The following is a 72,089-nucleotide window of genomic DNA, read 5'->3' as shown; positions in this document are numbered from 1 at the left end:
CCATGAAGATTTAGACATGATGACTGTAAAAAGTATAATAGAAATTGTTATTGAACCATTTACTTATATTTGTAATCTGTCTCTGTCAACTGGGGTTTTTCCAGATGAAATGAAAATTGCTAAGGTAGTCCCATTATATAAAAATGGAGACAAACCTAATTTTTCTAATTACAGGCCAGTATCATTGCTTCCACAGTTTTCTAAAATTATGGAAAAAGTTTTTGTAACAAGATTGGATACATTTATTGAGAAACATCATATTTTAAATAATGCTCAGTATGGATTCAGAACAAAACATTCGACAGCTATGGCAATTATGGAACGAATAGAGAAAATATCAACAATAGATAATAAGGATTATTTTGTAAGTATTTTTATTGACCTGAAAAAGGCTTTTGATGTTACAGACCACTCAAGATTGCTCCACAAGTTACAACAATATGGAATAAGAGGTGTTGCACATCAGTGGGTAAAAAGCTACTTAGAAAATAGAAAAGTTTGTTCAGATAAATAATACCAAATCAGAATTGTGTAACATTATTTATGGAGTACCACAAGGATCGGTACTTGGACCCAAACTGTTTATTTTGTATATCAATGATTTTGTGAATGTATCCAATGTGCTTGGCAGCATTTTATTTGCTGATGATACAACGCTGTTTTACTCTGGATCAGATATACAGGAAATAGCACAAGTGATAAATACAGAGTTGGAAAAAGTTAAACATTGGTTTGATATAAACAGATTGTCACTAAATATTAATAAGACAAATTACATATTGTTTAATGATAGAGCGAAAAAAAATAATGTGTCATTACAAATAGATGGAATGGATATACAAAGGGTAAAAGAAATGAAATTTTTAGGAGTCATGATTGATGAAGATCTTACATGGAAGTCACACATAAATTACATAAAAGGAAAAATAGCGAAAGCCATTGCTGTTTTGCATAAAGTAAAATATTCATTAAATAGTTATGGTTTATTAACATTGTACAATTCATTGATTGTCCCATATTTAACTTACTGTGTAGAAATCTGGGGATCAACATATACAACCTATATACAACCTTTATTTATTTTGCAGAAAAGAGCTTTAAAAGTGATTAGTAACAGTGGTTTTAGAGATCCATCTAATCCATTGTTTATTAAGTATAGTGTACTTAAATTTCATGATTTAGTCGATTTGAAAATATTACAAACGATGTACCAAGTTAATAAAAATACTTTACCAACAAACATTCAAAATATACTCAACAAAAATATAAACGCAACACTTTTGGTTTTGCTCCCATTTTGTATGAGATGAACTCAAAGATCTAAAACTTTTTCCACATACACAATATCACCATTTCCCTCAAATATTGTTCACAAACCAGTCTAAATCTGTGATAGTGAGCACTTCTCCTTTGCTGAGATAATCCATCCCACCTCACAGGTGTGCCATATCAAGATGCTGATTAGACACCATGATTAGTGCACAGGTGTGCCTTAGACTGCCCACAATAAAAGGCCACTCTGAAAGGTGCAGTTTTGTTTTATTGGGGGGGATACCAGTCAGTATCTGGTGTGACCACCATTTGCCTCATGCAGTGCAACACATCTCCTTCGCATCATCCGTGAAGAGAACACCTCTCCAACATGCCAAACGCCAGCGAATGTGAGCATTTGCCCACTCAGGTCGGTTACGACAACGAACTGGAGTCAGGTCGAGACCCCGATGAGGACGACGAGCATGCAGATGAGCTTCCCTGAGACGATTTCTGACAGTTTGTGCAGAAATTCTTTGGTTATGCAAACCGATTGTTTCAGCAGCTGTCCGAGTGGCTGGTCTCAGACGATCTTGGAGGTGGACATGCTGGATGTGGAGGTCCTGGGCTGGTGTGGTTACACGTGGTCTGCGGTTGTGAGGCTGGTTGGATGTACTGCCAAATTCTCTGAAACGACTTTGGAGACGGCTTATGGTAGAGACATGAACATTCAATACACGAGCAACAGCTCTGGTTGACATTCCTGCTGTCAGCATGCCAATTGCACACTCCCTCAAATCTTGCGACATCTGTGGCATTGTGCTGTGTGATAAAACTGCACCTTTCAGAGTGGCCTTTTATTGTGGGCAGTCTAAGGCACACCTGTGCACTAATCATGGTGTCTAATCAGCATCTTGATATGGCACACCTGTGAGGTGGGATGGATTATCTCAGCAAAGAAGAAGTGCTCACTATCACAGATTTAGACTGATTTGTGAACAATATTTGAGGGAAATGGTGATATTGTGTATGTGGAAAAAGGTTTAGATCTTTGAGTCCATCTCATACAAAATGGGAGCAAAACCAAAAGTGTTGCATTTATATTTTTGTTGAGTGTATGTTTGAAAAAAGAGTAAGTAGTTATAAATTGAAAGGAATAGAAGTCTTTAAAAAACCAAGATTTAGAACCAAAGTAAAGGAAAGGAGTATTGCAGTAAATGGTGTCAAATTATGGAACAATCTTAATAAAGAAATTAAAGAATTAAGGTCGCTTAAATTATTTTAAAAAACATATTAAATTAGATGTATTAAGTAAGTATGAAACTATGAAGTAAGTCAGTGGGCTGCAAGAAAGTAAAAAAAAAAAAAGTAAACTGTTAATAATGTTTGGAGTGTCTTAAGTTTAAATGTAACCTGTCAGTGATGTAATATATTAATTAATGGTCATAATTATGAAATGGGTCAGTGGTATGTGACAAGTTAAAGAAATGCAATCTGTTAAATAATGTTGACTATGATGCTGTATATTGAAAGATTGTATTGTTAAAAGGGGCAGAAATCATAAGACTTGTTCTTCTTTCTGCTCCTTTTCATTCTGGTATTGTGGTGCTTTTGTTTTTTGCTTTTCTGTTTTTCTTTTAAATGAATGAAATAAATATTAAAGAAAAAAAAAACTGGTTTTCGGTGAAAATTTTAACGGCTGATGAGTGATTATGGCGTGATGCTGTCGCTTTATGGACTGCCCACGGAGCGGGACGTTGCAACGCGCTCTGAGCCGCCGCTGTCTGCCTGTTTCGAGCTGAAAACTTCCAAATTTCAGCCTCTGTTGACCCAGGACGTCGTGAGAGAACAGAGAAGTTTCAGGAGAGGTCAGGATCAGCAGTTTATCCGGACATTCCACTGTTAAAGGTGATTTTGTAATGAAAGTGCGGACAGGTCCGCGCGTCGGGACACAGCCGGCGCAGCGCGGTGGCACAGGAAAAACACCTCCGTTGGAAGCCTTAAGGACAAGTTGGAACATGTCCAGCTGTTAAACAATTTCTCAGTCACTCAACTGAAAGCCATCAAAAGCCGCCTGGTTTTTACAAATGGTTATCAACACGGTGGTGTTTTTCCTGTGCCACCGCACCGCGCCGGCTGTGTCCCGACGCGCGGACCCGTCCGCACTTTCTTTCATTACAAAATCAATTTGAATTTCTCGAATGGTGTCCACTTCGATGTGCCTCACAGTTTCTGAAAAAATTTTGATCAAGCAAAGCGTCAGTCTCTCAGGAAGTTCTCAGACAAAGAGATTGCGACGGGAGGGGTGGACCACTCCTCACTCAAAGCCAGCCCACAGGCGAATGACGTAACCGACAGGCGTGATAAAACTCACGCATGCGCACGAGGGTTCAAGGTTGGCTGATGCAATCGCACGTGATTCAAATCCATATAGTTTTTGAAAAAAATAAAAAGGTACGTTAGTTTATTGACAGACCTCATATGTCGAAAAAAAAGATCATAAATTTGCGAAGGAAAAAAATACAAAAAATTGAAATAGTGTTTGTGTGTGCATTCATGAGGCACAACTTGAACGTGGCTGCTTAATAATAGCATTGTATCGTATGTGTTACCTGAACAAGAAGTTTTGCATTTATGTCAGCGAAAGAAAAAAGCTCATTCTTCTCCTCCAACCTGGAACACACACACACACACACACACACTCTCCTTGTGCAGGTAACATGATAAGCAATAACAGTATTAATAAATTGTGATCCAGATACATTTTCTGTGATCCACCTGCAAATTAAAGCATTGTTTCCACAAGAAAGCTCCCTGCACACGCACACACACTGTTTTCAATGGTGTTTTTTTTTTTCCCTCAAATTTGACCGCTTTCTTGCAAAATTGTGACTATAATCTCAGAATGTCAAACTTTTTTCCTCATAATTTGTTTTTAATGTTCTTCTCACAGAAACTTTATAATCTCCCAGAATATTCAGATTTTTTTAAGATTCTGTGCTGCCTCTGATGAAGTAGAATCCATGCACAATCCTGCACGGTGGCGTTTGGTTTCATCGCGGCGCTGCCTCGATTGCTTTGGTGAATTGTGGTGCTTTGGTTTCCTCTTGTGTCTGATGTCTGTAAAATTGAAAGCGTTTGGACCTCTACACTGACCTCGTCCCTTTGGGGAGCTTCTCCAAGTACGTGGCAAGCCTTCGCCTCCCATGATGCATTGCTGCTGGAGAGACCCTTTGGGTTTGTGGGCCGTCTCGTACTTATGGACTCTCCCTCTCCAGGTGTTAGGTTTTTGTAGTTGTTGGAGCAGGTTGTGCAGGTGAATTTTACTGGAAAAAATACCAGAGATGCTTGTGCAAATGAAAATGGTCTCCTGGTGCGATGCACTAACGTGTCAAATGTTTTTTTTTTCCTCTTTCTCCTTCAGCCAAAGCCGCCGCTGAGCACTGAGCCGCTGGACGATGACTTACCAATCATATTAACTCCATTTATTTTGAGGAAAACTCATGTAACTAAAAATACGTCACATTTCTATTTTTTTTTTTAGCTTCTGCACAATTAAGGAATAATTTGTAACACCAGTGAGTTTTTTCCAGGATCAGAACAAGTGTAGTTTGGTTTGATGAATTTTTAACACAGAATATAATGATTGTCCACATGTTTTAATATGAACCATTTATTTATTGAATCGTGACACTGGTTAACTCTCTTTTGCAGTTCAGCACTGTTGTGTAGTAATTTACACTTCTGTCAGTCCACTGATGGATTATAATTTACATAAAAACTTGTCATTACTGGAAGTAAACGTTAGTAATCAATGTGTTTCTTTCAAATGTGTAACATTTAAAAATGTCAAATGCTTGTCAGACACCAATAAAACCATCTTGTGTTGAACGTTTTTCCATCCAGACTTCATTAATGTGTAATTTTAAATTTAATTTTAAATTAATTAAATCCTCCAGAGATGACATTTTTTATTTGTTGCATTAAAAAAAAAATGTCAACGTTTACAGACTCCGTCAGTGACCACAGGCCTCACAGCTTTCACTTCGTCATAATTTTCACCATTTGAATGATGAAACTTTCCCATATGAAAAAAGCTTCAAATCAGAGCAGTACTCAGTATTTTTGAAAATGTCTCCCCATGAGTCTCTTTGTGGGAGAATGATCATCTTCTTTTGTCATCAACTTCGTCCACAGTGCGTGCCAACATTGGTTTATATTTATACTTGTGTGTTGACTATCATCACTTTGCCATACGTATATCACACTTTAGATCATCACAAAGGTAGTACTGGAATAAAATTCAATTAAATTTATTTTCATTTGTATAGCACAAGTAAGATCTAACCTTACCAATCCCTAGAGCAAGCACATAGGCGACAGTGGTAAGGAAAAACTCCCTCTGATTTGAGGAAGAAACCTCAAGCAGACAAGACTCAAATAGGGGAGCAGGTAAGATTTTTGGCCAGAATCGTTCACTTGGTGATACAAGCATCAGATTTGGCATGAATGTTCTTCATAAATCAGTGTTTGAGAAAAAAAGTACAGGCCACTTGAAAATCCAATATGGTGGCCAGGTAGGGGTCAATGAAGAATTACACAGGGGTCAAAATTTAAAAATGCTCCAATCATATTGAAAGCTATACCACATTATGTGTCTGATCACAAAGATTCCAAAAAGGTATAGTTTGGACTATCTATGACTGAATGTTATGGACTTATGGGGTAAAAACAGCAAGAATGGTGACAAAGGTCATTTTCAGTTTGTACAGGTGTCAAAAGTTAAAGTTGCTCCAATCTTTGTAAAATGCGATGCAAATTATTGGTTAATAGGGTTTTAAAAAGGAATAGTTTGCACCATGTGTCATGTTCAGTTGTCATATTACAGGGTAACATACGTCACATGCCATAGAATCCAATGTACGTCGACATTGTTTGACATGTACTTGGCACCCAAGCATTCAACACAGTCAAAACTATTCCAGACCAGCTGTCTGCGCTGCATTGTGGAACGTGAGGTGCCGGAGGTGAGTTACATGTTTATGTCATCATGTGCTGGGCAAAGATTTTCACATCATATCTGCTGCAGACTTTAGGAGGTGAACGTGTAATAATACGTGCGATACAGGGGTGAAGTCCCGTTCAGCTGCCTTGCGGTGCTGCACCAAGCATCTGACACACGCACAATGCCACATACAGTAGTGTTCAGAATAATAGTAGTGCTATGTAACTAAAAAGATTAATCCAGGTTTTGAGTATATTTCTTATTGTTACATGGGAAACAAGGTACCAGTAGATTCTCACAAATCCAACAAGACCAAGTATTCATGATATGCACACTCTAAAGGCTATGAAATTGGGCTATTAGTAAAAAAAAAAAAAAAGAAAAAGTAGAAAAGGGGGTGTTCAGAACAATAGTGTGGCATTCAGTCAGTGATTTCTTCAATTTTGTGGAACAAACAGGTGTGAATCAGGTGTCCCCTATTTAAGGATGAAGCCAGCACCTGTTGAACATGCTTTTCTCTTTGAAAGCCTGAGGAAAATGGGACATTCAAGACATTGTTCAGAAGAACAGCGTAGTTTGATTAAAAAGTTGATTGGAGAGGGGAAAACTTATACGCAGGTGTAAAAAAGTAAAAAATTATAGGCTGTTCATCTACAATGATCTCCAATGCTTTAAAATGGACCAAAAAAAAAAAAAACAGATGCGTGGAAGAAAACGGAAAACAACCATCACGTGGATAGAAGAATAACCAGAATGGCAAAGGCTCACCCATTGATCAGCTCCAGGATGATCAAAGACAGTCTGGAGTTACCTGTAAGTGCTGTGACAGACGCATGTGTGAAGCTGATTTATTTGCAAGAATCCCCCGCAAAGTCCCTCTGTTAAATTAAAGACGTGCAGAAGAGGTTACAATTTGCCAAAGAACACATCAACTGGCCTAAAGAGAAATGGAGGAATATTTTGTGGACTGATGAGAGTAAAATTGTTCTTTTTGGGTCCAAGGGCTGCAGACAGTTTGTGAGACGACCCCCAAACTCTGAATTCAAGCCACAGTTCACAGTGAAGCATGGTGGTGCAAGCATCATGATATGGGCATGTTTCTCCTACTATGGTGTTGGGCCTATATATCGCATACCAGGTATCATGGATCAGTTTGGATATGTCAAAATACTTGAAGAGGTCATGTTGCCTTATGCTGAAGAGGACATGCCCTTGAAATGGGTGTTTCAACAAGACAATGACCCCAAGCACACTATCAATCAATCAATCAATCAACTTTTTTCTTGTATAGCGCCAAATCACAACAAACAGTTGCCCCAAGGCGCTCACTAGTAAACAAGCAAAACCTTTGGTTCCAAACCAACAAAATTAATGCCTCGCAGATGTGAAGAAATCATGAAAAACTGTGGTTATACAACTAAATACTAGTTTAGTGATTCACAGGATTGCTGAAAAAGCAGTTTGAACATAATAGTTTTGAGTTTATAGCATCAACAGCAGATGCTACTATTATTGTGAACACCCCCTTTTCTACTTTTTTTTTTTTTACTAATAGCCCAATTTCATAGCCTTAAGAGTGCATATCATGAATGCTTGGTCTTGTTGGATTTGTGAGAATCTACTGGTACCTTGTTTCCCATGTAACAATAAGAAATATACTATTATTCTGAACACTACTGTACATGTTACATAATCATTTCCCTTGCCTTCCCTGGCCGGGGTCCAGTGGAGGTGGACCAATGTGGCGCAACATGTCGGCAGGCTTTCCTGTGAAGGATCGATCTCAGAGCTTAATCAACCTCGATCAGATCATTTCAGATGCTGTTTTGATGCTGTCAGGATATGTAAATTGCAGTCAGATGGTCGTCAGATTGCACATGGCCCGCCGTCAGATAAGTGTCCCATTTCGACGGCGCTCGGAGGGTTTTGAGAATGCGCATCACACTCGGGGCCGCCGGCCAATTTTGACCAACTGTGACGACTTCCGCAGATGGCTGTCATAACGTTTTAGAACTGAAATCCGACACTTTTTGGATGTGTCCCGATTCATAATTCTGACGCCATTCTGACTGATTCTGGCTATGTGTGATGGGGATATCAGACTAAACCTTCAAATCCAAAACTTCTTGTAACAATAGCTAAATCACAATGTGACAATACCTTAAACACATTTTCTGCTTTGCACTTTGCTTGCAATTCCTCAACACAGTTCCAGAACATTACACATAGTTTACTACATTAGACACTGAACTCAAAGATAAAATACCTCGTTATCATTGGGAAAACACATTAAAAAAAAAATGCAAAATACATCTGGCAATTGGAAATACTTATGCAAACATCTGTAAACACACACAGAAAACTTACCACCAATCAGTCTGACCTTTGGCACTACAAATAGAGCTCAGGTAAGACATTTTGTCAAATCTGCAATCATGGAGGTGGTAAGACCCAGAGAAAGAGGACAAGGAAGACAAAGACACGTGGACAAGGAAAAGCAAGAAGGAGAAATGTTTCAGATGAAATTCGAGCAACTTTGGTGGACCATGTGATCAACCTCGGCGTTATACTGAGGAAAGCTGGACAAAAGGTCCACCCAAACCTCAGCAAACACTTGTTTTCATTGTTCTGATTTGTGTTTTGAATTTGAACTGTACAGTACTGTTTTTGTTTAGGTATTTGTAAGAAATTTCTATTTCTGTAAAACTTTTGTTGCTAAATACTGTAACTCTGAGCTCTTGTTTGAGAAAAAGTAAAGATTTTGACTTAAGTGTTTTGTGAAAAACTGTGTGTAAAACACATCAGTGTGTTGCTGTTGATTTGAAAGTGTCTCAAAATGGACAAAGAAGAGCATGGAGAAATGTTTCAGATGAAATTCAAGCAACTTTGTTGGACCTTGTGATAAACCATGGCATCACACTGAGGAAAGCTGCACGCTAAAAAAAAAAGGTGCTGTCAATGAGAAAAACTGATGCAACAATTTGCATTTTTTTAATTTCAATTTAGTTATTTCATAATGCCACAAGACTTTACGTAGTGAAGTTACAGTAAAATAAAATCTATGCAAATTGTTACATCACTTTTTCTCAATGAGACAGCGGTTCACTTTTTAAAATGTGTGGACAGAGTCCACTCCAAGCTCAGCCACCACACAGTGGGCAGTACTGTCAAACGCAGTATCATTCTGATGTTACTGTACCATGTATGTAATCTACAGTACTGTAAACACTTTTCATTGTTTTGTGGTTTGAATTTGAACTGTACAGTACTCTATCTTTCTTTAGGTATGTAAGAAATCTATTTCTTTGTAAAAAAAAAGATAAATAAAAACAGGGACATAACACTTTGTACTACTGCTGCTTTCAGCTCTTGTTTGAGAAGAAGTAAATATATTGACTTCAGTGTTTTGTGTAAAACACATCAGTGTGTTGCTGTTGATTTGAAAGTGTTTCAAAATGGTGCGTGTGTGTATATCATTCTGTTGCTGGAATGACATTTTTAGAAGAGATTGTTAGGTTTTGACTGTTGGGTTTTAATTTTGACAGAGCTGTGGTGTTTTACAAGTGTTGGGTCTTTTCTTGCTTGTGTGTAGAGTCTTGACACAGCGAGACAAATTTTGCAAAAATCAAATCAGAGTAATAGGTCCGCTTTGTAGCCAGTAGTGCATGCTTATAGTTTAAGATAGCATCACACCACGTGAGATGGAATACCTCTAATTTTGAACTACGCCATTCCCATTCTAGACCTCTAGCCTTATGCTTGAGGTCGCGCAAGTAATCACTGAACCAAGGTGACTGTGTTTTGGGGAGGTGTGGTTTTAATATCGGTGGCACAATATGCGACTGATTTTTATTCTTCTGACCTTGGCAATACGTAGCATAGTGGGAAGAGCAGAGAATCAGATGTTCAAACGAGTTATATTTGTGACCCCCACCTCTGGACTGATAGTATTGCACACCGGGCATTTGCCCGCTGGCCTACTGACCTGCGGATTTGTTTATTTATTTATTTTTACTAAGTAAAGTGAGCTGTGAGCTTTTCATCCGCGTTTTTTTTTTTTTTTATAGCAGCTACGACTTGTCCTCACCTCTTAAAGCGCGGTGATAACAGCACACCTGCACTGAGCTTTACAAAGACATTTTTATGCTTTTTTTTCCCCTCCTTTATTTAGAATTCTGAGCTGAGCGGCTCCATATCTGCTGGTTAAAAACAGCTGATCCTCCGCGACGTGTCAACAACTAACACTATTTTCCACTCAAATGCACCTAAACTCTTTCTGAGGACCACATGATTAAAAACACAATAAAACTTTCTTACCTGTAAATCTGGTCATGTTTTCTGCATAAATAAATGTTATCTATTCTTTATACTCAAACGCCAAAGCAGGGGCGAATCTAGATGGAATGGGGGCGTGGGGCAGGGATGTCCCCCCCCCCCACAACACCCCTAGATTAAAGGTCCAGTTTTGAAGCCTTTTTTTTTTACTACAACTACTAATACTACTTAAAATAATAATTTCGACAAGTAAAATGTTTTGAGAAAATTTAAATGTTAGAAAGAATTTAATAGTTACATTTATTAACAATGTAGGTTAGAAATCACAAGTTTTATTGTTACAGTGCTGTCAACAGTTAAATATGAGGTCAAGAAAGAGGTCTTCATTTTACTTTTTATAAAACAAGTGTTTTCATTGAAGTCAAGAAAGGCTGATTATAAAGTGAGTTTTGGCAAAACAAGTGTCATTGTCATGTTGAGGTGGCAGAGGGTTGTGGGCAGCTGGGGAAAGTAACTAAAAAGTAACTAGTAATCTAACTTAGTTACTTTTACAACTGAGTAATCAGTAAAGTAAATAAGTTACTTTTTCAAGGAGTAATCAGTAATTGGATTACTTTTTCAAAGTAACTGTGGCAACACTGGATACTGGTAATATAAACCCTCCTATTGGTGCATAAACTGGTAGATCGGCCCTTTAGTTATGACTGATTGTGGCCTGGACCAATGAGGTGAGGGGCAGGCCAACTACCCATTTTGGATGAGTTGAAGAGGAGGTTGGTAGTCCCCACCAGTACCAGATGGAACTCCACCTATGACTCAGTTGTTGTCCTCAATGATCTGCTGCATCATAAAAGGGGAGCTGTCCACCGGTTGATGGCACAGCTGAAGCTACAGAGCTTCACTGATTCCGAGGTCAGCTTCCTGAAAAAGTATGCCCAGGTAATGTCCAATGTTGCCAGGGCCTTGGACAAAATTCAGGGAGAGGATCAAGCCTTGGGAGCCTTCTGCCAACTGTTGCAGCTACCATAATGAAGCTGAAGGAGGCCAAGTCCACAGGCCTCCTATACTGCAGTCCTTTGGTAGATGCATCACAAAAAGGTTTGGGCCCCACCTAGAAGATCAGGAGTGCCAGCTAGCAGCTGCCTTCCACCCCAAGTTTCGTCTGTTCTGGCTGGAGAAACACGATCATAGCCAGGTCAGCAGGGTCAAGAACACCATGGAGACCGCCGTGGGGACATCCCTGAGGGAGACCGTGGTGGAGGGCAGCAGCAGCACCAGCAATGAAGAGGAAGGGGCAGATGACTTCTTCAGCAGCATCACTCAGCCCCAGGAGTGCACGAGCCACAGGTCTCTGAAGTTAAAGGCACAGAACCTGGTTAAGATCTGGCTGGAGACCAGCTCAAAGGACGTCTTGACAGATGCTGCCTTCTTGGGTGAGAAGGTGCTGGTGGACCTCTTCATTAAATATAATACAGCCATCCCATCCAGTGCTGCGGTTGAGCGCCTATTTTCGATAGGCAAGGACATTTTGAGGGCCAAGACAGCCACCCTCTCAGATGCCAATTTTGAGAGGTTGGTTTTCATGAAGGGCAACAAGCATCACCTCGAGGAGATGGAGAAGCAGCAAAATGCATAACAGATGTGTGATTACTGGAATATCTCCCTAAATGTGAATGCAGGTCTTGCAAAACGTGAATATCATTCATAATATATATTTTTTCAGTTTAAGCAGTTTATGGATTTCAGTTTATGCATCAATTACTGCAAGAAATCTTGATTACAAACACTATCATGCAAAAAATATTTCTTTTTTGTATTTTTTTTGGGGGGGGGGGGGGGGGGGGGGTTGAGTTCACTGCAGTCAGTGAGGCGGGGAGGTGAGCCCAGGGCAGGTCTCACTTCTGGTGACAAGCCCAACCCACTCTGTTGACAGCAGCAGGTGAGGAGTTTGACTGGGATGGTCCACTTGTCAAACGGTAACATAGGTGTCAAACTCGAGGAGGACAGAAACCTCCTTTGGAGTTGTTAGAAAGATGGAGAAGTTAGAGAGATGTTCATGGCTCATAAGACAAACGTCATAGAAAAACAAACTGCAAATGAAAGGAGACGCACCAGAAAAATAATAAATTCAGGTGTGGTGTCATTAAATTCACTGAACACATCAATGGTCTGCTGGTTATACTTTAAGTGAATTTATGACTTATATTGCTCATTTTATTACTTATTTTTAATGTTTTAAAAAAAAAATCACTAAAATTCAATTTCTGCACATTTTTCCAAACTGAGTGCTGTAGTATAACCAGCAAGGGACCACTGACGTGTGCAGTAAATTTCTAAACAGAAAAATTCTCTTAAATTTTGAAAAAGCCATTTTTCCAAACTGAGTGCTGTAGTGAGACCAGTGATGATGTGTGGAGTAAATTTTGTCACTACACCTGAATTTATTGATTATTTTTCTGGTGTCTTTCATTTTTGCACTTTGTACAAGTCACTGCTCGTTCAGATTAATATTATTTTTTCCAGCTCTGAAGACGGCTCATATGGATGAAAGTAAGGCTGGAGCTCGTTACTTCCTGAGGTTAGTAACTAGTGTTTATTTTTCTATAACGCTTGACTTATGACAATCTGTGAACATTTTTCTAAATTTAGCGGCATCTTAGGGGAGGTTTCTGTCCTCTCCGAGTTTGACACCTACGTTACCGTTTGACAAGTGGACCGTCCCAGTCAAACTCCTCACCTGCTGCTGTCAACAGAGCGGCTCGGGCTTGTCACCAGAAGCGAGACCCGCCCTGGGCTCACCTCCCCGCCTCACTGACTGCAGTAATACTAACGGCAAAAAGTATTAAGCCGTTAGTGTAATCCAATGTGGCCGTGCGGCGTGCGCCCCGTAGCCAACACTACAAGTTATCGGTTATCTGTATCTTCCGATATTCCCTTTATCCGTTTATCGGTTTATCTTTATCGAAGACAACTTTTCAGTTATCTGATTATCTGTTATCGAAGTTAACTTTTAGGTTATCTGTGCCCACCACTGCCAGTGAAAGACAGAGCGATAACGAGCAATATGGATGGTGGCAAGAAGAGGAAAGGTGGCGCTGAAAGAGCCAGGGATCAGAAGAGAGTAGCCCTTCAGGCAGATGCTGCAAAATGTCTTAAAATAACAGACATGTTTGCTTCGCGTGGACGCGGAACATCCACATTTGCGGCAGGCAGCCTCAGCAAGTGGCGGAGAAGACATTCAACAGGTGGACGAGGCTGGGACCACTATGGCCATGACGGTAAGTGAAGGTTAACTTCAGCTATTAATTGATGAACAGCAACCTAACTTGTTCATAAATCAGACATATGTGTGTGAGAGAGACATTCTGATCTTCTGGTCCGAAGTGCTGTCTAACTGGGTCACTCGGATATGAATTAAGGTTGGATATAATTTTCGTTCGTGCTATCTCTGCCAGTCACGTAACCTAACCTAGCAATGTAACCTGTGCAAATGGTGTGCATGGCTAGCTACCATGCTGCCGCCGCCAGGTTGTTTCTTTATTCTATTTGTGTGATGGTCGTGCATCGGTCATACGAAGTATGCTGTTTTGCAGTCTGTGGTGCGGTGGCGTGGTATAACGGCGTCCCTGTCTAAAATGTATTTTCCTAAGTCCTGGCATAATTTCACATACCTAACATTTTACTTTAAATTGAGTGTCATTCTCTAAGTTGATTAGCAACACAAATTGGTAATAAAAGAAATCCTTGATGTTACTTGTAGCTTGTAGTGACATAGACAACTGTCTCCATCTTGTGGCCCTTTTGTGTATTGCAGTTTCAAAAGTTCAACCTTTGTATCCAGTCATTGGTCCAGTCATCCAGTCATTTCTTGCTTTATATGATGAATTGTATCACACAAGTAATGATATATTATTTATAGTATAGCCTACAGTATTTCTATAACAAATGTTTTTATATCATTTCTATTTCTAAATTTAAGTAACAAGGCTGAATGAAATGACGGCTTATTATGTCTAAAAAGTAATGTGACCTACAGTCAATAGATCGTACTTTTGATAAGCCTATGATAACTGTATTTCGGGAGAACTTTTCATAATGCTTCTTATAGTGTTAAAGTGTATGTGTCTCCTGGTGCACATTGATCGGTTAAGGGACCAAAAAAAAAAAAAAAACACACTGTCACAGCAGGCTTAATTTTTTTCCCCTTCGATACCTGGTGGTGGCCTGGTCTTGGTTAAAAATGCCCGGCCTGAAAAATTTCCCCAGTCCAGCCCTGGTGACCCCCAACAGCTAATAAACAAAACCTAGATGAATAATTAAAAGCAACACCCCCACCTTGCTTCACATCACGAGGGATGTGACTATATGTGTACACCAGTGGGCACACCTCATTTAAGGGGAGGACAGTTGTAGGTTTAAGCCAGGTTTCACATAACCCAGTCATATCTAAGTGATGATTCACAATTAGATCATAATCAGCAATGATTTTGAGGACAGTGATCTTATGTTAAAGACACCCAGGCTAAGGACCTCAGTGGGGTTGACAGTTGGACTGTTTGGACTTAAGGGTGGTTCCAGAGTAGCATACAGAAGATGCCTGGAAGTAGGTCTAGGTTTGAGGCATTCCACACGGGTTGTAGGTAGCAGACATGAAATATTTGACATTGCTGGAACAGCCAACAGGCCATCCTCAGTTTCAACGTCATCCAATGTAGTAATGAGTATTAATTTTGCAAAGCATATCCCTTTATGTTTTTTATGGACACATCTGCGGAAAAAGGCCACATTCTCAACTTGACGAATTTCCCTCCCTGCCACATAAACTGCACTATCAGCACAGTGGATTTTCTGCACTAATTTACCCACTAAGCTAATGGATTCCACATCCACATTTGTCATAAGCCTTGCGGGGTCTCTAATCACCAACTTCGTGGCCTGCTGTAAAGTCCTAATGTTACCCTCCCTGTAGAGCTCTATGTTCGCAGACAAGATGGTGGCACCTTCCCCAGTATGGTGAAGGCCATCCAGCATCAGCAAACCATGGCAGCCTCAGAACGAAAGCCAGTAATCAATAAAACTAAAGCCTTGCTGTCTACAAAATTTCGCCAGCCACCTATTTAACAATGTCAGCCTGCTAAATGTCTCATTTCCAAAAGGCCACTCTGAAAGGTGCAGTTTTATCACACAGCACAATGCCACAGATGTCGCAAGTTTTGAGGGAGCATGCAATTGGCATGCTGACAGCAGGAATGTCAACCAGAGCTGTTGCTCATGTATTGAATGTTCATTTCTCTACCATAAGCCGTCTCCAAAGGTGTTTCAGAGAATTTGGCAGTACATCCAACCAGCCTCACAACCGCAGACCACGTGTAACCACACCAGCCCAGGACCTCCACATCCAGCATGTTCACCTCCAAGATCGTCTGAGACCAGCCACTCGGACAGCTGCTGAAACAATCGGTTTGCATAACCAAAGAATTTCTGCACAAACTGTCAGAAACCGTCTCAGGGAAGCTCATCTGCATGCTCGTCGTCCTCATCGGGGTCTCAACCTGACTCCAGTTTGTCGTCGTAACCGACTTGAGTGGGCAAATGCTCACATTCGCTGGCATTTGGCACGTTGGAGAGGTGTTCTCTTCACGGATGAATCCCGGTTCACACTGTTCAGGGCAGATGGCAGACAGTGTGTGGGTGAGCGGTTTTCTGATGTCAATGTGGTGGATCGAGTGGCCCATGGTGGCGGTGGGGTTATGGTATGGGCAGACGTCTGTTACGGACGAAGAACACAAGTGCATTTTATTGATGGCATTTTGAATGCACAGAGATACTGTGACGAGATCCTGAAGCCCATTGTTGTGCCATACATCCAAGAACATCACCTCATGTTGCAAGGATCTGTACACAATTCTTGGAAGCTGAAAATGTCCCAGTTCTTGCATGGCCGACATACTCACCGGACATGTCACCCATTGAGCATGTTTGGGATGCTCTGGACCGGCGTATACGACAGCGTGTACCAGTTCCTGCCAATATCCAGCAACTTCGCACAGCCATTGAAGAGGAGTGGACCAACATTCCACAGGCCACAATTGACAACCTGATCAACTCTATGCGAAGGAGATGTGTTGCACTGCATGAGGCAAATGGTGGTCACACCAGATACTGACTGGTATCCCCCCCAATAAAACAAAACTGCACCTTTCAGAGTGGCCTTTTATTGAGGACAGTCTAAGGCACACCTGTGCACTAATGATGGTGTCTAATCAGCATCTTGATATGGCACACCTGTGAGGTGGGATGGATTATCTCAGCATTGAGAAGTGCTCACTATCACAGATTTAGACTGGTTTGTGAACAATATTTGAGGGAAATGGTGATGCGTATGTGGAAAAAGTTTTAGATCTTTGAGTTCATATCATACAAAATGGGAGCAAAACCAAAAGTGTTGCATTTATATTTTTGTTGAGTGTATGTGACTGTATCTAGTGTCATGTTCCTTTGTCTGTCTACCCTTTTGCAGTGTCACCTAAAATGGGAGGCAATGTCAGGAGCTCTGGCCACAGGAATACATTTAACATCAGTCGGCATCTGTAACCTGACTTTGTGGGTGATAGAATCCCCTATCACTAAAGCCCGGCATTTCGGCCTGGAGGTAGGAGTGGAAGTCACCCGTGGGCTTGAAGAATTCCCAACAGGCATATCCAAGAGAGAAAACCGGTTCCCAGTTCGCAGTGGTGAGTGTGATCAGGGTACCGCAACTGGGCACCAAGCCCAACATGACTTCCTTCGTCTAACCACAGTCCGAAAGCTGTCATCCACAGCAGGCATTTCTAGGCTGATGCTAATGGGCACGCTACCTGGCCCAGCACTAACTTTGTCGGGAGTGCCTATAACATAACATCTAACTCCACTGAGCTAAGAAGCTACTTCTAACTTATGGACATGGCTCTCTATAAGAGCCATCCTATCTGCCAGCATCACACATGATTTATGTAAAGTGTAAAGTAGTGTATCTTGTGCATCAGAAAATTCAAGAGTATAGCAAAGCTAACGCGTGCTAACTAACAAAAATTCTAACCACTCTTAAGATTCCACAGGAGTAAAATAATGACCCACAATTCACAGCAGTTACACTGAAAAACTAACAGAAGTATTAGACTAGAAGAAACAGTAATGAAAGAAACGGGGGTGGGGGGAGAAAAAAGCAGACCTAGCTAATGCAAGCTAACTGCTAGTGAAACGCTAACCACTCCTAAGATTCACAACAGGAGAAGTTTAGTAAAATAAGAGTCGCAATGGGTTTGTGTGGAAACACGTCACTTCCGGCGAAGTGGGGAATCCAAAGGCGAGAATTCGTACTTCCGCGACTGGCCGCCTGATGAAAGCAAGATCGGGTTACATTGTCTATTGAAATCAGCTGTTTTTTTATTGTTTCTCACAGCCAGCTGATAGCTCTCTCTGCCTGGAACTATGAGATTTATACACCAAACTGAGCTGAAATAAACCATTGAGCATTAAATTGACTTTATTGACGAGTCCGACCCCTTTGAAAAGTGACCAAATTACATGTATTTGTATTGCGCTCTGCGAGGTTTTCATTGGCTAAAAACGGCCACCAAAGGGCGCTTGAGTAAAGTCTGTGGCAACCCATGCACTTAAACACTAAAAGAAGCGTTAAACAGTTATAAAAGAAATTAATACAGCCTTGTAGAGATCATAAGAGCATCACAACTGCAGAATAAACACATGCCTTCACAGAGCCGCTTGTGTGAGGGGAAAGCCTTTTAACAATACATGTGGTTTCACTACAAACTCTTTAGTATCATTACTGGAGCACCAACTTTCACATTGAGGGGCGTGAATCTGTACCACAGATGTATAAATGGTAGTGTTGGGTTGGATTACTGCAATATAAAAATACTGGCCTCCTCCCTTCCCCCCAAAACATGGTCTTACATTCACATTTATGTATTCTTCAGCACTTTTGGATATTTAGTATTTTCACATTTGTCGCTGAAATGAGATGATCGAGCCCACAATGCATTCTGGGATTGTGTCAACTTTCCCGCCCCTAGCAAGTGACAACCTATAATGGTGGTGGTTGTAATCCATGTTTTAGTAATAATTTTTCAGTACTTACTTGCAGGCGTTACTGATTTAGAATTATACATGGAGCCTGAAAGTGTCCCTGCAGCAAACACTGGCTGCTCGCTGGACCTCACACATGAAGATAGTGGTTGTGCACACTTTTAATCCCCCCTGGTATGAAATACAGCAATCAGCATGTTCATCTGTCCATCTGTTTTTACTTGGTAGCACGATAGCGCAAGAACCAGTTGACCAGTTTCATTCATGTTTAGTATAAGGGTGTACTTGGGTGATCCACGACACTTTGTATTACTGATTTATTGGACCGGGAGATATGTCATCTCCTGATCACTCCATTTTTGTTTTAAGTAATACTCCTACTGCACCAGAGGGCAGTGCATATGGCTCAACGATTACCTGTTATACCATTACCACACAAACAAAAAAAAAAGAAAAAAAAAAAAGTTCTCCTCAGATTAGCATTGATCCCAGGAATGGCATAGATAGATCATCCTGAAAATTCATGGCCCATATTCACAAAGCATCCTAAGGCTAAAAGTAGCTCTTAGTGACATCATTCAAAGATACAGTAGTGTTTAAAATAATAGTGCTATGTGAATAAAAAGATTAATCCAGGTTTTGAGTATATTTTTTATTGTTACATGGGAAACAAGGTACCAGTAGATTCAGTAGATTCTCACAAATCCAACAAGACCAAGCATTCATGATATGCACATTCTTAAGGCTACCAAATTGGGCTATTAGTAAAAAAAAAAAAAAAAAATGTAGAAAAGGGGGTGTTCACAATAATAGTAGTGTGGCATTGAGTCAGTGAGTTCGTCAGTTTTGTGGAACAAACAGGTGTGAATCAGGTGTCCCCTATTTAAGGATGAAGCCAGCACCTGTTTGTTAGTTTGATTAAAAAGTTGATTGGAGAGGGGAAACTTATACACAGGTGCAAAACATTATAGGCTGTTCATCTACAATGATCTCCAATGCTTTAAAATGGACAAAAAAAAAAAAAAAACAGATGCGTGGAAGAAAACGGGAAAACAACCATCAAAATGGATAGAATAACCAGAATGGCAAAGGCTCACCCACTGATCAGCTCAAGGATGATCAAGACAGTCTGGAGTTAGTGCTGTGACAGTTAGAAGACGCCTGTGTGAAGCTAATTTATTTGCAAGAATCCCCCACAAAGTCCCTCTGTTAAATAAAAGACGTGCAGAAAAGGTTACAATTTGCCAAAGAACACATCAACTGGCCTAAAGAGAAATGGAGGAATATTTGTGGACTGATGAAAGTAAAATTGTTCTTTTCGGGTCCAAGGGCCGCAGACAGTTTGTGAGACGACCCCCAAACTCTGAATTCAAGCCACAGTTCACAGTGAAGACAGTGAAGCATGGTGGTGCAAGCATCATGATATGGGCATGTTTCTCCTACTATGGTGTTGGGCCTATATATCGCATACCAGGTATCATGGATCAGTTTGGATATGTCAAAATACTTGAAGAGAACATGCTGCCTTATGCTGAAGAGGACATGCCCTTGGAATGGGTGTTTCAACAAGACAATGACCCCAAGCACACTAGTAAACGAGCAAAACCTTGGTTCCAAACCAACAAAATTAATGCCTGGCACATGTGAAGAAATCATGAAAAACTGTGGTTATACAACTAAATACTAGTTTAGTGATTCATAGGATTGCTAAAATAGCAGTTTGAACATAATAGTTTTGAGTTTGTAGCGTCAACAGCAGATGCTATTATTGTGAATACCCCCTTTTCTACTTTTTTTTAGTAATAGCCCAATTTCATAACCTTAAGAGTGTGCATATCATGAATGCTTGGTCTTGTTATTTCCCATGTAACAATAAGAAATATACTCAAAACATGGATTAATCTTTTTAGTCACATAACACTACTATTATTCTGAACACTACTGTAAGAGCAAGAGCATCGGTGGTGGGTACAAGTTGTTGACATTCGGACATTGCCCGAATGTCATAAAACTGTCAATTGCTATAAGGAATCCCTTTACGTTTGTTATTCGCCTGTGAGCACCCTTTGAGTGAGCAGTGGTCCACACTCCTCGTCGGATTTTATTATTATTGGACTGTTGTTTCACTGGAGTGTGAAGTTCGCTGATCCACAGCAGGATTGTTTTCCACCGGCGCGGCTCCACCTGAAGCCCGAGGCGCCAGCGCAGTTCCACCGGCGCGGCTTTACCGAGGCCCGAGGCGCCAGCGCACATCCACCGGCGCGGCTCCACCTGAAGCCCGAGGCGCCAGCGCACATCCACCGGCGCGGCTCCACCTAAAGCCCGAGGCGCCAGCGCAGTTCCACCGGCGCGGCTTTACCGAGGCCCGAGGCGCCAGCGCGGAGTTATCTGACCATGGGTCCGAAGAAGGCACTGACGGCGGAGGAGGGAGACGATATCAAGAAGTCCCTGGACTTTTTGTCTGAGGAAATCTCTGTGGTTAAAATGCAGCAGAAATCCATTATGGAGCTGGTGGAAGAAGTGAAGGCTCTCCGGATCCAGAATGCCGAGAAAGACCGGCGTCTGGTGTACCTGGAGAACCGTGTTGCGGAGTTGGAACAGTACACAAGGATGAACGACAGTTATTATTACAGGAATTCATATTAAACCTCGATCCTACGCACGGGTGGTGTCAGAAGACAGCGGAGGGGAGGCCAGGCTGACTTCCTGCAATCTAAAGGTATTCCAATGGACTGTAATAACATTGAAGCGTGCCACCCCCTGCCCAGGAGAGAGGATGGAGACAAGCGAGCAGTTATAATGAGGTTTGTCAACAGAAAACATAAAATGGCATTGTTAAAACAGGGATGGAAACTTAAAAGAACAAACGTATTCATCAATGAACATCTGACCAAAAGAAACGCAGACATCGCCAGGAAAGCTCGTTTCTTAAAAAAGCAGGGAAAAATTCAACAGACATGGACATCCAACTGCAAAACATTTATCAAATTGAACGGAACACCAGAACAAGCGAAGGTTATGGTAATCAGGAACATCGAGGATCTGGACAAATACGACCAATAAGGTATGAGGACACAAACACATCACAACACCATGACACAGACCAGAGGAACCTATTTATCTACTACATCATCTACATCTGGAGACAAGAAGGATATAACTCAAAGGATTGCTGATCATGGAAAAGTAGAACTGAGAACATTTAAATACACAGACCACAATGTACTGGACTTGGAGCACAATATAGACCCGGACAATAATTTCTTCTCAAATATCAATGACAGTTGTTGCTATTATACAGATGAACAGTTTAATCGGATCATTAAAACGGATAACAAATTATCAATAATCCATTTCAACAGCAGAAGTCTATATGCAAACTTTAACAACATTAAAGAATATTTAAGTCAGTTTAAAAAAATATTTAACATAATTGCTATATCAGAAACATGGATCAATGAAGATAAAGGAATGGATTTTAAACTGGATGGATATGAATTTAATTGTGTAAACAAAGAATAAGAGTGGAGGAGGAGTGGCTGTGTATGTGGATAAGAACATGGATTATAAAATAGTAGACAATATGACAACTGTGATTGATAACTTATTAGAATGTATAACTATTGAAATATGTGAAGAAAAAAGCAAAAATGTATTAGTCAGCTGTATATATAGAGCACCAGGATCTAGTATTGAAACATTCACTGACTGTATGGGAAAAATGTTCTCAAAAACTAATCAAAAAACTGTGTTCATTTGTGGTGACTTAAATATTGATCTGCTCAATCCAAATAAGCATAAAATAACAGATGAATTTATCAGTATAATGTACAGTATGAGTTTATATCCAAAAATCACCAGGCCAAGCAGAATTACATCCCATAGTGCCACCTTAATTGATAATATATTCAGCAATGATATTGAGAATAACACTGTGAGTGGATTATTAATCAATGACATTACGATACGATACGATACACTTTATTGTCCCCTCAGGGAAATTTGTCTTGGACTCATGCTAGGTGCCTTACAAGAAAAGAGAAAACAAACAATACAGATAAAAACACAACCACATCCATAACAAATTAACATGACAGGAGTCAGGAGAAACACCATAAATATTGCATAATTCCAATTTTAAACATTATTGTTTAACAATTTAATAGTCATGGGGACGAATGAATTTTTAAATCTATTCAGTCTACTCCGAGGAACTCTGTACCTTCTCCCAGAAGGAAGGAGAGTGTACTCTGCATGAAGAACATGAACTGAATCCATCAGTATCCTCTGAGCTGCTTTCAAAACAGACTCTTCATAAAGTGAATTGAGGGACTGATAGTTTCTTTCCGATTATCTTCATTGCATCATCAATTTGTCTGTTAAGTTTCGTTTTAAATTGTACAGAAAGATTGCCGTACCAGGCAGTCATGCCATACCTAACTAGGCTCTCTAACACTGCCTGGTAAAACAACAACATAATTTTCTGATTGACTCCATACAAACGAAGTCTACAAAGGAAATAAAGTCTTTGATGGAATCGGGAGCACAAACTGTCCACATGTGCAGTCCAGCTGAAGGTATTGTCTATGTGCAGCCCCAAGTACTTGTATGAGTTGACCTGGTCAATGGGAATACCATGTATGACCACAGGAGTATGGTCCCCAACAGTCCTTGGATCCAGAATCATTTCCTTGGTTTTATTGACATTTAAAACCAAGTGGTTGTCATCACACCACTGCACAAAGTGTTTCACTTCAAGGAAGTACTTTGTTGGACTTGAATCCTTGTGCAGTAGGCTCAAAATAGCTGTATCATCAGAAAATTTAAAAACAAAGTTATTGCAGTAGTTATTTGTACAGTTATTAGTATAAAGAGTGAAGAGAACAGGAGAACTGACACAGCCTTGTGGTACACCTGTATTTGATGATTTGAGTACCGAAAGAGCTTGATTAACTCTAACTTGTAATCTATTAGTTAAAAAGGAATGATACCATCTGATTAAAAGTGGGTTAACATTCATTTCCTTTAACTTGGACAACAACAGGTATGGCTGTAATGTATTAAAGGCTGAGCTGAAATCAACCAATAAAATCCGTGCATAAGCAGTAGGATCTTCCAAGTGCTTAAGTGAAAAGTGGGTTAAGCTGTTAATGGCATCGTCAGTGCCTCTACTCTGCCTATAAGCAAATTGGAATGGATCAAGTACAGGGTTAACAACCGTCTTAAGGAAAAATAGCATAATCTTTTCAAAGCACTTGCTTACAACAGATGTTAAAGCTATTGGCCTATAGTCATTATTTCCAAGTGAGCACGATTTTTTGGCGATTGGAACAATAATGGATCTTTTTCAGAGGGTTGGTACAGTATGAAGGTCTACGGACTGCTGGAAGACAGGACACCAAGCAAGGGCCAGTTCTTCTGCACATGCTTTTATAAGCATTGCAGAGATGCCGTCTGGGCCGGTGGATTTTTTTGTAGACACCTTCTTAAAGATTGATTGATTAGTGATCATCTACCAGTTTTCATCGTTTATAATAGAAACCATCGGCGGAATCAGCCAGAGGAGAAAATAAAATACAGGCGAGTGCGGACAGAGGAAAACATGAACACACTAAAGAAGGATTTACAGGAGCAAAACTGGGAAAAGGTATACAGTGAAAGTGATGTTGATAGTGCATATGAAACATTTTTACAAATATTTACATTATATGATAAAAATTGTCCAATTAAACAAGACTACAGAAAACAAAAAATCCAAGCTCGACCATGGATGACGAAAGGGTTACGAAATGCATGTAATAAGAAAAATACACTGTATAGAGAATTAATAAAACTAAAGAGGCAGAAAATAGATATAAGAAATACAAAAATAGATTAACTAATATTATACGGGTATGTAGGAAGGAATATTATAGTAACATTATATAATAACAAAAACAATATTAAAGGAATATGGGATATATTAAATAGCATTATCAAAAATGGTAATAAAAAACAGTTACCCTCAGTATTTCATTGATAATAATGTCAAGAAGGAAAATAAGGATGAGGTAGTTAACGGTTTTAATAATTTTTTTGTAAATATTGGACCAAGCTTGGCAGAAAAAATTCCTGATTCCCAACCTGAGGATTGGGATAATAATCTCATAGAAAGAAATCCCTGTTCAATGTTCCTCACAGCAGTGGATGGAAAAGAAATTATAGACATTGTGAATAATTGTAAATATAAAACATCTACCGATTTAAATGAAATTGATATGGTGGTGGTAAAACAGGTCATTGAATGGATTGTAGAACCATTAACATACATCTGTAACTTATCATTTCAAACCGGTAAATTTCCCAATCAAATGAAAATAGCTAAGGTTGTGCCGCTGTATAAGACTGGGGATAGACACCACTTCACAAATTATAGACCTGTTTCTTTGCTTCCACAATTTTCCAAATTATTAGAAAAGTTATTCAATAATAGATTAGACAAATTCATAAATAAACATAAATTACTTACTGATAGTCAATATGGATTCAGAGCACATAGTTCAACATCACTTGCATTAATAGAATCAGTTGAGGAGATTACAAACGCCATAGACCACAAATTACATTCAGTTGGAATATTTATAGACCTTAAAAAGGCTTTTGATACAATCAATCATGACATATTAATCAGTAAACTTGAACAGTATGGGATTAGGGGGTTGGTGTTGCACTGGGTGAGAAGCTACTTAAGTAACAGAAAACAGTTTGTGAAATTGGGGGAATATACATCATCATGCTTGGACAATGCTTGTGGCATCCCACAGGGGTCAGTATTGGGTCCAAAACTGTTTCTAATTTATATAAATGATATTGTCAATGTTTCCAAAATATTAAAATTAGTATTATTTGCAGATGACAAGCATTTTTTTGTTCAGGGGGGGATTTGCAGGAGTTACTGAGGAGGATCAGTATAGAAATGGGAAAATTGAAAATATGGTTTGACAGAAACAAATTATCATTAAACTTAAGTAAAACAAAATACATGTTATTTGGCTATTGTAATACAGACATACAGGTTCAGTTACAAGTCGAGGGGGTAGATATTGAAAGGGTACATGAAAATAAGTTTCTGGGGGTGATAATAGATGATAAGATAAACTGGAAGACTCATATAAAACATATACAAAGTAAACTGTCAAGAAGCATTTCAGTTCTAAACAAAGCGAAACATATTCTGGACCACAACTCACTCCGCATTCTTTACTGCTCACTGGTTTTACCATATTTACAGTACTGTGCAGAGGTATGGGGTAATACTTATAAAGGTACAACACAATCACTATCAGTAATGCAGAAAAGAGCTATAAGAATTATTCATAATACTGGCTATAGAGATCATACAAATCCACTATTTTTACAATCCAAATTCTTAAAATTCACAGACTTGGTTCATTTTCAAACAGTACAAATTGTGTATAAAGCAATAAACAATTTACTTCCAGCAAATATTAAAAATATGTTTTTTAACAGATCAGGGGATTACAGTCTGAGGGGGAAATTTAATTTAAAGCATCAGTGGGCACGAACAACATTAAAAGGTTTCTGTATTTCTGTCTGTGGGGTGAGGATGTGGAACAGATTGGGAGTGGGGCTCAAGCAATGTCCAAGCATGAACCAGTTCAAACAGCGGTACAAAAATATGTTTTTTTCTAGGTATAGGGAGGAGGAAGGGTAATGAGGGTTAGGGTGTTTTTGTTTTTTGCTTCGGTTTGTAAATATATAGTATTTTGTATGTAAGTAGGTATGTGTAGGTGTATATATGTGTGTATATGTATATATATGTATGTATGTATGTATGTATATGTTGATATGTATATATATGTATGTATGTATGTATATATATGTATGTATGTATATATATATTGATATCGGTTTAGGTGTGTAGGAATCTATGTGTATATGTGGCAAAGGGTATTACTGGTTGTGGGGAAGAAGGGGTAGGGATAAATAAGCTGATGCTTCACCCTACCCCTTTTCGGACATGTTGGGTACACAGTAGGAACTTTTTTGTTGTTGTCTTTACTGATCTATCTTGTAATTGTTGTTGTATCAAATGTTCAAAAAACAGTTTTCATTCATTCATTCATACCATGCTGAGGACAGGAAGAGAAATAGTGTTGGGGTCATTTTAAAGGAAAAGTATGTTAAAAGTGTGTTGGAGGTGAAGCGAGTGTCTGACAGGGTGACGAGTGTGAAGTTGGAAATTGAAGGGGTGATGACAAATATCATCAGTGCAAATGCCCCACAGGTAGGTTGTGAGATTAAGGAGAAAGAACATTTCTGGAGTGTGTTACATGTGGTGGTGGAGAGTGTGTCCAAGCATGAAAGAGTGGTGATAGGAGCAGACTTCAATAGGCATGTTGGTGAAGGGAACAGAGGTGATGAGGAAGTAATGGGTAGATATGGTATCAAGGATAGGAATGGGGAAGGACAGATGATTTTGCAAAAAGGATGGAAATGGTTGTGGTGAATACCTACTTTAAGAAAAGCGAGGAGCACAGGGTAACGTAAGAATGGAGGAAGGTGCACACAGGTGGATTACATTCTTTATAGGAGATGCAAGCTAAACGAAATCAGAGACTGTAAGGTGGTGGCAGGAGAGAGTGCCGTTAGACAGCATAAGATAGTTGTTTGTAGGATGACTTTAGACATAAAGAAGAAGAAGCGAGTGAGAGCTCAACAAAGGATCAGATGGTGGAAGCTGAAGGAGGAAGACTGTTGTGTGAAATTTAGCGAGCAGGTGAGAGAAGCACTGGATGGAGGGGAAGCAATTTTGGACAACTGGAAAAGTACTGCAGATGTGGTGAGGGAGACAGCTAGGACAGTACTGGGTATGACATCTGGACAGTGGAAGGAAGACAAGGAGATTTGGTGGTGGAATGAAGAAGTCCAGGAAAGCATAAAGAGAAAGAGGGTGGTGAGAAAGTGTTGGTATAGTCGGAGAGATGAAGAAAGCAGACAGGAGTACAAGAACATGCGGTGTAAGGCAAAAAGAGAAGTGGCAAAAGCGAAGGAAAAGCCATATTGCGAGCTATACAAGAAGTTGAATAGTAAGGAAGGAGAAAAGGACTTGTACCGATTGGACAGACAAAGGAACAGAGCTGGAAAGGATGTGCAGCAGGTTAGGGTGGTAAAAGATGCACATGGTAATGTGCTGACAAGTGAGGAGTGTGTGCTGAGAGGGTGGAGGGAATATTTTGAAGAGCTGATGAATGAAGAAAATGAGCAAGAGAAAAGGCTGGATGATGTGGTGAGAGTAAATCAGGAAGTACAAGAGATTAGTAAGGAAGAAGTGAGGGCTGCTATGAAGAGGATGAAGAGTGGAAAGGCAGTTGGTCCGGATGACATTCCAGTGGAGGCATGAAAATGTCTAGGAAAGATGGCAGTAGAGTTTCTAACCAGATTGTTTAATAAAATCTTGGAAAGTGAGAGGATGCCCGAGGAGTGGAGACGAAGTGTGGTGCATGGTTCCTATTTTCAAGAACAAGGGTGATGTGCAAAGCTGCAGTAACTACAGAGGCATAAAGTTGATCAGCCACAGCATGAAGTTATGGGAAAGAGTAGTAGAAGCTAGGCTTAGAAAACAGGTGAAGATCTGAGCAGCAATATGGTTTTATGCTGAGAAAGAGCACTACAGATGCAACGTTTGCTCTGAGAATACTGTTGGAGAAGTACAGAGAAGGCCAGAAAGAGTTACATTGTGTGTTTGTGGACTTAGAAAAAGCTTATGATAGGGTGCCAAGAGAAGAGCTGTGGGTATTGTATGAGGAAGTCTGGAGTGGCAGAGAAGTATGTTAGGGTAGTGCACGACATGTACAAGAATAGTGTGACAGCGGTGAGATGCGCAGTTGGAATGACAAACTCATTCAAGGTGGAGGTGGGATTACACCTAGGATCAACTCTGAGTCCTTTCCTGTTTGCAGTGGTGATGGACAGGTTGACGGATGAGATCAGACAGGAGTCCCCATGGACTATGATGTTTGTAGATGACATTGTGATCTGTAATGAGAGTCAAGAGCAAGTTGAGTCTAGTCTGGAGAGGTGGAGATATGCTTTGGAGAGAAAGGGAATGAAAGTCAATAGAAGCAAGACTGAGTACATGTGTGTGAATGGGAGGGAACCCAGTGGAATAGTGCTGTTATGAGTAGAAGTGGTGAAAGTAGATCAGTTTACATATTTGGGGTCAACTGTTCAAAGTAATGGAGAATGTGGTAGAGAGGTGAAGAAGAGAGTGCAGGCAGGGTGTAGTGGATGGAGAAAGGTGGCAGGAGCGATTTGTGACCGAAGAATATCTGCAAGAGTGAAGGGGAAACTTTACAAGACAGTAGTGAGACCAGCTATGTTGTACAGCTTAGAGACAGTGGCACTAACAAAAAGACAGGAGGCAGAGCTGAAGATGTTGAGATTCTCTTTGGGAGTGACAAGAATGGACAAGATTAGGAATGAACATAGAGGGACAGCTCAGGTGGGACGGTTTGGAGACAAAGTCAGAGAGGCGAGATTGATTGAGATGGTTTGGACATGTGCAGAGGAGGGACCCAGGGTATATAGGGAAAAGGATGCTGAGGATGGAGCCACCAGGCAGGAGGAGAAGAGGGAGGCCAAAGAGGTTTATGGATGTGCTGAGGGAGGACATGCAGGTGGTTGGTGTGACAGAGGAAGATACAGAGGACAGGGTGAGATGGAAAGGACTGATCTGCTGTGGCGACCCCTAACAGGAAGAGCTGAAAGACAAAGAAGTTGTTTCTCAACATTCAATTGCAAGATATTTAGGGATTCCATCATCTACAGTCCATAATATAATCAGAAGATTCAGAGAATCTGGAGAGCTTTCTACACATAAGCAGCAAGGCCGAAAACCAACACTGAATGCCCGTGACCTTTGATTCCTCAGGCAGCATTGCATTAAAAACCGACATCATTGTGTAAAGGATCTTACCACGTGGGGTCAGGAACACTTCAGAAAACCATTGTGAGTTAACAGCTAATCACTACATCTACAAGTGCAAGTTAAAACTCTACCATGCAAAGCGAAAGCCATACATCAGCAACAACCAGAAACACCACCGCCTTCTCTGGGCCCAACCTCATTTGAAATGGACAGATGCAAAGTGGAAAAGAGTGCTGTGGTCTGATGAGTCCACATTTCAATTTTTTGGAAATCATGGACGTCAGCGTCCTCCAAACAAAGAGGAAAAAGACCATCCAGATTATTACCAGCGCAAAGTTCAAAAGCCAGCATCTGTGATGGTATGGGGGTGTGTTAGTGCCCATGACATGGGCAACTTACACATCTGTGATGGCACCATCAATGCTGAAAGGTACATCCAGGTTTTGGAGCAACACATGCTGCCATCCAAGCAACGTCTTTCTCAGGGATGTCCCTGCTTATTTCAGCAAGACAATGCCAAACCTGAAAATGTGTGGCGCATTATGAAACACAAAACACGACAACAGAGACCCTGGACTGTTGAACAACTGAAGTTGTACATCAAGCAAGAATGGGAAAGAAACAAACCACTGTCCCAACTTTTTTGAAATGTGTTGCAGGCATCCATTTCAAAATGAGCAAATATTTGCACAAAGTTTATCAGTTTGAACATTAAATATGTTGTGGTGTATTCAGTTGAATATAGATTGAAGAGGATTTGCAAATCATTGTATTTTGTTTTTATTTACCTTTTTACACAATGTCCCAACTTCATTGGAACTGGGGTTGTAACACCCGAGATGGAGGTCACTGTGATTCCTGGCTACAGAGAAATGTAAATTCAGGGCTGCGAAATGAAAATTGTGAAATCCAAGAAAAATCTGCAGGAGGCCTGGAGTCTAGGGCCCACGGGGCCCCACAAACCAAATTAATTTTGTATCCAATGAAACATTTTCACCATCTCCTGAAAGAAAAAAAAAATAAAATCTCAAAAGCAGCACATATTTACGGGTGATTCTTTAACTACGGACACTATTGGCCTTGTAAATGTAATTTCCACCACACCATTGCCTTACAATATAAAGCGCCTTGGGGCAACTGTTTGTTGTGATTTGGCGCTATATACCTGTGCTCTGATGTCACTGTTTATCTCCATAGGAACTACCCAAACAATCTTTCAAACTGTTTAAAGGAACATTACAGTGTTGTGGTGGAAATTACGGCAATAGTGTGGGACAACTACATTTTGTTTAAAAAAATCACAACAGTTGTATGACAATGAATACCCCAATTATGTTTTGATTATTTTACTGATATTTTATTCAGAGATATTTTAAAACATTAGAAAAAACGTTTCTTTACCATTCATTTTTATCATTGAAGATCAAAAGTCTGGGTGTGGGACAAGCACAAAACGGCAATATTTGCATATATTGATGCTGAGAAAAGGTGAAAAAGTCATCATAGACTACTAGAACAAGTTTCTTAACACACTTTCATTGTAAAGATAACTATAAAAGTGTGAAATTTCCCCTTTTTTCTGTTTATCATACAATATGATCAAAGGACATAAGTGCCCGTAGTCTAAGAATCACCCTTACATGATCCCAGATTCAACCTTTCATTTGAACTGTCAATGATAATGTTGAAATAATAGAATATGACATGGAAGTAGGACCTGGAATGATTTTCATTTAAATTGTAAACCAAATTATGAATTAACTCCGAACAATTAAACTAAATGAATGAATGAATGAATGAAGACTGAAAAGACAAAGAATTTCAAAAACCACAGCTAAAGCTTGTAGAATATTTTGAAAAATCATGGTAAAATGTCAAAATCCTGTTTGAACACCACATTTATTTTCTAGGGAGAGAAAAAAATTCTTAATTTTTAAGCTAAGCATTTAAAAAAGCTCCGATCATATTGAACGCTATACCAAATTATGTGCCTGATCACAAAGATTCCAAAAAGGTATAGTTTGGACTATCTATGACTGAATATTATGAAGTTATGGAGTAAAAACAGTAAGAATGGTAAGAAAGGTCAGTTTCAGTTTGCACGGGAATCAAAAGTTAAAGTTGCACCAATTTTGGTAAGAAGTGGTGCAAATTATTGGTTGAAATAATAGGATTAATAAATGGAATAGTTTTGACTGTTGAATGCTTGGTTTGCAGAGTAAATGTCAAACAATATTGACGTACATTGGATTCTATGACGTGACGTACGTTACCCTGTAACGTGACAACTCAGCATGACACACGGTGCAAACTATTCCATTTTAAAACCCTATTAACTCAATCAATAATTTGCATCACATTTGACAAAAATTGGAGGAATTTTAACTTTTGACCCCTGTACAAACTGAAACTGACCTTTCTTACCATTCTTGTTGTTTTTACCCCATAACATTCAGTCAGATAGCCCAAACTATACCTTTTTGGAATCTTTGTGATCAGACACAATGTGGTATAGCTTTCAATATGATTGAACATTTTTAAATTTTGACCCCTGTATAATTCTTCATTGACCCCTACCTGGCCCTCATATTGGATTTACAAGTGGCCTGCACTTTTTTCTCAAACACTGATTTATGTAGAACATTCATGCCAAATCTGATGCTTGCATAACCATGTGAACAATTCTGGCCAAAAGTCATACTTATCTGCTCCACGAACAGTCTGAGTGGGGTTTGTCCCAACTGTTTTTCTGACACATGAACCAGAACAGAAAACCTACATTATGATTTCAGTTATTTGACTGTTTTTTGAACTCATTTGAGTAACGATCATAAGAAATTGCAGATTCTTGCTTTTATTACTGAAAAGAGTAACAGCGTGTTTTGTTTATCTCTAAATCTAAAAGTGATCAAATATCCACTGCAGAAGGAAACATTCCCACCAGGAAACAAACAAAAGGCTGAGATTGATTTCAGTCCAACAGTTCCAGCCAGTCAGCATTAATCAGCTGGTTTCAAAGCGGCAATCTGTTTTGAAGGCTAGACCAAAGAAGAAAAATATGAAAAGATAACACTGGACAATTAACAGCTGTTTATTTTGAGATTTTACAGTTACAGGTTTTAATATGTATTAGCTGACCTCACAAAAGCAAAACATTAAGTGTTCACTCAGTGACTGATCCTGAACACTTTTCAAATTTTAAAAAGGGTTATATTGTGTTCATTTAAAAAAAAAAAATTGGGCTTTCATGTTGAACACCCTCAGACATGCGCATCCCCCTGACCACATGACCTGTGCTGTAGGAAGGAGGCGTGGCTAGTACAGCTTCCTGTTTAAATCAACAGACGATGCAGAGTTTCCATTTTATTTTTCATTTCCCGGAAAGCATTGCCAGCAAATTTTAAGTCTGCTTTTACACAACTGATGACTTGCGTTACTCTGAAAAGTTTGTTAAAATCTTCCTGCTGGTGGGTGTGGCTTCCATATTAAAGACACCAGAAGGACCCTGCGCCATGCTGGAGAGCGGCTGAAGTTTGAAGACTTACATGAAAACTGGACCTTTAACTGAACATTAAACTTGACCTCCTCACCGCTGACACTCGACCCTACGACGACTTTACAAACGTCATTTTATAGGCACGTTTACGTTCCGTGGTGTCCGAGCCAACCTCTGTGTGTTCGGTCGCCTCTTCCTTTGCTTTGGCAACGCCACCTTTGTCGGGGCGTTCTGTGGAGTCTGAATCGCTGCCGGATTTCTCCGCTTCTGGGGATTTGCTGCGATCCTCCTCCTCCTCCTCCACTGGCTGGGATTCAGGCTGTGGGAAGGAGGATCATTTTTAGGTTTATGGGCACACAAGACACTAAGGCCGTGATTGGATTCAAAGACAGTAAAGATCAACTGGTTATGACTCAAAACCTTAACTCCAAATTACAAGTTTGTTAATAATAGTAATTATAATATCTATTTATGTAGGACTCAACTACTAACTAACTAAACTCAAACAAAAGAAAAAAATGCCAATAATAAAAAGTACACAATAATGCTTAAAAAGCTCAAAGCTGTGCAGCCTTTGAATTTTTACAAAACTGACAAAATTTAGTTTCCACTGAATTCCAAACATTATAATGTCAGATTATTTTTGTAACGTGTTGCAAAATTCCAGCTCATTTTGATGACGAGAACATATTTACTGAACGGGGGATTCAAAACGAATATTTTTATTTACTTTTTAAAGAAATCTACAAGTGCGTCAACACATACATGAGGTTTTAACCTTTGACCTTGAGTGATGCGCACTCCCAGAGCGTGCACGCTAACATCCAAAAGATGTCTTATAAATAACTTCAGAGATGCTATCTGTATTCAAAAACGGTGTGCTTAGATTTAGAAGTGCTTATTTCTCACAAACATTTTCATAATATGAAAAACAGATTTATACAGAAATAAGCTTTGGAGTGTTTCCCGCCATCTTGGTTTATTTTGTTCACACCATAGAAGTAGATGGAACGCCAACTTCTAATCTCGGGGGCTGAGGTTGTGCCGCACATGCGCGAGAGGAGTTTAGGTTCTTTACTTCTGGTCTTTTGCTCTGCAGCCAGCACTTCGTTCACAAATAAAATAAGGTTAATAAACATTTTGATCAACAAATCCGAATAATTTACCGAGCCTTACATTTTGTAGTCAGGTAGACACCGCTCTGCATCCGCCTATTCCTGACGCTATGCTCCCTCTGCCCTCAGGATTACGAGGTAACACAAACAGTTTGACAAAAACGCAGACGAACATTACTGCTCTGCGACCTACAAACACGTTACAGGTGATCGTGACTCGCAGACAAAAGGAGACTAAACCTTTCCAAACAGTCAATCATGCCCGCGTCCTCTGGAATCTTCACAATAAAGCAAAAGGCATTTTCGGGGGACATACTATATGGAGCATTATATCCAAGACTGAGCAGATTGAACATTTACTAACAGACTCGAACTTGGACTACCTCTGCCTCACAGAGACATGGTTATGTCCTACAACCCCATTATCTGCTTTCACTGTTCCTGGATATAAAACATATAGATGTGACAGGGGGGAGGGTTTTGATATATGTTAAGGATGGTATTCAAAGCAATGAAATTAATATAAACATACAATAGAATGTGTAGGAGTTTCAATTACACTATCTTCTGAAATGTCCTTTGTTGTGATTGTCATTTATCGCCCCCCAAATGCCAAACATATTTTATATAGAGTTATTTAAAATGCTTAAAATGTTTGAAGGGAAAGAGGTCCTATTAATGGGGGATATGAATATAAACTGGGCAGATAAAACACGTAAAAAGAACCTTAAAAAATCATGAAATCATTCCAGATGAGACAAATAAATAATAAACCCACAAGGATAACAAAAACTTCCCAAACACTTATAGATTTAATTTTTACAAACAAACCAGAAAGGATAGTGAAAACATATAATTTATTAACTGGATTATCTGATCATAATCTCACATTGGTTGCCAGAAAATTAAATAAAACCAGATTTAGGGAGCAAATTCAACTAAAAACCAACCAAAGTATATCTTTCATTTCAAAGAAGGATCTGTCTCAATTGGAAAATGATCTAAAGCAAACAAACTGGGATGATATAATAGAAAAATAAATCATGTGAGACAGCGTGTAATGATTTAATATTAATTTTAAAAAATATTTTATTAAAATACATAAAGACAAAAAAAAAAAAAAACATAAAAAAAAAACAAAACAAGGTTTGCCGTGGTTCAATAGTGACCTCTGGGAATGTATGAAGAAAAGCGATGCCTCACTTAAAAAGTTTATCAAAACTAGATTAACCTCCGATCAATTAATATATCGAAGTCTGAGAAACAAGGTCACAACATTACTTAGAAAAGCAAAGGCAAATTTCTTCCTTAATCTAATTAAAGATGCAAAAGGGAATAGTAAGATTGTTGTGGAGAGATATTGACAAATTTCTTATAAATGAAGAAAAAAAAAAAAAACACTATGACCTACAGCTAAAAATAGATGATAGTAACAAAAATGATGATGCAACACTAGCAATGTTTTTCAAAGAATATTTTATTAACTCTGTTCAGAGACTGGCTCAGTTGTTTCCAGCACCTTGCTCTTTCCACCCTCCAGTCTGTGATGTATCTGCCTTTAGTTTGACACCTGTTAATGATGCAAAGGTGGAAAGGCTTATTGGGCAACTCAATAATAGCAAAGCAAAAGATCTGTATGGCTTAGATAATGCCTTTCTAAAAACAAACAAGGAAAGTCTAACACCAGTGTTGACTAAATTAATTAATCAGTCTATTAGAGATGCTATATTTCCTGATGCACTAAAAACTGGTATTGTCACGCCAATACATAAGTCTGGAGACAAACTAGAGGTCAGTAATTACCGGCCTATCACCATCCTCCCTGCCATCTCCAAAGTGTATGAAAAGGTAGTAGCAGAGCAATTAATTACACACATCGAAACCAAATCTCTTTTAAATCATTTTTCATTTGGTTTCAGAAAAAAAAATACTCAGACAGCTTGCTCCTACTTCCTTGAAGAAATTAAAACAAATTTAGATCATGGAGGCGTAGTGGGAGCTGTGTTTCTGGACCTGCGAAAGGCTTTCGATACTGTTTCGCACAGTGTCTTAATAAGGAAATTATCAAATTTTGAACTGTCTAATCAGACAATAAATTGAATTGCATCATACCAATGTGGCAGGAAACAATGTGTTCGAGTAAATCACACATTGTCCCCTTTAAAAGACTGCACTATGGGAGTTCCACAGGGTTCCATTTTAGGGCCGCTGCTTTTTAGTTTGTACATTGATCTTCCATCGGTGTGTGACATTAATATCATTATGTATGTGGACGATACTGTCCTGTTTAGTCATGGAAGAACATGACAGAAGTGGCCACAAAATTAACAGAAGTGAAAAAGGTTGCTGCCTGGCTACAAAATTGCTGTCTCACACTAAATGTTGACAAAACGGTTGCAATGTACTTTACAAACAGACAAAAACCTTTAAATCAACCAGACATCCATATAAATGGGAAAAAAAAATAAAAAATGTAAACAACTTCACCTACTTGGGCGTTATCCTTGACCCAACCTTGACTTTTAAAAATCACGTCAAGAAATTGTGTAATTCTTTAAAATTTAATCTGGAAAATTTTAGGTACATTCAAGGACCTCTTACTATTGAGGCATCTCATATGTATATAAATTCTATGATTCTCTCACGCCTTCTGTATTGCGTGACTAGTTTGTCACAGGCCAGTAAATCAGTCCTAAAGCCACTTGAATCAATGTTCAAAAGGGCAATAAAAATTCACGATAGGAAATCCAGACAATATCGTCTTATTTTAAGTATGATTTTCTAAATTTTGACAATCTAATAATGCATGCAAATATCTGTCTACTCTTTAAAATCATCTATGATATGGATGCTCCTCCCTAAGAAGGTTTGTCACATTGTGCTCAGAAAGAACAACTCGAGCTACAAGGGCGACCTCTAGAGGAGAGTGCAGCATCGCTAAATGTAGGACCTCTTTTGCCAAATCTGCCTTTTCTGTTGTTGCCTCTAGTCAGTGGAATATCTTAACGACATAATGAAATGTACAACTTTTCCAACGTTTGCACAGCTGACAAAGAAATGGCTTTTATCAAAGCAAGTTTGCACCCACCACTGATGAATGTATGTGTATGAGAGTGTGTGCATGTGAGAGCACAAAGTGCAGGTGTCTGAAAAGTATGATTTGTATATATGACGTATGTATGTGCCTATGTGTGAGAGTATAGCGTGAAGATGTTTGAAAAGTGTGACTATATATGAGTGTGAACAAAGTGGTATCTTTTGTGTATGTCTGAATTGATGAAATGTTGAAAGTTTTTATGAATGTATATTTGAGGGGCGAGGTATGATATGTTTACAGTATGAATAGTCTTTGTGCTAAATGGATTTTCTTTTCACTTACAAACTCTGTCACTCACAGACATCAACCTGTCCAGGGACTACAGGTGGAAATTAGTATTTTTGCTATAACCTGGCACAATGCATCTTTCCTATTTTTTTTAGGTCAATGTATTATTGTGCACTGTCCCTGAGAAATAAAATCATACCATACCATAGCTGCCCCGATTATTGCTCACAAAGTCACACTGCTGTCAAAATGCATCGTTGTTGCCGCAAACAACTGGTTAGGTTAAAAGATCGAGATATAACCCACATGTTCCACATCAAATTATTCAGATAAAATATGTTATAGAAAACATAGACCTTGGAGTCAATTAGCAACAAGGCAAGTTTTCAAAGACAGTTAAAGTCAAATTTATTCAGTCAGCTAAGTGAAGAGGAACACCACCCTTTTATTTGTTTTTATTTTTTTAATGTGATTTCTGGTCCAAAAGACTAGCTTATCTTCTAGTCCATTATTTTCCAGTCTGAATCCCGGCGCTAAATTTGTTGCTTTCTTGTCCGAAACTTTGTGCTAAATTTGTTGTCGTCAATTGCTATTTATTTTAATTTATTAAGATCTTATTGTTCATTGTTCGATTTGTACTTATTTTATTGTTATCCCAGTGTGATTATATATATATATATATATATATATATATATACACACACAAGTGTTCAGAATAATAGTAGTGCTATGTGACTAAAAACAATTTTTTGAGTATATTTCTTATTGTTACATGGGAAACAAGGTACCAGTAGATTCTCACAAATCTAACAAGACCAAGCATTCATGATATGCACACTCTTAAGGCTATGAAATTGGGCTATTAGTAAAAAAAAAGTAGAAAAGGGGGTGTTCACAATAACAGTAGCATCTGCTGTTGATGCTACAAACTCAAAACTATTATGTTCAAACTGCTTAATTAACAATCCTGTGAATCACTAAACTAGTATTTAGTGGTATAACCACAGTTTTTCATAATTTCTTCACATCTGCGAGGCATTAATTTTGTTGGTTTGGAACCAAGATTTTGCTCATTTCCTAGTGTGCTTGGGGTCATTGTCTTGTTGAAACACCCATTTCAAGGGCATGTCCTCTTCAGCATAAGGCAACATGAGCTCTTCAAGTATTTTGACATATCCAAACTGATCCATGATACCTGGTATGCGATATATAGGCCCAACACCATAGTAGGAGAAACATGCCCATATCATGATGCTTGCACCACCATGCTTCACTGTCTTCACTGTGAACTGTGGCTTGAATTAAGAGTTTGGGGGTCGTCTCACAAACTGTCTGCGGCCCTTGGACCCAAAAAGAACAATTTTACTCTCATCAGTCCACAAAATATTCCTCCATTTCTCTTTAGGCCAGCTGATGTGTTCTTTGGCAAATTGTAACCTCTTCTGCACGTCTTTTATTTAACAGAGGGACTTTGCGGGGGATTCTTGCAAATAAATTAGCTTCACACAGGCGTCTTCTGTCACAGCACTTACAGGTAACTCCAGACTGTCGCTGATCATCCTGGAACTGATCAATGGGTGAGCCTTTGCCATTCTGGTTATTCTTCTCTCTATTTTGATGGTTGTTTTCCGTTTTCCTCCACAAATCTGTTTTTTTTTTTTTTGTCCATTTTAAAGCATTGGAGATCATTGCAGATGAACAGCCTATAATTTTTTGGACCTGCATATAAGTTTTCCCCTCTACAATCAACTTTTTAATCAAACTATGTTGTTCTTCTGAACAATGTCTTGAACGTCCCATTTTCCTCAGGCTTTCAAAGAGAAAAGCATGTTCAACAGGTGCTGGCTTCATCCTTAAACAGGAGACACCTGATTCATACCTGTTTGTTCCACAAAATTGACAAACTCACTGACTGAATGCCACTCTATTATTGTGAACACCCCCTTTTCTACTTTTTTTTTTTTTACTAATAGCCCAATTTAATAACCTTAAGAGTGTGCATATCATGAATGCTCGGTCTTGTTGGATTTGTGAGAATCTACTGAATCTACTGGTACCTTGTTTCCCATGTAACAACAGGAAATATACTCAAAACCTGGATTAATCTTTTTAGTCACATAGCACTGCTATTATTCTGAACACTACTGTATATATAGCGCTTTTCCATCTGCATTAGACTCTTGAAGCGCTTTACAATAATGCCTCACATTCACCCGGATATCAGGATGCTGCCAAACAAGGTGCTCACAACACACCGCGAGCAACAAGGGGATTAAGGATCTTGCCCAAGGGCCCTTAGTGATTTTCTGGTCGGGCTGGGATTTGAAGCAAGGATCCTTTGGTCTCAAGTATATACACACACACACACACACACACACACACACACACACACACATACACACACATACACACACATACACATACACACACACACACACACACACACATACACACACACACACACACATACACACACACACACACACACACACACACACACACACACACACATACACACATACACACACATACACACACACATACACACACATACACACACACACACATATACACACACACACACACACACACACACACATACACACACACACACACACACACACACATATACACACACACACACACACACACATATACACACACACACACACACACATATACACACACACACACACACACATACACACACACACACACACATATACACACACACTACACACACACATACACACACACACACACACACACACACACACACACACACACACACATACACACACACACACACACACACACACACACACACACACACACACACACACACACACACACACACACACACACACACACACACACACACACACACACACACACACACACACACACAGTGAGGAAAATAAGTATTTGAACACCCTGCGATTTTGCAAGTTCTCCCACTTGGAAATCATGGAGGGGTCTGAAATTTTCATCTTAGGTGCATGTCCACTGTGAGAGACAGAATTTAAAAAAAAAAAAAAAAAAAAAAAAAAAAAAATCTGGAAATCACAATGTGATTTTTTTAAGAATTTATTTGTATGTTCCTGCTGCAAATAAGTATTTGAACACCTACCAACCAGCAAGAATTCTGGCTCACACAGACCTGTTAATTTTTCTTTAAGAAGCCCTCTTATTTTGCACTCTTTACCTGTATTAATTGCACCTGTTTGAACTTGTTACCTGTATAAAAGACACCTGTTCACACAATCACACTCCAACCTGTCCACCATAGCCAAGACCAAAGAGATGCCTAAGGACACCAGGGACAAAACTGCAGACCTGCACAAGGCTGGGATGGACTACAGGACAACAGTCAAGCAGCTTGGTAGAAGACAACAACTGTTATGATTATTTATTAGAAAGTGGAAGAAACAAGATGACTGTCAATCTCCCTCTGTCTGGGATTCCATGCAAGATCTCACTTTGTGGGGTAAGGATGATTCTGACCTGGTCAATGACCTGAAGAGAGCTGGGACCACAGTCACAAAGATTACATTAGTAACACATGATGCTGTCATGGTTTAAAATCCTACAGGGCAGCAAGGTCCCCCTGTTCAAGCCAGCACATATCCAGGCCCATTTGAAGTTCACCAGTGACCATCTGGATGATCCAGAGGAGGCATGGGAGAAGGTCATGTGGTCAGATGAGACCAGAATAGAGGTTTTTGGAATCAACTCCACTTACCATGTTTAGAGGATGAGAACAACCGCAAGAAAACCATCCCAACCACGAAGCATGGGGGTGGAAACATCATACTCTGGGGGTGCTCTTCTGCAAAGGGAACAGGACAACTGCACCATATTGAAGGGAGGAAGGATGGGGTCATGTATTGCAATATTTTGGCAAACAACCTCCTTCCCTCAGTTAGAGCATTGAAGATGGGTCATGGCTGGGTCTTCCAGCATGACAATGACCCCAAACACACAGACAGGGCAACTAAGGAGGGGCTCCGTAAGAAGCATTTCAAGGTCCTGGAGTGGCCTGGCCAGTCTCCAGACCTGAACTCAATAGAAAATCTTTGGAGGGAGCTGAAACTCCAAGCCTGAAAGATTTGGAGAAGATCTGTATGGAGGAGTGGACCAAAATCCCTGCTGCAGTGTGTGCAAACCTGGTGAAAAACTACAGGAAACGTTTGACCTCTGTAATTGCAAACAAAGGCTACTGTACCAAATATTAACATTGATTTTCACAAGTGTTCAAATACTTATTTGCAGCAGTAACATACAAATCAATTATTATTAAAAAAAAAAAATTATACATTGTGATTTCCTGATTCTTTTCTTTTTAGATTATGTCTCTCACAGTGGACATGCACCTAAGATGAAAATTTCAGACCCCTCCATGATTTCTAAGTGGGAGAAATTGCAAAATCGCAGGGTGTTCAAATACTTATTTTCCTCACTGTATATACCTCTGCAGATCCTCACCGTGCTACCACACACTTCTAATGACATTTGCACCAGTTAACTGAGCGAGGTTTAGATTGCCCTGACGGGTTTCACTGTGTAGCCATTTAGCTCCCAACAATGATAGCATGTGTATTCAGTACTGGACAGATTATTATAGATTTTGTCAGAAGTTAAAAGGTGAACCTACAGAAAACTAAAAATAGAGTCCAGATTGAAAAATTCCAATTTCCCCTTTAATTTCCTGCAGGTTGGACACGTTTTGCCTCCTGCCGCTCACCTCACTGAAGCCAAGACCACAGTGTCGACGATTCCGACCCGACAGCTTGGCGTCAAGGCCATGGTGGTACTGCAGCTCCAGCTCTTTGTTGATCTTCTTGTCCTCCACTCCTGCAGAGGAGATAACAGTCACAGCAGGCACACCCAGCCCTTACAGGCCTATCCACGCATGGATAGATCTGTGCGGCGGATGTGTAGCGGGGAGCCGCGTTAATTCCGTCACACACGGTGGAGTCAACATGGCTAAGCGGCGTGGGACTGCCGCCCTGAAGTGACTTCATGTCAGAATTTTAGTGAAGCTGCGTCAGAATGCTTACCACTGCGGAGGTGTGACGTTGACTTGTGGTCGCCGATGACGAGGCGCCCGGTGTGCTCTTTCTGCAAGAGCAGAGAATGATGAAAGTGACACAATAACTTCATGGAGGAAATAAAAGTACATGCTTCATCACATCATTCCCGTGTTTGCGTGGGTTCTCTCCAGGTGCTCCGGCTTCCTCCCACATCCAAAGACATGCAGGTTTGGGGGACTGGAAACTTTACCAAATTTACCAGGTCTCCCTTGTAAAAGGCATCTCAATCTCAACGGGACCAACCTGTTTAAATAAATATCTTATAAAAGGAGACATGAAGCAGACTGACAACGAAACCGCTCTGTGAATGAGTTCATGTCAGTGAGTGAGACTTCATGTTTTCGCCTCTGAGTTTGTTTTGTTATGACTGAAACGTAATAAGACCAGAACAAAAATGTAACAAGAGACAGCCATCCTTTTTTTTTTTCCTCAGAACTGAGCTACAGGTTTAAAAATGACCCAAAAAGGCAAAGGAGAATGTTTAAAATAAATAAATAAACAAATAAAAAAATGCAGTGGTGACTATTCTTTATGCGTTGGACCACAGAGGACAACAGGACAATAAAGTGGAGAAACTAAATCAGGTCCCTTTATTTATTTTCAACTTTTGCACATAGATCTGCATGGTCTCTGGCCAACACACAAGAGAAATTATGGGTAATGATCTAAAATATTCTTGCCTGCTGTCACAGCAGGCAAGAATATTTTAGCACCTGCGCTAGACACACCTGCACTAGACAGAACTAAACCACTCTGGTTTATGGCAGTGGCTTCAACAAACACCAGAAGAGCAAATGGAGGAGCTCAAAGTTAGTTTGAAACATCAAGGATGACAGACAAAAGCCAGCACACAGGAATCTCAGCCAGAACCCTGAGCAGAGAGAAACAGCTGGGCTGGAGTGAAAGTTGTTTCCACTTCCAGGCTACAATTTTCTCCTCCTATATGTGACACTGCTCCCTAGTGGTGATGCTGAACTGTGACAATGGCACAGTTCATGGATCAATGGTTATAGAATGTAACAGGCAAAACAAACATGACAACAATAACCCAATGAAGATGAAATAAAGCTGATGATAAAAGTCATGGACAGCATTTAAAATGAAATAATTAGTCAACTTATCAAACAACAGGGGGAGATTTTTCTTCTTTTTTTGAGTTATGTAGCCAAATGTGAAGACGTTTTGGGCTTTTTTTTGGGGGGGGGTGCTCTTTTACAAATCTCTGTATTCCAAATCCAAACCTGCCAGCGGGTATATGTATGTGGATCACCTCCCGAGCTATGCAAGAATCATGTTGCTTATGATGATGAAAATGCAGGTATGTGGGCGATGGCGCTGTCACGCCAAATTCATCATCAAGAGGACTAACTACATGAACGGCACTCATATTGCACACAGGGAGAGAAACCTTGTGTGCAGAGGAGAGACGTTTGGCTCCGTGACACTACAGACTGACACGCAGATGGATTTGATACATTGGAAAAAGTCAGAAACTTATTTCCATGAGTTAATGGACTTTATTAACGTGCCACAATCATGAGAGAACTTAAGGAAGTGAAAGTGCTGAGGATTTCCGGCCGGCAATCGCACATGTTGAGTGCATGAGGAGTGAACGGTGGACATGTTGCTGGGCATCCATCCACGAGGAGTTAACCTGGACATGGAAATGTCCTCTCACTGGCGATCTGTCTGCGAGCAGGAGCTAATGGACTTTTAGTTTTTTTGTTTTTTGTTTTTTTTAAACTTGCCACAATCTTGAGAGAACTGCAGGAGGTGAAAGAAAGCAGTGCACTGCAGCGCGATGGCGTGTGCGATCCATGCATGACAAGTGGACGTGGAAATGTCCTCTCGCTGGCGATCTGTCCGTGAGCAGTAGTTGATGGACTTTACTTAACTTGCTACAATCTTGAGAGAACTGGAGGAGGTGAAAACAAAGCGGAGATGCATCTAGCAGTCGCGCGCGCGATCCGTCCGTGAGGAGTGAACGGTGGACATGTACTCTGAACGTCGAAGTCTTGCTCACCTCTTCTTCTTCTTCTGTGGTTTTGAAGCTTCACTGCCAGCAATGTCCAGTGGGATGAATAAAATATATCAATCCAGATATGTACTGATAAAAAGATTTTTTCGCCCCGGCGTGCAGAATTGCAGAGGCTTGGTGTACAGCAGCGCAGTGTTGTGTTTACATAGAGTTGTGGAGTGTTGTGTAAACTTGCTTAAAAACTGCATACTTTCTGTGTCCAGTGCTCTGAGCCGAAAAAATTAAACGTTTAATTTTTTTTGCATCCACCCGTGTAGCCCTCAGCATACTGCTGCATAGGGGAGCAAAAACCTGGAGTAGAGCTACTTAAAATTGGCATTGTCAATATGCGACTATGTTGGCCCCAGTGTGAAAAAGCCTTTAGACTGAACAGTGTTTATGTGGACGTGAGCTGTGTCGCAATTCAGGGTCTGCATCCTACTAAAGGCAGCGTCCCACGAAACTCTTCAGTCCTTCAGACCCAGCAGAAGCCATGAACAAACCATTCTGAAATGAGACTGTCTAGCCCACGGAGTGTTTTACAGCTGCGTTATTACATTTCCTTCCCCCTACCTCCTTTCGCCTGTCAGCACTGACAGCTGGACCTGTCAAGCTAATGTAGTGGACATAACCCATAGTTTAGTAATCATTTTTCAGTACTTATTAATGCTTTGCTTATAAATATTATTTATTGTATAATGGCTGAGTGGACCCTTGCCATTTGATTGGTGGCTTGTAGGTCATGTGACATGTATCATTCATACCATTTGCCGTTGTGTTTCACTGACCGTGCAATAGTTCTTTTAAGTGTGCAATTTTGGTGCCATATGAAACGTGCTATTGCAAGACCAACCACTGCGCATGCTCACACTACCGAGGGCGACGGTTGTTTTGCTGGTGGACGACGATTTGAAGGAGCTAACTGATGCTGCTAATTCTTATAACACACACACAAAAACAAATCCACCATGCCGTAAGCTGCCTAGAAGCATGAAGCTGTTATGATGAAGTTAGGATGAAAAGCTGGACAAATTTCTGATGAGATTTTTCACTAGAGTGATGAAAGCAGACAGCAGTCTGTACACGAAGTCAGTGGACGGCATCACGGACTGCCGAGACCAATTTTGGACTCCTATTTAAAAGTTTGTGTTGGACTGTTAAACAGCAGTGGAACACCAAAATGCAAGTCCCTTTTCTGTCGCTTATAAATTATTAAAATATCAAATGACAAGGATCTATTTTTGCCGTTATATAAAACAAATACTGAATGTTTTTCCATTCTGTCATTGGAACGTATATTGAATTTGGTGAAAGCTGGAACATACCATTCCTGCATCAGTGCCTACATCATTTCAGTATACATGCATCTCTGCATGCAGGTGAACTCTTACACCTCAGATTAATTTTTCTGTGCACAGCCTGAAAATTAAGATGCCATGTTGCGTGCTGAGTAGCAAAGTTTCACCCGAGCCTGTTTTTCATGTGTGTGTGGAATTATGGACACTTTGTGTGTGTGGGATTCCTCCCACCACTGCAATGTGCATTTTAGATTAATCCTCTAACAGGGGTTGTTTGCAAAACTGGCAATCCAAAACATTCAGTGAGGTCAAATCCACATGAGGATGGAGACTGGTTAAGCACTGCGGTATCCATTTGTAGGGTCGTTGTCAATGAACAACTGAAGCACAAACTGCAGTCCGATTATTAGCCTGGTATACTTGCATATCAATGTAGTAATTGATACTTATTCCACAGATGCATAAAAACTGACCTGATATACTGAAAGAAGATTGTCAAAACTAATAAGAGTTGAAAACAAAACTCAAGAGAAGAAAGAAAAAAAAAAAAAAAAAAAAATCACCAACCTTGCCAGCACCCATTAAGCGCAAAAACTTCTGCTTTCTCTCATCACTTCCCAGATCAGCTGATGCCCACTGCGTTGATCCATCCTGCCAAAATAAGACAGCATTATACAGTCATCACTATAAGCAACAACAAGGCATGGAACAGCAACTCTCCTACCCTGCTCTGGATACCACCAAGACCAAAGTAGTAAAGTCATCACCAGATGAGCCAGTTGTACACTGTGTGCAAGCAGCAGCCTCTGGTACTGAAAAATGAAGCCAATGCAGATGGTGGCAAATCTTGCCGTTCCTTAAATGGCCACTTGAGGCTACCGCCAAACAACTACCCATTTACCTGGTTGTTAAAATCATTGACTGTACATATAATGGATGGAGCCTGCGTGATGTCACCCACTGGTTTTCTATAGAGATTCGGAACAGACGAAATGACCCCCATTCCTGGACATCATGTTGAAAGCCCCGCCTGCACTGAATCACGATGAATTCATTAATGCATAAAGGGGTGAAGTGTGGGTGGCTCCATGTGTGACAAAAAGACAAAAAAAAAAAAAAAAAAAAAAAAGCCTGAACACGCCCCTCTCTGTGAGTCTGAACCAGCAGGTAACGACTAATCTTGGTTTGGGTGTTTATTAAATCATATTTTTCCACCATAATTTACAAATAAATTCTTTAAAAATCCTACAATGTGATTTCATGGATTTTTTTTCCTCATTTTGTCTCTCATAGTTGAAGTGTACCTATGATGAAAATTACAGACCTCTCATCTTTCTAAGTAGGAGAACTTGCATAATCATGGACTGACTACATACTTTTTACCCCACTGTATATATTAATTTATGTAAAGTTTCCAATGTGCTGAAAGCAGTTCTCTTTGCTGATGACACAAACCTGTTTTGTTGTGGAGACAATTTGCAGCAATTATTGTTTGATTTGAGAACTGAAATGATAAAGTTGAAGAGTTGGTTTGACATGAACAAACTGTCATTAAATTGGTCTAAAACTAAAATTATGTTATTTGGAAATTATAAACAGGATGTACAAATTCAGTTAAAGACACTTGGGCCAAATACAGATTGTGTCAAGGACAATAAGTTGTTAGGTGTGATTACTAATGATAGAATTAACTGGAAAGCGCATACTCAACATATCTAAAAGAAAGTTTCTAAAGGTATTGCAGTATTAAATAAGACAAAGTACATTCTAGATGGTAAATCACTACGCACTCTGTACTGTGCACTGATTGCACCTTACTTGACTTACTGTGCTGAGGTTTGAGGCAATAACTATAAAACTACATTACAATCATGATTCGTCCTTCAAAAAAGAGCATTAAGAATAATTCAGAATGCAAGGTCTGGGGATCATACCAATCCGTTGTTTATTAAGTCAAATATTAAAACTTTATATGATTTAATTTAAAACTGTTCAGTTGATGCATATTAGCGAAAAATAAACAATTACTTTTCAGAATTTAAGAATATTTTACTTGAGAAGGATTGTATAATTTAAGGGGTTCATATTATTTTAAAATTGCTGGCGCTAGGACGACTAGGAGGTGCTTTTGCATCTCCATTTGTGGCCCCAAAAAATGGAATAATTTGCCAGAGAAACTTAAATGATGACCAGATATCAACCGGTTCAAATATTTATACAAAGAAATTGATATGTATTAGATGAATGTGGTTGAGTTGTGTTATATGTTGATGCTGTTATACTGGAACCTTTGTGTGTGTGTGTGTGTGTGTGTGTGTGTGTCTTTTAGTTTGCTTTGGGTGCTATCTGGAGAAATATTTGACATCTTTATCTGTAGCAAAATGCTGCTGTTGTTCAGATTGTGTTTGGATGTAAACGTCTATGATCAGGCATATATGCCTGGTTTGATTTGACTTTATTCAAGGGTGGAGGCGCTGATAAGCGTTGCTTCTGCCTACGCCTTTAGGCACCATGTATTTTGTTTATATTCTTATAATTCTTTTCTTATATTTCTTTTCACCTTTGACTTTTCTGTTATGAGTTTGGTTGTTTGTATATGAGTGAATTTGTGTTATGCCTGGGTTTCTAATCAATTCAAATTAAACTTTCAAAATCCGACAGACTGAAAAAATTAAGCGTTTTGGGGTGAAGTGTGTTGCCTCCTGTCTCTCTGTACAGCATCTGTAAAGCCGAACCTTCACTTTCGAATGAAAGCTCAGAAGCTTCGTTATTGGATGAAGCAGTGTTCGTTTCATTTTCTGTCAGCCATCAGGATGTTTCTGCTTTTCTTAAAATGTATATCACATGCTGAGTAATAAGACGTTTTCCAGAAATGCACCTGCTGACTCGGGGAGGAAAGCTGGACCTTTTGGTTTTCTATTTTTATTTTTTAACAGTACAAAGGGGTGTCAAAATCTGAATCACAGAGACAAGGTCAGATTTTCACACTCTGAAGTGAATGTCCCCAGCCTGGTGATATTGTGACTTGGTAATTCAAACTTTTCAAATTGAAAATTATGCAGCGGAAATATGTAAAAAAAAGTCTGGAATGTCCCACATTTTAAATAGTCTTTCTGTACATTCCTTTTTTCTTTCAAATAAGTTTATTGCACTTTCGTAATAAACAGTGTGTCAGTGAAACATTTACCAAAACAGTTTTTTGTACGAGGCTGTAAACATGTTTACTTCTGCTCTAAAGTTGGCCGTGTTAAAATGGGCTCCTATGGGAATTTGCTCTATTTTGGAGCCAGCCTCAAGTCGCCAATCAAGGAACTTCAGGAAAAATGACTTCCGCAAGCGCGTCAAAATACGAGTTCAAGTGTTGCCACTTGGTTAAATATTCAACTTCACAGTAGCAAAACGTGGTTACAGCCTGGTAGAAAAATGGTTTTGTTCTTTACAGCTAGTGAATTATTTTTACCTCTGCCAACGAAGTTCGAGGAGGTTAAATGGTAAATGGACTGCATTTATACAGTGCTTTTCCATCAGCATCAGATGCTCAAAGCGCTTTACAATTATGCCTCACATTCACACAAACACACTCAAACACTGATGTTAGAGTGCTGCCATGCAAGATGCTCACTACACACCAAGAGCATTCAGGGGATTAAGGACCTTGCCCAAGACCCTTAGTGATTTTCTGGTCAGGCTGGGGTTTGAACCGAGGATCCTCTGGTCTCAAGCCCAACGCTTAACCACTAGACCATCACCTCCCCCCAAGGGAGGTTATGTTATCAGTGCTGCTTGTAAACAGCCTAGAGTCCACAATTTTTCAGATATCATTATGAAATGTTTACTGAAGATTCAAGGCCCCGTCACACATAGCAAGAATGTACAAGAACCAGCCCAACACGGCAAATATTGCCATAATCTGATGCAGTCAAGAGGAAAAGAGGCGTGGTCAGCCGTGTCAGAACGCATCAGGATTACCTCGTCCACACCCACACGATGGCATCCAAAGCCCATGTAGACAACAGGGAGATGACACAGACTGTCATCAGACGGCCATAAAAGGCACTGAAGACTGTCCGATGTCCAAACGTCTGGATGGCAAACACGGGACCATTGTGGGAGGCAGCGCTGTGTTCCTCACATGCATATGCGTGCGAGTGCACAATGCGCATCTGTGCGCACATGCATGGGGCTGAAATGATCACTCAACTGTGTGTCTGTGTATGCATGCATAATGCTGCATGAGCTAGAGGGTGTGCGTGCTTAGTGCCACTGGACAGCTTCGCTGAAAGTTTGCTGGTAGTGTGCCATGCTGTCCCCCTGTCTCAGACAAAGCGCCTTTCCAGGGAACTTTAATTTCTTTTTTGCTAACTTCAGGAGCACAACGCAACTCAGGACACCGCGATGGTTGGATTATCACATGGGATTTATTTTTCATTTTGGGTGAGAGGATTTTAACCACAGGCTGCGGTTTCAGCACCACGTCCACATCCGCGTAGTGAAACATTCGTGGACCGCTGTTGAAGATGAGATTCATGTTTATTAATAATGTCACAGCCTGGCACAACAGTTCCATGTCATATCTCCTACAGAGTTAGAAGGTGATCATTTATTACAGACTGAGATCCGTTCAGCACCTGACACGTTACTGCGCACCACAAAGAGGCGCAGCTGCCCATGTTATAATGGAGACAATATTCACATTATTTAAGTTGCCCATGGGAAGGAATGGACAAATATCTGTACTGTAAGGCCTACTGTGGATATAACAGCCTGTTCAGATTTGCGGCAGCGTGCACACAGAGCTTTCAGTTTGATAACCACTGTTCACATTTACTGTACATAATAATTCATAATTATTATCATCATGATGAAGCGTGCCACATACATTTCAAGAGTTCCTTTGTGCTCCAGTTTTGCCGCCATCGGAATATGTAAGTTGTGGTCAGATGGTCCTCAGATTACACATAGACTGCCGTCGGATAGGTGTACCATCTCAACAGCACCCTGAGGGCTTTGAACATGTGCATCACATCTGATTTTGACCAACTGTGTGGACTTCCACAGATGGCTGTCAGAATGTTTTGGAACTGAAATCCGACACTTTCAGATGTGTGGCAATTTGTCATTCTGACTCCATTCTGCGTGATTCTGGCTATGTGTGACAGGGGTATCATATCCTGATAGGCAAGAACAAATTCAATTTTCAAGGTCATAGGTCAAAGTCAGGAAAAATCCCTAACTTTAACACTGAATGAATTTTCAAAAATTCATAACTATCAAAAATTCTATTTGAGAGCTTTATATAGGATTGTATCCTTTATTGCCAGACAAACCTTGATCCAAATTACAGATATTGTGGGCATTTCAATTTAACATTGAAAACCCAATTTAATGCATATTTTACATTAGGGCAAGACTCTGTAGCTGTTAAGCAACAGTCTCCATAGCTGGCAAACAATTCACCCTATTGAGGTTTCAAATCCTGCAAAATCTTGCAAGATCTCAGAGAGGTGGCATTCACTGCAAGATGTACGAGGTCTGTCCATAAAGTATCGTACCTTTTTATTTTTTATACTATATGGATTTGATTCAAATGTTTTCACGTCAGACAAGCTTGAACCCTCGTGCGCATGCGTGAGTTTTTCCACGCCTGTCGGTGACGTCATTCGCCTGTGAGCATGCCTTGTGGAAGGAGTGGTCCCGCCCCGTTGTCGGATTTTCATTGTCTGGAAATGGCGGAATGATTTGGGGGGTTTTTTTTTTCCATCAGAATTTTTTCAGAAGCTGTTAGAGACTGGCACCTGGAAACCATTCGAAAAATTTATCTGGCTTTCGGTGAAAATTTTACGGGCTTCACAGAGAATAAGGACTATTACTACAGCTTTAAGGACGGCCCACAAGCGCTCCGAGCCGCAACGACAGGTCGTGACGCACAAAGCCTCCGCACGGCTTTCCACGACAAAATCTCTTGTTAAAAGTGAAATCTGCCGGAAAATGGTTGATGTCCAGCTCTTGTGATAACCAGAGAAAGTGCACACGACGGTCCCAGCTCCACACAGCCATCCGTTTAGAAATAATCCGGTGGTTTGTGCCTGGCGTTGCGGCTCAGAGCGCGGCGCGCCAAGCGCCATTGTGGGCCGTCCTTAAAGCTGTAGTAATAGTCCTTATTCTCTGTGAAGCCTGTAAAATTTTCACCGAAAGCCAGATAAACTTTTCGAATGGTTTCCAGGTGCCAGTCTCTAACAGCTTCTAAAAAAATTCTGATGGAAAAAACCCCAAATCATTCTGCCATTTCCAGACAATGAAAATCAGACAACGGGGCGGGACCACTCCTTCCACAAGGCGTGCTCACAGGCAAATGACGTCACCGACAGGCGTGGAAAAACTCACGCATGCGCACGAGGGTTCAAGCTTGTCTGACGTGAAAACACATGAATCAAATCCATATAGTTTAAAAAAATAAAATAAAAAAGTACGATACTTTATGGACAGACCTCGTATATTATCAAATATATAATTATACCGCAGCCAATCTGCTCTGTGTGAGCCTGATCCAGTCAGATCTCAGAACCTAAGCAATGTGGGATCTAGTTAGTACTTGGATGGGAGACCTCTTTGGAACACCAGCTGCTGTGTGCGTTTCCCCAGGTTACACTGGAGTTGCATCAGGAAGGGCATCCGGCACAAAACCTGCGCCAAATACCATTGAGGATCTGGCTGTATCCGTTGTGGTGACCCTGAACAATAATGGGAGCAGCCAAAATGACAACAACATTAATATATATTATTAGAATGGTTTCACAGCTACGGAGTAACTTCCTTTACATTGCCTCTTAATCAAACATGCCCCAATCATTCTCATATTTGAAACTGAAGTGTGGAGTGGCACTCACTATCGCCTGATAAAGGTTGATCTTGATCTGATCTATGGCGGTTGAAGAGGATTTGCAAATCATTGTCACATCACTCACTCATCTTCAACCGCTTTTCTGGGTTCAGGTCGTGGGGTCAACAGCTCCAGCAAATCATTCTATTCTGTTCTTATTTACATTTTACACAACGTCCCAACTTCATTGGAATTGGGGTTGTATCTCAATCACTCCTTTCTCTGTTATGCATTTACTTACACCTCCAAAACTGGATGGAGGTTCCAATTTTATGCCTGTTTGTCTATCTTCCATTTACTGGTATGAAACCAAGTGCCAAAAAGCAATGACAAACTGTACATAACAGAGATAATCAATATTCTGTGAAAATGAACTGAAAACAAATTACAAAAAGATGCTTTAATTTCTGAAAATGACTTCAAATTTCAACAAATTTGCACTTTTATTTATATATTAATAATAATAGCAGCAACAACAATAATAGTAATAACAACTAATAATGCTACAATACAATTTTAGAGAAAGACAAAAAGAACCTGATTAAAAACACAACAGAAAATATAAAACCAACTAACAACGTACATAAATAAATATAGAAATAAGTAACTGTTTCCTGTGAACACCTACTGACTCTTACACCTCCACTTCATTCCTGTTTTATTTAAGTTTAATGACAATTTGTTTCGGTCAAACCATATTTTCAATTTGTTCATTTCTTCAGTGATTTCCTCCAGAACTATCTGCCAAGCTAGAAAACTGCTGCATCCTAGTAAGAGCAGAATACTACAGGAATGAATAAGTTGTTTTTTTTTTCTCACCAAAATTGATGCTGCACTCACTGCAGTTTATTGTCTGGAATAGCCCCAGATTACATTTCAGAGCTTCCAGAATTCAAAAATTTTCATGCGGGTGGTGTTGGGGGTAATTTTTGGTTACAGCATTTTTTGTTTTTCACCACTTTCATCCCTGAATATGTCAATCATGAGTAGGGATGGGTATCGAGAACCGGTTCCTTTCAGGTATCGTTAAGAAATGATTCGATCCACCAACATCAATAAGCTTTTTGCTTAACGATTCCGTTATCGGTCCTTCAGCGTGGCCGTTGTATTTGGGGGTGTTTGTCAGGAAAATGATCATTTGTCTACATTGATTACAGACCCCGAAGTGGGACGGTAATCAACTTTTCTGCAGCGCGGCTTTGCTTTGAACCTCGAACCAATCGAAGCAGTGGTTCGCAGATTGAAGCAGTGCTTTGACCTATTGCTTCGTTTATTCTTTTTTTTTTCTTTCGCTGTATCTTAATTTTGCCAAGCTAAAACCTTAAAGAGCATATGTCTGAGTATTATTTACCTTATTTATGTTAAACCGACCTGTTATGGTCTTCTGAAACAGTTGATGTATTTTATAACTTAAAAACCGGAACGATGCTAACGCCTTAGCATGTCTATGGCATCTTCAATGTTAAAGTTAGCATTAAGTAGTTGCAGCTGTCATCACATTCGGGTGCACTTGTTTTCTGTATAATAAGCGTTTGTAGTCGTAAAAGAGTCAAATGTATTACAAATTGTAATATTTTTTAAAATTTATTTTTGTTTATATATTAATCATCTAATTAGTTATTATATACAATTTTAGAGAAAGAGACAAAAAGAACCTGAATAGAAACACAACAGAAAATATAAAACCAACTAACAATGAACATACATAAATAAAAAAGTGTTTCCTGTGAACACATAGTGACTCTTACACCTCCATTTCATCCCTGTCTTATTTAAGTTTAATGGCAATTTGTTTCGGTCAAACCATATTTTTAATGTGTTAATTTCTTCAGTGATTTCCTCCAGAACTATCTGCCAAGCTAGAAGAATGCTGCATCCTTGTAAGAGCAAAATACTACTGGAATGAATTTGAATAAGGAAACTTGTTTTTTTTCCTCACCAAAATGGATGCTACACTCACTCCAATTTATCGTCTGGAATAGTCCCAGATTGCATTTCAGAGCTTCTAGAATTCAAACATTTTTGTGCAGGTCTCCCCAGGAGCTGGGGTCTAGGGCCTTGTAAGGCCCCAGAAACTAAATTAAATTTTCATCTACTGATACATTTTCAACATCTCCTGGAAGAACAAATCTCAAAATTAGTGCATATTTAAATGATCCTAGATTCAACCTTTCATTTGAACCATCAATGATCATGTTGAAATAACAGAATATGACGTGGAAGTAGGACCTGGAATGATTTTCCTTTTAATTGTAAACCAAATTATGCATTAACTCAGAACAATTAAACTACATGAAATTCATGAAGACTGAAAAGACTGTTAAACCATGTCAAAACTCACAGCTAAAGATTGTAGAATATTTTAAAAATCAGGGTAAAATATCAATAACGTACCTTATAGTAAAAAAGCCACACATTGTGTAAATTCCTGTAAATCCACTCAAAGCCAATGTCTTTTTTCCCCATGAAAAAAGTTTATATTAATAAAAACTAATTTACATTGTTGTGTAAATTCATGTAGCCTAAATTCATTCAAAGCCACGTCTTTTTTTTTTTTTTTTCAATGAAAGAAAAAAAAGGCACAATCTTTTCTGAAATCCTGTTTGAACAGCACAATGTTTATTTTCCAGAGAGAAAAAAATTCTTACCAGTTCGCTTTTCCTGTTTATCTTTCAGGTGTGTTCATGAAGCCAGCAATAATTCCACGGATTCTTGTCCTTATCACACTTTTTCAAACCGTCTTTCTCGCCATCTTCGCGCTGATGTCACTCCGTGACACAGACATGCTGCAAAATTCTTCTTTTAAAAACTTGAAAATTCTAAAAGTGTGCGATGTCCACATGCTACGTTTAGCTAAGCTTCACACAGGAGCCACACAGTGTCACCGCAGCAACCAACCAGTCCCGCTTCACGACAACTGTCGTAACAGCTACGCTTTGAGTGGCATTTTTCTTCTGCGAATCTCCGCGGATCCGAGGAAACTGATATGTATCTGTAATAGGGATGGGTATCGAGAACCGGTTCCTTTCGGGTATCGTTAAGAACTGATTCGATCCACCGACATCAATAAGCTTTGTGCTTAACGATTCTGTTATCGGTCCTTCAGAGTGGCCGTCGTTTTGGGGGGTGTTTGTCAGGAAAATGATCATTTCTCTACATTGATTACAGACCCTGCAGCGGGTGCTTAATCAACTTTTCGGCAGCGCGGCTTTGCTTTGAACCTAGAACCAATCGAAGCAGTGGTTCACAGATTGAAGCAATGCTTCGATCGATTGCTTCGTTTATTCTTTCGTTTAATTTTTCCCCGCTAAAACCCCAAAGAGCATACGTCTGTGAGTATTATTGACCTTTTCTATGTTAAACCGACCTGTTATGGTCTTCTGAAACAGTTGATAGATGTATTTTATAACTTAAAAACGGGAGCGATGCTAACGCATTAGCATGTGTATGGCATTTTCAATGTTAAAAGTTAGCATTTAGCAGTTGCAGCCGTCATCACGTTCGGGTGCATTTGTTTTCAAATTGTAATATTTCTTAAATTTATTTTTGTTTATATATTAATAATCTAATGATTATTATATACAATTTTAGAGAAAGAGACAAAAAGAACCCGAATAGAAACAACAGAAAATATATAATAGCAACTAACAATGAACATAAATACATACATACATACATACATACATACATACAGAAATAAATAGTTGTTTCCTGTGAACACCTAGTGACTCTTACACCTCCATTTCATCCCTGTCTTATTTAAGTTTAATGACAGTTTGTTTCGGTCAAACCATATTTTCAGTGTGTTCATTTCTTCAGGGGAGGTGATGGTCTAGTGGTTAAGGTGTTGGGCTTGAGTCCAGAAGATCATGGGTTCAAATCCCCGCCTGACTGGAAAATCACTAAGGGCCCTTGGGCAAGGCCTTTAATCCCCTATTGCTCCCGGTGTGTAGTGAGCACCTTGTGGGTGAATGTGAGGCATGATTGTAAAGCGCTTTGACAGTCTGATGCAGATGGAAAAGCGCTATATAAATGCAGTCCATTTACCATTCTGTTCACACAACTCCAAACGTTGTGCGGCTCTCTGACGAGTCAAGTTAGAACGATAGAATCCAGTCTGAATTAATAACTTAATAATTAATAACTTCAAAGCGAAGTGTTTGTTTATTTTTATTTATGTCCAGAGATCAAGGATACAGTGACTAATTTCATATTTATTTACTTTAAGACTCAATGAAATACATAGAAAACCTGTAAAGCCTATTTTCAGTACAAAATTCACAAGGTATCGATAAGGAATCGGATCGATAAGCAGAATCGATAATAGCATCGATAGATAAAATCTTATCAATACCCATCCCTAATCTGTAACACACAGATCAGTGTCCACGGACTTATAAAACATGCATGATGTCATAAAAAAAAGAACGCTTTGCGATAAGCATTTTAAAAACTCAGTAACGATCACGATTAAAGACTACAACACTAACACACCCCCAACCCCGCCCATGATGAAATCCGCAGAATCCCGCGGATCCGCAGAGTTTTCACAGCCCTGCTCAGAGGTACGGAGAGACATTGATGCCAAAATGTCTGAAAGGAAATGCTTCTGACAAAAACTACAGATTTGGTTTATTTTTATTTAGGTCCAGAGATCAAGGATACAGTGACCAATTTCATATTTATTTACTTTAAGACTCAATAAAATGTTGCTGACAGAAAAGCTGTAAAGCCTACTTTTACAAGAGATATTAACAAGGGAATCAATAAGGAATCGGATTGATAAGCAGAATCGATAACGGCATCGATATCGATAAAATCTTATCAATACCCATCCCTAGTGGCAACCTTTACTCCCATTGAAACAAAGGGACTAAACTGATACACGGGGGTCTAAACCACCGAGGAGCTAAATCACCGGATACCAACATGGGTACCACGGTTATATAACGTTTTGGTTTGTTTGTTTTGAGACTTTAAAACTAGAAGAGTTGAATTAAGATCGTCGTCACTGTAAACGAAAACGTTTTTAAGACATAAAAACAGCATGCAAAGGCTAACATTAGCAAATACGGTCGTTCAAAACGTGTTCATTTGTAGTCCGTATCCATCAAATAAAATCAGTGTCTTAATTCATTTCACTTACTTCACTTGGCGATGCAGCTCTTTTTTTTCCACGTCTGTCCTTTGAAGAACTCATTATCGTCGAGAGTTAATCAACTTTAGTTAATAAACATCATGCGACTTTAACCACACAGCTAACGAGGTTTTTCTTCTTCTTCTGATTCCGCTTCTTCTTTTTGCGTTTAATGGCGGTTGGCAGCCAGCTTATAGGGAGCATTACTGCCACCAGCTGGATTGGAGTGTATGTCAGGAGGCACCCCCAAAATAAAATGAGAGAGAGAGAAAAAATTATAATAAAATAAAATAAAATAAAAAATATAGGTAGAAGACTTATGCCCTGTACAGTAATCATGTATTCTTCAGATAGTCGTAAAAGTAACTGAAGCAGATCCCACCAGACTGAGCCCGACAACCGGCCTGAATCCTTCGCTATCAAAGCACAGAGAAATAAAGAAGAAAAGAGGACTCAGCCAGAGAGTTGACTGATGACATGAGTTTTATATTGACAGGAGCCCCCCTTACGCTCCATTTGCAGCAGGTAGAAAGGATCAACAGAAATCGACTCTACGTATCTGAATTGACCTCAGCACAAGTTTTCACATCTTAAATGTAAATAATGGCGGAGACGTTGGTCACAGAATAGACAGTGATTACAAGCGCAGCGCATGCATTTTCCACTGACAACACGAGACCACTGCAGCGCTTCAACCTTCCAAGATGGCGTGGCCGCGATCCGCTAGGGGCAGGCCTGTTGAACAGATCAACCCTATCTCGTAAATCTGTGTTTTTTTTTCTTTTTCTCCTCCTCTTACTTCTTCTTCTTCTTGCCTTTAACGGCAGCCGGCATCCTTATTGATGCATTGCTGTCACCTTCTGTATCAGTCTGTTATAGCAGTACTAAAGCCTCTTCATGAATCCAGTGTCTAGTCAAGTAGAGGTGGGCGATACCGGGAATTTTGGTATTGATCTGATACCAAGTAAATACAGGCTCAGTATTGCCGATATCAATACCGATACCGATACTTTTTCATATTTAAGCTTCATAGATCCAAAGGATCCAAAAGACCTAGGATAGAATTTTGCCAAACTGTATATGACAACAAAATACTTCATTATCACAATCAACATTTTTGTTTAAAAAATATCACTCAACACAACTTAAAACAAAATCTCCTGAGGTAGAGGGCTGACAAACCACAATACAAGGGTGCGCTGCTCCATGTTGTGTGACACAGCGCAGTGCTGCTCTTACAGACAGAGAGTAGACTTTGATGAATCTGCGTGTGCAGCAGTCAGTGCGTGTGGGAGAGAAAAAGCTTGAGTATTGATCTTTTTACAAAGGATAGTCCAATATCAATACCAGCATTGGTATCGATATTATTGATATTAGGATCGATCCGCCCACCTCTACTTTCAAGTATTAAAAAAACCCAACGCTCCCCGTCTTTACTTGATCATGTGTCTAAAATACTTCCTGCAGAAACTTCTTTCAAGGCACATAAATTCAGCATAACTTCATAATAAAAGACGTGGGAAGCGATCAGAGCACCACAGCAGCACGTCAGACTCAGACGTGCTGCTGCTGCGGCGTCTACGTCATTTCAGAGCGTCAGTAGCGACTCACAGATTATTGCCTCATTTCTGCTTAAAACAGCCTTGTTTCTGCTTAAAACTGACTTTAGAATGATTTAAGATTCAAGATTCTTTTATTTGTCCCCAAGGGGAAATTTGTCTTGGACACACAGGCAGCCACATAAAATACACTAATCAAGTACAGACATGACAAGACAGACCCAGACGATACAATACAATCACAATGACACATTAGCAACCTACTCTTTGGTTTGAGTTCAGGAGGTTCATTTAAGAGGATTTACTTTGTCATCTGATGATTAATAATCACATTCCCTTTGATCGCTTTGGGTGTAGAGAGTCAGACTCAGACGAGCTGCTGTGGTCCCAAATGACGCATGCGCAGTGAAGGCAGCGGGACACTTCGGTCAGCGACACCGGACTTTCTGACCAGTGGGCCTTCTGACTAAATGGTCCTTCTCAAAATAAGGTGGGCACATTCCAAACACAGTCCATCCTGATGCTTTCCTAGGAGGAAGAGAGTACTGTTCAAGGAATGTTTCTGTGTAGGCTCTCAGTTGTCCAGGTGGTTTCCATAGTAGAGAAGCTTGAATCTTCGACTGGACTGGGTTGCTTGACGTGAGGACATTTCGCTTCAAATCACAGAAGCTTCCTCAGCTAAAATTCTTGCTCTGGTAGTCTGACTTCTGTCTTGACTCTTGTAGTGAAGAATAAACCAGAAGCCAACAAAAGCTGGAGGACAAGGAAGTTAAAATCTTAGCCAGAGAGAAGAAATGGTTTGAGAGAGGTGTCAAGGAAGCATTCTTTGTAAAACAGTTGAAACCCAGCCTTAACCGCGGAGCGGGTCTCAGACACGCTTTGTCCCCTGTTTACAATGTGGTACTCAGGTCAAAGCAGTTTAGGGGTCTGGTTAGGTTAACAAACTCCAGCTTTTGTTGGCTTCTGGTTTATTCTTCTCTGCAAGAGTCAAGACAGAAGTCAGACTACCAGAGCAAGAATTTTAGCTGAGGAAGCTTCTGTGATTTGAAGCGAAACGTCCTCACATCAAGCAACCCAGTCCAGTCGAAGATTCAAGCTTCTCTACTGTTCAAGGAAGTATGACCAATTCTCAATCTAGCAATAGTGACTTCATCCTTTCTTTACCACCAACTGTTTACTGAATCTGACACTCCACTAGCTACTGAAAATAAATGCCTGCCCTTAGTCTCCAGCTCCCAGCACTTTTGCGATTGTAAGTAAATGTCCCTCCATACAATACACTTTCCCTCTGCTTTGGAAAGACTGATACTGATGTTTTCTTTTGTAACATCTTTTTTGGCAAACCTATCTATCCACTTTCTCATTTGTTGGGATATTTATACGGAACACACATCAATGTTATCTCAACCCCTTTCCTTGCCACATCTCTAATCGCCAAAAGAATGTTGTCTATGTCTTCCCAAGAAACACAAAACGTATCTAGAATATTTTACTTTTGTATTAGAAAGGTTTCTCAACACAATGCCTTTTGAAAATGTTTTGAAAACATTAAAGTGTAGACTCTCCAAAACATCGTAACAAAATGTTTCAGAATGTTGCAGTAAGATGTTCTGTGTATGTTTTCTAAAAGTCAGAACAGAAGGTTTTAGAAAAATGATTGACAGATGCTTCCCAGATGCTTTGTAACAATGATTTTGTTTCATTTCAGGGCAGAGCAGAGCAGTACTTATTTGAAAAAAAAAAAAAGTCATGAAACTTCACAATTTATTAATTTCCATATATTTGGCCATATTCTCACTGGGATCTAGAACAAAATATTTTTTGTACAGAAATGTAGCCTCTGTTGATTGGCTAACTGCATCCTGTTTGGTTGCATCCTGATTGGTTGGCCACATCAGTTACACAATTTCAAACTTAAAGCATCATTGCAAAGCTCTCTCTCTCTCTCTTATATTTGAAGAAATTGCAAGTTCTGAAATGTAAGATTGAAACTTAATTGTGTATTTACAACCCCAGTTCCAATGAAGCTGGGATATTGTATGAAATGTAAATAAAAACAGAATACAATGATTTGCAAATCCTCTTCAACCTACAGTAGTGTTCAGAATAATAGTAGTGCTATGTGACTAAAATGATTAATCCAGGTTTTGAGTATATTTCTTATTGTTACATGGGAAACAAGGTACCAGTATATTCAGTAGATTCTCACAAATCCAACAAGACCAAGCATTCATGATATGCACACTCTTAAGGCTATGAAATTGGGCTATTAGTAAAAAAAAAAAAGTAGAAAAGGGGGTGTTCACAATAATAGCTGTTGACGCTACAAACTCAAAACTATTATGTTCAAACTGCTTTATTAGCAATCCTGTGAATCACTAAACTAATATTTAGTTGTATAACCACAGTTTTTCATGATTTCTTCACATCTGTGAGGCATTAATTTTGTTGGTTTGGAACCATGATTTTGCTCAGTTACTAGTGTGCTTGGGGTCATTGTCTTGTTGAAACACCCATTTCAAGGGCATGTCCTCTTCAGCATAAGGAAACATGACCTCTTCAAGTATTTTGACATATCCAAACTGATCCATGATACCTGGTATGCGATATATAGGCCCAACACCATAGTAGGAGAAACATGCCCATATCATGATGCTTGCACCACCATGCTTCACTGTCTTCACTGTGAACTGTGGCTTGAATTCAGAGTTTGGGGGTCGTCTCACAAACTGTCTGTGGCCCTTGGACCCAAAAAGAACAGTTTTACTCTCACCAGTCCACAAAATATTCCTGGGATTCTTGCAAATAAATTAGCTTCACACAGGTGTCTTGTAACTGTCACAGCACTTACAGGTAATTCCAGACTGTCTTTGATCATCCTGGAGCTGATCAATGGGTGAGCCTTTGCCATTATGATTATTCTTCTATCCATTTTGATGGTTGTTTTCCATTTTCTTCCACACGTCTCTAGTTGTTTTTTCCATTTTAAAGCATTGGAGATCATTGTAGATGAACAGCGTATAATTTTTTGCACCTGCGTATAAGTTTTTCCCTCTCCAATCAAGTTTTTAATCAAACTATGCTGTTCTTCTGAACAATGTCTTGAACGTCCCATTTTCCTCAGGCTTTCAAAGAGAAAAGCATGTTCAACAGGTGCTGGCTTCATCCTTAAATAGGGGACACCTGATTCACACCTATTTGTTCCACAAAATTGACGAACTCACTGACTGAATGCCACACTACTATTATTGTGAACACCCCCTTTTCTACTTTTTTTTACTAATAGCCCAATTTCATAGCCTTAAGAGTGTGCATATCATGAATGCTTGGTCTTGTTGGATTTGTGAGAATCTACTGAATCTACTGGTACCTTGTTTCCCATGTAACAATAAGAAATATACTCAAAACCTGGATTAATGTTTTTAGTCACATAGCACTACTATTATTCTGAACACTACTGTATATTCATTTGAATACATCACAAAGACAAGATATTTAATGTTCAAACTGATAGACTTTTTTGTTTTTGTGCGAATATTTGCTCATTTTGAAACATGTTTCAAAAAAGCTGGGACAAGGGCAATAAAAGAAGGGAAAGTTGAAGAATGCTCAAAGAACATCTGTTTGGAACATTCCACAGGTGAACAGGTTAATTGGAAACAGGTGAGTGTCATGATTGGGTATAAACGGAGCATCCCTAAAAGGCTCAGCCGTTCACAATCAAAGATGGGACAAAGATCACCACTTTGTGAACAGTTGCATAATAAAATAGTCCAACAGTTTAAGAACAATGTTTCTCAATGTTCAGTTGCAAGGAATTTAGGGATTCCATCATCTACAGTCCATAATATAATGAGAAGATTCAGAGAATCTGGAGAACTTTCTACACATAAGCGGCAAGGTCGAAAACCAACAATGAATAAAAATCATAGAGGGATATGCTTTGCAAACCTAATAGCCATTACTACATTGGAATGGATGATGTTGAAACTGAGGATGGCCCAATGGTTGTTCCAGCAATATCAAAGATTTCATGTCTGCTACCTACAACTCGCGTGGAATGTCTCAAACCTAAACAGACTTCTAGGCATCTTATATATGCTACTCTGGAACCACCCCTAAACCCAAACAGTCCAACTGTCAACCCCACTGAGGTCCCTACTCTGGGTCTCATTAACATAAGATAACTGTCCTCAAAATCATTGTTGATTAATGATCTAATTATTGATCATCACTGAGATATGATTGGGTTATGTGAAATCTGGCTTAAACCTACAGCTGTCCTCCCCTTAAATGAGTTCTGCCCACCAGCATATACATTTAGTCACGTCCCTCATGATGCGAAGCAAGGCAGGGGTGTTGCTCTTATTTATAAATCTAGGTTTAGCTTATTAGCTGTTGGGGGTCACAAATATAACTCGTTTGAGCATCTGATTCTCCACTCTGCATAGGATATTACGCATTGCCAAGGTCAGCAGAACAAAAATCAGCTGTATTACTTTGTCACTGTATATAGGCCTCCTGGCCCATATTCTGACTTCTTAGATGAATTTGGTTCGTTCATCTCCAACTTGTCAGCTAGTGCAGATAACTTTCTGATCATTGGTGACTTTAAGATTCATATAAATAAGCCTTCTGAGCCCCTCTGCAAATCATTTATGGAAATTGTGGATGCATTAGGATTTTGGCAATGTATTCAGGACTCGATGCGCATTAGTGGAAATATCCAAGATTTGGTTCTCGCACGTGGTATTACTGTCACAAATATTGACATCATGCCTCTTACATCAGTGGACTCTGATCACTCACTTATTAAGTTTACAGTTTTGCTGCCGTGTTTAGTGGAACAACAACCTTATATATTACAACAGCGATGCATCAACTCCTCAACAAAGACTGAACTCAAAGCTAGAGTGCCTGATGTCTTAGGTTCACATCTGGCAAATACCCAATCAACAGACAGTCTTGTAGACAGTTTAAACTCAGTGCTCAAACCTACCCTCGACATGATTGCGCCATCTTCGTTAAAACCGCGTCCCCCCAAAACACAGTCATCTTGGTTCAATGATTACCTGTGTGACCTCAAGCATAAGGCTAGAGGTCTAGAACGGATATGGCGTAGTTCAAAATTAGACGTATTCTACCTTGTGTGGCGTGATGCTATCTTAGACTATAAACATGCACTACTGGCTACAAAGCGGACCTACTACTCTGATTTGAGCAACACAAACAAGCATAACTCAAAGTTCTTGTTCGACACAGTGGCAACACTTATTCATGGACAACCACCTGTAGTTCGCTCTCCTTTTACAGCACAAGATTTCCTGGATTACTTTGAGAAGAAAATAGAAGACATTAGGTTAAACATATCCCAGCATGCCTTAACCCAGCCACTACACCCTACGATTGAGGTGGGTGCCATTACTGAGACATTACCTAGATTTTCAGAATTTGAGAGTATTTCTCTAGGCATGCTGACAAAACTCGTAACATCAACAAAAAGCACAACCTGTTTAATTGATCTTATACTAACAAAACTGTTTAAGGACCTGTGGCCCACTCTTGGGCTGACTGTGCTGGAAATTATTCATCTTTCTCTAACTTCTGGATCTGTTCCTCAATGTTTCCAATCTGCAGTGATTAAACCATTACTTAAGAAACCTATTCTTGACCCTAGTGTATTGAAAAACTATCGGCTGATATCAAATCTATCATTTTCTGGAAAAAGTGGTGTCACGGCAGCTCATGGACTATCTTACTGAGAATAATCTTTTTGAGCCACTGCAGCCTGCTTTTAGAAAATATTCCACAGAGACGGCTCTCACTGAAGTGGTGAATGATCTTCTGCTTCCAATGGATTCAGACACCACTACGGTTCTGATGCTGTTAGATCTCAGTGCTACATTTGATACCGTGGATCATCATATTCTACTTGATAGGCTGGAAAATCATTTTGGGATTACTGGGAATTCCCTTGCATGGTTGACGTCATACTTGACCAGTCGTTCTCACTGTGTTTTGCACAGTAATACTACCTCTAACCATAGTGACATGAAATTTGGGGTTCCACAGGGGTCTGTCTTAGGCCCCCTGCTTTTCTTCCTTTATATAACACCCCTTGGGCACATATTGTGGCACTTTGGGATTAACTTTCACTGCTATGCTGATGATACTCAGTTATACCTGCCAATAACTGCTGGTAATCTCATCCACATAAAATCCTTAGAAGATTGCTGCTACTGCTACTCGTCTCTAAAATTGTTCACGGACTGGCACCTCCCTACCTAGCTGACCTAATCAAACCTTACGTACCGGCCTGGGCTTTGCGTTCTCAGGGTGCAGGACTACTTGTGTCCCTAGGGTGAATAAGAAGTCTGCGGGTCATAGAGCTTTCTCTTATCATGCCCCTGTTCTGTGGAATGATGTCCCTGTGTCAATAAAACAGTCAGATTCTGTGGAGACTTTCAAGTCCAGACTTAAGATGCACTTATTTTCCCTTTCGTATGGCTAGCATACTGGCATAGTATAGTTCTATGCTTTTTACTCTTTTAATTCATTTTATTAGGAAACGGAGCGTGCCACAGCCTCATCTTTACCTAAATTCGGGGTCTTTCAGTGAAACTTAGTGCTGGTGGCTGGAGATCACCTTAGTATTTCCTGTTTTTCTTGTTGTTTAATGCTGACAAATTATACTGTATTTCTTGTCTTTCTGATGCCTGATACTGTTTTGTCTCTCTGTTATGGTGCAGCTCCATCCATTGATGGGTGTATTATTTGCGCTGGAGACCCTCCTGTCCTGTGCACCAAAAGCATTTCCTGTACATTTGTTTTGTGAATTGTTCCGTAATTTATGTTTGTAGCATGGCCAAAGCAGAGGGTCACCCCTTTGAGTCCGGTCTGCTTGAGGTTTCTTCCTCAGAGGGGTTTTTTTCTTACCACTGCTGCTCTGGGGGTTAGTAAGGTTAGACCTTACTTGTGTGAAGCGCCTTGAGGCAACTATGTTGTGATTTGGCGCTATATAAATGAAAATAAACTGAAATTGAATGCCCGTGACCTTTGATCTCTCAGGCGGCACTGCATTAAAAACTGACATCATTGTGTAAAGGATCTTACCGCGTGAGCTCAGGAACACTTCAGAAAACCATTGTCACTTAACACAGTTCGTCGCTACATCTACAAGTGCAAGTTAAAACTATACCATGCAACATGAAAGCCATACATCAACAACATCTAGAAATACCGCCGCCTTCTCTGGCCCTGAGCTCATTTGAAATGGACAGACGCAAAGTGGAAAAGTGTGCTGTGGTCTGATGAGTCCACATTTTAAATTGTTTTTGGAAACCATGGATGTTGTGTCCTCTGGACAAAAGAGGAAGTGTTAGAGGACAAGTTGGGACATGTCCAGCTCTCCACAATTTCTCTTATACTCACTCGACTGGTAAGCACTGAAAGCCGAGATAGGCATGTCCCAACTTGTCCTCTAACACTCCGAAACGGAGGTGTTCCTTTGTCTCGCTTCATCAGCGAATCGGTTGTGACGCGCGAAGCCTCCGTGCGGCTTTCCATGACAAAATCTCTTGTTAAAAGTGAAATCTGCCAGAAAATGACTGATGTCCAGCTCTTGTGATAACCAGAGAAATTGCACACGACGGTCCCGGCTCCACACAGCCATCCGTTTAGAAATGTGGTGGTTTCTGCCTCTCGATGGCGGCTCGGAGTGCTGCGAGCCATGCCCACAGGTGAATGACGCAACCGACAGGCGTGGAAAAACTCACACATGCGCACGAAGGTTCAAGCTTGGCTGACGTAAAAATATATGAATCAAATCCATATAGTTTTTGAAAAAAATAAAAAGGTACAATACTTTTCTAACAGACCTTGTATTTCAGCAAGACAATGCCAAGCCACATTCTGCACCTGTTACAACAGCGTGGCTTCGTAGTAAAAGAGTGCGGGTATTAGACTGGCCTGCCTGCAGTCCAGATCTGTCTCCCACTGAAAATGTGTGGCGCATTATGAAGCGCAAAATACGTCAACAGAGACCCCGGACTGTTGAACAACTGAAGTCGTACATCAAGCAAGAATGGGAAAGAATTCCACCTACAAAGGTTCAACAATTAGTGTCCTCAGTTCCCAAATGCTTATTGAGTATTGTTAGAAGGAAAGGTAATGTAACACAGCGGTAAACATACCACTGTCCCAGCTTTTTTGAAATGTGCTACAGGCATCCATTTCAAAATGAGCAAAGTTAATAAATTTTATCAGTTTGAACATTAAATATCTTGTCTTTGTGGTGAATTCAATTGAATATAGATTGAAGAGGATTTGCAAATCATTGTATTCTGTTTTTATTTACATTTTACACAACATCCCAACTTCATTGAAATTGGGGTTGTACGTCCTTCATGTACATAACGGAACAGGAGGAGGATAATTCTTGTATTGTCCGCTCTTTATTACAGGAATTAAATATTAATATTAAACATTGGTTTGTGTGTGTGTGTGTGTGTGTTTTACAGTAAGAACAGATTCATTACCAGTAACATGATTGTCTTATATTTAAACAGTACATTCATTGTTCTTATAATGTTCTGTGCTCTCTCATTATTTTGTGCTTACACATTTTTGCTGATTTATGCACATATGTCCAGCATGTGACTGCTGCTGCTGGAGTGTGAACGCGATGTGGTATATCACGCCTCTCACATCCTCTCAATGTGTTTCGTGCTCGTGCACTAAACCATCACTGCGGGATTGTTCACGACTGTCCGACTGTGTATCCTGCACGACAGCGGCTGGAATTTTTCACAGTTCACAGATTTGGTTTTTATCGCCCTTTTTCAGCCGAGTTCTGCTTCTTTTGCTCAACTTAGTGTTATGTGTGAAGGGGCCCTTAATCGGTTAAGTGTCTTTTTGATCCATCAGGTTTATCCAATAATTAGCCTGAAATTGCTTTTAATGAAAGCTAAATGGCATTTCACCTGTTTCAACCTGCAGATCGCACAATGGAGATAAATGTGCCTCCTCTCTGGTTTGTGGAGATGCGCTGTGTAAAGAATAAATGTAAATATATAATATTTTACTCATAATTAGCTTTGCATGCTAACAATGCTAAAAGTTACCAAACTGAATAAAAGGTTTTGTGTTCATCATTTTGAAAAAGTAACAAATGTTTAGAAGTATGTACACCATGCCGGTTCCAATGAACTAGGTATTGTATGGAATGAATAAAGTTGAATAGAGTGTAGACTTGTGCCGTAATGTGTTTAAGGGTTTTATCATGATGTCAAATGAATGAAAATGTGTATGCCTGTGCTTTGATGGGTGTTCAGTTGATTTATGATGGTTTTGAAATGATACAATATTATATGGTTTGATTAATGATTGAAATATGTGCTTATGATACCTTAACTGATCCCTGCTCTCTATCTTTCTCTATATGGTTTTACTGTGGAGATAATTGTGTATTTGTATAAACAGTATATTTCATTAAACACTGAAAAGACATCTCGAGCAGTGTTTCTTTGACATCCACTTTCACTTCAAGATGGGAATTGTGACACTGTGGCCATCTCTCCCAAGATGAAAGTCTCTGTGAGTAGAGAAAGAGTGTATCAATTTTTGAACATAGTTACTTTCTTCCATGTAGGCTGTGGTGCTTTATTTTAATTTTTGAAACAACACAATGTGCACAGATATCCCTCGGTATCTCATGCGCCTTCACATATCTTATCGTAAGTAATCATGGTGGTGAAGCGACTTGAGGCAGCTCTGTTGTAATTTGCTGCTATATAAACTAAATAAGTTGAAATGGAATTGAATTGAATTAAACTGAAAGCATCACCAAAAGTGCACAACAGGCGTCACTTCACAACGTTTACATCAAAACACTTTAATTTTTTTTTTTCAAAACATGAACCAAACCTTGGACTCAGTCCAAGACAGTCTCTCTCAATTATTATTACGAAACCTGTTTTTCCTAATTAGTCCCGATAACGCTGTAGCACTTTGACAGGCCTTGTTTTCATAGAGCTGGTCGTCATGGATACAGTATAGTCTGCCACTACTCTTGGACGTGTTGGTAGAGTAGCACAGTGTGGCTGAGAGGATCAGCACTTGGCAGAGTGTTTGTTCCACATGATGTAAGTGCTCGGATGTGGTGTCACTGGAACTGAAGTCTCTCTGGTTTTGAGCGGGTGTTTGCGATTCCTCCTGTCCTTTTGTCCACTTGGGGTTTTAACTTTGTAGGATCTCGGCTGGTTGTGTTTCTTTATCACAGTGGCTGGCTTCAACTTGTTGTCTTGTCTAAATCCTCACATTTTCACCCTCTTGTCCGTGTTCTGGTTCCTTGGTCATTTCTGTGTGTTTGCGCTTGGCATTTTTATAGAGACCTGGCAGCAACAACGTCTTTGTCACAGGTAATTTTTGACATGAGCCTTCTTCCCATGAGCAGCCTAGCAGGTGAGAAGCCAACCCCACTCAGTGGTGTATTCCAGTACTCCAGTAGAGCCAGGTAGGGGTCACCATCAGTGCCCTGTGCTTTTCTCAGCAGGTTCTTTATGGTCTGAACTGCCCTCTCAACTTGCCCATTCGATTGCGCGAATGTGGGACTTGAGGTGGTGTGTTTGAAACCCCACCCAGCACTGAAGTCCACCATCTCTTGGCCCACTAGTGCTCTGCCATTGTCTGAGAATAACTCCTCTGGTACGCCATACCTTGCAAATATAGATTTGAGTCCAGTGAAGACATGTCTTCTTGTGGATCCACTCAGTTTGACGAGCTCTGGAAACTTTGAAAAATAATCCACACACAGTAAAAACTCTGCATCGTTGAAATGGAACAAATCGACGCCTACTTTCGCCCATACTCTGTCAGGCACCGGATGGGACATGAGTGGCTCTTTAGGATTATTGTTCTTGTGTGTGTTACATACAGCACACTGAGCTACGACTTCTTCTATTTTTTGTCCATGTCCAGCCAGTATGGTACATCATGGACTCGCTTCTTACTCTTAACTATTCCCATGTGTGACTTGTGGACTTTCCTGACCATTTCACTTCTCAGTGTAGGGCGGATGATCAGGTTAGGTGGACTGGAAACGTTAGATTGACCATAGTTGTGCAAATGAATATTTGACACATGGCTGACAGGTCCAAAAAAATTCACATTATTGGAATATTTAATTTCAAGTATGAATAATTGTCTATTTATGATGTAACTCCACACTTAATGGAGAATGTGCAGGGGTGGTCTTGAGCCTAGAATCTTCCACTGTGCAATCAATCGCAGGAACCGCTTGTCCACCACCCTGCAAAATCAAAATTAAAATTAAAAAATGTTGGAAACATTTTAGTTTATATGTACTGAGAAGAGGTGGCTTGGCGGTGAGCACTTTTATAGGCTCCAGCTCCCCCAACCCTTAACTGGAATAAGTAAGTACAGAAAATGAATGAATGCAATAAGCAGAGAAGATATAAAATGTTTCCCATTCTAAAATACCTGACAAAATATTGAAATTTTCACAAAATTATAATTTTTTAACATGCAATTGCAAATACAGATCTTCAAATAAAACTACCCCCCTGCTGCTTTTATCTCCAGGTTTGGTCAGTTTGATCTGACCAAAGGAGGAACAAAGGAATGCTTAAAATCAAATTGCCACTTGTGCAGATGTTTCTGATCAGAACATTTGAACTTGATTAAAAATCCTAACAGAGTTACAGTCAAAGCTTTTCTTGGTGCAGCTAAAATATTCCCAACAAAAAATGTTCATAAGGATATGAGCATGATCATACAGATGGAATCGAACATACACTCAATAAAAATATAAACGCAACACTTTTGGTTTTGCTCCCATTTTGTATGAGATGAACTCAAAGATCTAAAACTTTTTCCACATACACAATATCACCATTTCCCTCAAATATTGTTCGCAAACCAGTCTAAATCTGTGATAGTGAGCACTTCTCCTTTGCTGAGATAATCCATCCCACCTCACAGGTGTGCCATATCAAGATGCTGATTAGACACCATGATTAGTTCACAGGTGTGCCTTAGACTGCCCACAATAAAAGGCCACTCTGAAAGGTGCAGTTTTGTTTTATTGGGGGGGATACCAGTCAGTGTGACCACCATTTGCCTCATGCAGTGCAACACATCTCCTTCGCATAGAGTTGATCAGGTTGTCAATTGTGGCCTGTGGAATGTTGGTCCACTCCTCTTCAATGGCTGTGCGAAGTTGCTGGATATTGTGTTGTGTGCTGGGGTGTTTGGCTGGCTTGGTTTTTGTTTTTCTGTTTCTCCCACCAGGTGGTATGCATTCAGGACTGAGTGGCTGAGCATCAGGACCTCACCCTGAATACCTGAGGCTTGTTTTCACGTGCAGGTCATCAGGGCTCACAGCTGTGGTGTATTCTGTCTTGATCAGAGATTGCTGCACTTAAACCTTGAATGCACAGTGTGTGATGGCCAGAGACTCGACCTTGTGAGCAGACGTGTGAGATCGACGTCAGGAGAACAATCTCACCATTACGGACGCAGAGACCGCTCCAGGTTTGACGCCACAGTCTGTGAAGGAGGATTGGGTGAGGTCTCACGCTCTTCAGCACACTTCCGGAGGT

The 72,089-nt window shown here is 39.8% G+C and overlaps 2 protein-coding genes across 13 annotated transcripts in view; one reads left to right on the top strand and one right to left on the bottom strand.

Annotated features, from left to right (window-relative positions):
- The window catches only part of LOC117515357 (pleckstrin homology domain-containing family A member 7-like), a 502,114-nt gene extending 497,363 nt beyond the window's left edge, over positions 1-4,751 (top strand). For all 12 annotated transcript variants that reach the window (XM_034175889.1, XM_034175880.1, XM_034175879.1 and 9 more), the window contains one exon: positions 4,676-4,751. In XM_034175889.1, coding sequence (XP_034031780.1) covers positions 4,676-4,698 — 23 coding nt within the window. In that variant the 3' untranslated portion in view covers positions 4,699-4,751. The remainder of the gene's footprint in view (positions 1-4,675) is intronic.
- Positions 4,752-32,781: 28,030 nt separating this feature from the next.
- Positions 32,782-58,058, bottom strand: c8h11orf58 (chromosome 8 C11orf58 homolog). The gene is made up of 5 exons (XM_034175876.1): positions 57,920-58,058; positions 46,461-46,544; positions 42,546-42,606; positions 42,230-42,339; positions 32,782-33,364 (listed from the first exon to the last, which is right to left on the bottom strand). Exons 1-5 carry the CDS (start codon positions 57,971-57,973, stop codon positions 33,155-33,157), a joined length of 519 nt encoding a protein of 172 aa, XP_034031767.1. The 5' UTR covers positions 57,974-58,058; the 3' UTR covers positions 32,782-33,154.
- Between the last annotated feature and the right edge of the window lie 14,031 nt (positions 58,059-72,089).

The sequence above is a fragment of the Thalassophryne amazonica genome, chromosome 8 (genome assembly GCF_902500255.1).
Source record: "Thalassophryne amazonica chromosome 8, fThaAma1.1, whole genome shotgun sequence".
Taxonomy (NCBI): Eukaryota; Metazoa; Chordata; class Actinopteri; order Batrachoidiformes; family Batrachoididae; genus Thalassophryne; species Thalassophryne amazonica.
Note: the sequence above shows the minus strand (reverse complement) of the source record. Positions and strands in the feature narration are given on the sequence as shown.

Coding starts and splice junctions, on each gene's coding strand:
- c8h11orf58 (XM_034175876.1), bottom strand. CDS start 57,973: ATGAGTTCTTCAAAGGACAGACGTGGAAAAAAAAGAGCTGCATCGCCA. Junction 46,545..57,919: donor GAGCTGCATCGCCAAGTGAA/GTAAGTGAAATG, acceptor TTATTTTGGCAG/GATGGATCAACGCAGTGGGC. Junction 33,365..42,229: donor GTGGTCTTGGCTTCAGTGAG/GTGAGCGGCAGG, acceptor TCCTTCCCACAG/CCTGAATCCCAGCCAGTGGA.